This window comes from Neofelis nebulosa, chromosome 5 (genome assembly GCF_028018385.1).
Source record: "Neofelis nebulosa isolate mNeoNeb1 chromosome 5, mNeoNeb1.pri, whole genome shotgun sequence".
Taxonomy (NCBI): domain Eukaryota; kingdom Metazoa; phylum Chordata; class Mammalia; order Carnivora; family Felidae; genus Neofelis; species Neofelis nebulosa.
In genome coordinates this window covers 85,039,426-85,110,560 of record NC_080786.1, presented here as the reverse complement: position 1 = coordinate 85,110,560, position 71,135 = coordinate 85,039,426, and the positions used below count along the sequence as shown (strand labels likewise).

The window sequence follows — 71,135 nt, the reverse complement described above, 5'->3', positions numbered from 1 at the left end:
TTTTGGAGACCGCCAAGGAGACTTTAAGCTAAAGGAGGAGAGTGCACTTTTATTTCTCCCTTGGTAGGTAAGGGGGCTCTTAGAAGTTCAAAACCATCGCTTGCTGTTGGGTTACCGAAGGAATGGAAGTGAAGGGGGCAGATGCAGGAAGGCCGATTATGGCTCCAGGTCTGGTTCAAGCTGCCCATCCATGGGTCGGTACTGTGGTCCTGGGTTGCCAGGGCAGATAGTGAGCTCCCAGGCTCTCAAAGTGTTCAACAAGCAATGGGCTCTGAACCCTCTGTCATGTATCATCGTAAATTGGTTGGGAGTCCCATGCTAGATGTGCAGTAGCACTGGGTGAACTCGACGTCTTTTGTCATCATGATATTAATAATAATATCATTATTTATGAGTACTAACTATGTACTAGGCACTTTTCTAAGGGCCTTAATGGATTACTTCATTTAATTTTCACGGCTGCATTCCAGAGAACTCTCTTACGCCTATTTTGTAGCTCAGGAAACAAGACCAGAGAATCTGGGATCGACAGAGCCAGTATTCAAACCCAGACCCCTCTAACACCAAGCTTTGGCACCTGACCTCGAGTTTCAAGACCTCTTGAGAGAACTTGACTCTGAAACATTTTCTGTTCTTTTCTTGGTCAGTAGGAAGGGATTGACCTTGTCCTACCTGGTTCATCCCGTATTGCGGCAGTGTCTTCTCGTCATTCTTTTGGAGGAATGAGGGATACCTGGGGGAGCTGGAGGCTGCTGTGGGCTGGGGAGGGTTCCACACCAGCTGCCAGGCCCCAGACATGGAGGTGGTTGGACATTGTTCCTCCCCCGAACCAGGAGGGCACCCAAGTCAGGTGTTTCATCCACTGGCCAACAGAACTCTATCCAGCAGTCGCTTACTCTAAGGCACTGGCCTCACTGATTGGCACACACCTTCTGGGAAGCATACTTTCTCATTCTTCAGGTCCCCTCTAGTGAGTGGAGAATGCCGCCCACTTAGAAAAAGTCAGCAGACACCTGTGATTCTTTTACATCCACCACACCTGATGTTCCAAGGGGTCAGGGAGCCATAGTCACAGACCCAGAACCTGTAGGGATCATTGGATCTAACTCCCTGTGGTGTTTCTAATTTTTTTTTTTTTTACATGTATTTATTTTAGAGAGACAGAGAGAGAGCACAAGTAGGGGAGGGGCAGAGAGAGAAGGAGACACAGAATCTGAAGCGGGCTCCAGGCTCTGAGCTGTCCGCACAGAGCCTGACGTGGGGCTCGAACTCACAAACCGTGACATCATGACCTGAGGTCAAGTCGGACCCTTAACCCACCGAGCCACCCAGGTGCCCCATCCCACGGTGCTTCTAAAGATGTGTCCATAAATTCTTTGACACTGCTCCCCTCAAGAGGCAGATCTCAGTTACCCTCTTCCTGAGTGTGGACTGGACTTAGTGACTAGCCCACTAGGGAACAGAGCAGACCCGATGGGATATCACTTCCAAGATTGGGTTATAAAAAGACAGTAGTTTCTGTCTTGGATTCTCTCTCTCTCTCTCTCTCCCTCTTTTTGTCTCATCACTTGCTCTGGGGAAAACCAGCTGCCATGCTGTGAAGCAGCCTATGGAGAAACCTGCCAGCCACTGCATGAACAAGCGTGGAAATGGTCTTCTGAGCCTGCCGACAACCACGTGAGCGACCTGGAAGCAGATCCCAGCTTCCCCGTGGCCCTGGTGGATTTACTTACTGCAACCTCAGGAGACCCCTTGAACTGAAAAGCAGTCAGGCTGTGGCCAGGTTCCAGGCCCTCGGAAACCTTGAGACCATAAGGGCTGTTGCCAAAACTGCTACATTTGGGGGGAAGTTGTTTCCAAGCGCTTCCTCTTTGATTGCTTGGGAGAATGGAGGCACCGTGGGGGTGGGGAAGTGACTTACCCATTTTCACAAATGACAAGTCAGTTATTGAAATGAATTCAGATATTTTGATGTCTCGTCGCGTGCTCTTTGCACCATATCAGACCCCCTTTCACCCCCACTTGCTGCTAAGGGAGGAGAAGGATTTAATCCCACAAGCCTCTGCTTGCCTGTGAGCTCAGGTGTTTGGATACGGCAGGGGATGCAGCCGTGACACAGGGTCTTGGGGGGAGAGAGGGGATCACGCATGGGGCTGAGAGGGTAACGGCGCCCACATCGCCACCCCCCGCTTCCCAGGGCTCATGTTTTGGCCCAAGTAGGAAGTTCAACCCACACATATGAATTCTGAATTTAATACAGAACTTACCACCCAGAAATGACCGTGTGAAGTAAGTGTAATTTGCCTGTGTTTATTTTTTTATGATGAACTTAAGCAAAGTTTATGGAAAAAAAAGGAACCCGATGATCATGAAACAGAGCTATTTACATCTCTCCAAATTCTCCCTGTGAGTGCTCTTTGCACAGCTGTAATGGCCTGTGTAGACTGTAAGAGTTTCGCCTTCCTCACTGGGCAAGTGTCTGTTGTCCCCCAGGTCCCGCGCGGTTGGGAACTCAGAGCCCGCTGTGTCTGGCACTCTCCCAGACCACCCTCCCGTTGGCCCAGCTCACCCACTTTCCGCTCATTGTGGGGTGGCCCCAGCTCCCTGACCCGAGGCCTCTCGGCCTGGTGCAGTTGTTGGAACGCACTGTGTGGCATGGCCCGGGGTCTTGGCACTCTCTCTGCCTCCGCTGAGGGCTGGTGTCCTGGCTCCTCATACAGCGGAAGTGGGGACACAGTGCTCACAGCCTGCCTGCCGCTGAGGGACCTGGCTTGTCGCTGCTAAGGACACCCGCATTTCCCCAGCTCACCAGGCCCGCGTTCTCAGCGTGTAATACCCCTCCACCCATATCCGAATCACTGGGCAGGGAGTTAGTTGGTGTGGGTTGCTGGGCCCTCACCCACTGTTTTGGTGTCTGGGGAAGGGGCCTAGGAATCTGCATTTTTGCAGGGTCCCTATACTCAGCACAATTTGAGACTATGGTTTTGCTCCCTCTTTTTATTTATAATACAGAGCTTTAAAAAAAAAAGTTTATTTATTTTTGAAAGAGAAAGAGAGAGAGAGAGCAAGTGGGGGATGGGGAAGGAGGGGGGGGGGCAGACAGAGGATCCGAAACAGGCTCCTGAACTCATGACCCGTGAGAACATGACCCGAGCCGAGCCAGAAGCTTAACCCACTGAGCCACCTAGGTGGCCTTATAATAGAGCTTTTAAAACTGCTGGTTGGCCTGGCCAACTTTGGAGAGATAGTCAAAAGCAACCCTCGATTCTCTGACCTGAGCCCTTGGCTGCACTGGGTCTTCGTTCCACCTCAGTTTTCTCTTGCCATCTATCTTTATCTCTTGCCATGACCCGTTCTCACCTGAGGCAACAGGAGGTCAGAAGAAGCCAGGATGTCATTCTCATTGGTCTGCTGGTTTCCTGTTGGAAGCCTGGGGAATGGCGTTCAAGGAAGGAACTGGCAATTATCGCACCCCCCCCCCCCCAAAATAAGGGCTAATGCTTCACTCTTGGTCTCTGCGAGTTGTCTTTGTGTGCACACTACGTTGGGGGTGGGTCTACAGTAGGAGCCAGCAAGCAGCAGGGACCACGGAGGACTTTGAGTCTGTGCTAGAGGACTGAGCTCCTACCGAACCCTCTCATTGCCCCTCCCACAGTCTCCGTGGGGCCAGTTCCCCAGCACTTCTGTTCACTGCTTCTCCCAAGCTGAGGAAGCTTGGCGTTCACACAATGTCCCACATTCCTCTGTGAGGGTGACAGCTCCCTGCCCTGGGCTTCAGTGGCCCCAGCTGTGATCTGAGAGGTTCTGAGTAGACGGTCCAGGAGGCCCTTTCTAGTTCAAGTTCTGTGGTTATCTGCTGTGGACAGGGGTCCTAGATCCTGCCCCAGACGTGCCTGACCTCTTCCCCTCCCTGAGGCGGCCTGCACCCATTATGTTCACAGCTTGGTCCATTATTCTGTTGGTGGAGGAAAAAAAGCAGGGGTCCAGACACCAAATCCTGTGAAATCCAAGCCGACTAACATGGTCCATCTGAGCGAGGTGCAGGCTCAAGGGGTTAGAAGGTGCTGAGGCCTGCAAACACGCCCGCGACCCTTTACTTCCAGCTGCCCTCTGACTGTGGAGGGAGGCAGGACTCAGTGAGCAGCTGCTGGCTTTGGAGCTCTGCTTGGAGGCCTGGGATGTCTGAATTCCCCCCAAGACATTTCTCCAAACTGCCTGCCCTCCTGAGGAAGAGCCCCACTGGTGACGGAACCGGAAGCCGGGCGGATGCACAGTGGGAGATGCGATTGGAATCTAAACAAAGGCAGCAGAGAGGACCGGAAGTGTGACACAGGCACAGGCACGAACTCACAGCCCCAACAGCTGTTCTCCCCTGTGTGTGGACAGACTCGTCTGCAGCCTGGGAACACCAGCCAGGGGGTCGTGTGGATCGCCTGCCACCCTCCTCTCCACCCTTGCTTCCCCGAGCCCTCAGGCTTCCACCGCTGACATCTCAGGTCTTGTGAGATGTCACTCAGGCCAGCAATTATTAACTCCCCGCAGTGATCTGTCCTTGGTGTCCCCCATCGCGTGTCCATTCCCTACCTTGCCTGTTGCCAAGACTCCTTGGCTGCCCTCGGCAAGCTGTTGTCCGTCCAGTCCTCCCCACAGGCTCTAGGAAAGAAGTCACTTGGGAATAGGAGCTGCCCACCTTCTGCCCTGGGCCCACACCGAAGACAGATAGGAGGGGCAGGACCTGTTCTGTTAACTGGATACTGAGTTCCACAGCCGGGGGCTGTCTTGTAAATCCTGACTCAGACACACAGCAGTAGTCAACACGGGAACAGGGTGGTCGCAAGAGGCTGCTATGAATGGGAGAGAAACACGAGGGCCTGATCTGACCCTGAGGACCAGGGTGGGGGATGGGTTGGGCAAGGTTGACCCTCTCCCCCTCAAAAAAAGAAGACGATCCTAAGCAAACATGTGATCAAGGCTGTGATTAATAAGGAGCTTCTAGTCCTGGCTGGGAGACGTTGGGGAAGTCACACAACATTGCTGGGACTCCATTTCCCTATTTGTAAAACATCAGGATACACCGACTGACAGCTAAGAGCCGCCCCAGCATTCGTGTGCTTTGTTTCGTTTCTGTTGTGTAAGTATGCAGTTCCCAAAAGAATGTGTTTGGGCCAAGGTGTGGCTGAGGAGACAGGAAGAGGGGTCTTGATGGTGGGTGTGCACAGGCAGGCGTTTCCAGGGGCAGAAGACAGTTTCCTCCATTCCGTAGGTGAGGAGGAGATAGCCTCAGAGAAGCTGGGCCAGTCCACCAGCTGGAGTGTGGCTGGGCCACAGCTCGGGCCACGTTTTGCTTTGTTCTTTCTAGAAAACCATCCCTGCCCTTTTCCTTCCAACTCCCCTTGTCAAAACCCCAGCTGCCAGGGCAGAGTGGAGACTTCCCTGAGGTGAGCAGAGCCTATGGCTCCTCCCACCAGAACCCCTATAACACTTTGTCTACCCTTCTCTTGCCCCCTTCACTTCTCCTTAGACCAGAGACAGTCTTCTTGCCCCAGGGGACTGGGAGCCCCTGGAAGGCTGGGGTTTCCTCCTGTTGTCTTTCTCTCCCAGCCCAATATAGCAGAGTGCATGGAAGGCTCCATCGAGCGTGTGAAGTTACTCAGAGGGTCCCCTGCCTCCATATGCGGGTTCCCCAATTCTGCCACATACCCCCCAGCCTCCACCAGAGCTCAGAGGTGAGACTGTAGAACCCCCATCCCAGCACGTGGGGTACATGTTCCTGTATGGCGAAGCACCTGCCGCAGAGGACAGGGGCTGAGAAGGATTCCGTGCTGTTAGCACTGCCTCAGAGGGGCCTTGCCTGCAGGCTCCCCCAGATCAGGCAGGGGAGTAGGGTATGGGATCCCCTGTACTTGCCTGTGGAAAGAAGCTTGCTGAGCACACAGAGGATGCCAGCCCTCTGAGTTGTCGAGACTGTATGCAAACCCCTCCCTCTTTTCACATCTTGCTTCCACCTTCAACACCGGGGAGCCAGAGGACGCCAGTGGGTCATTCTCACGGTCCACGGTCCATTCGCTTCCTGTTAGAAGCCCAGTGAGGACGAGGACTGAGTACGGTTTAAGCCTGTCCTGGCACCTCGCTCTGTGTGAGGGCACATGGAAGGGACTCAGTGAAGGATGTTTGGAGTCGATGGAATCTATTCTTCCAGTTTGTCTCAGGACTGTTGACTTCAAGGACTTCAGTGCTGAGATGGGTCCAGCCCCATTTTGGGCTGCCTGACCATCCACGAAGAGATTTTTCTCAGAACCATCTGCCCACATTCATTCGTTAGACTCTGGCTTCTCCCTGCATGGGGCGGGGGGGGGGGGTGGGTAGCTCCATAGGGGCGTGCAGGAGGTGGGGCACAGGGGCGGTAAGAGAGCATGGGCTTTGGAGTCAACAAGGCCTGGGTTCAGGGGCGCCTGGGTGGCTCAGTTGGTTAAGTGTCTGACTTCGGCTCAGTCATGATCTCACAGTCCACGGGTTCGAGCCCTGTGTCCAGGTCTGTGCTGACAGCTCAGAGCCTGGAGCCTGCTTCGGATTCTGTGTTTACCTCCCTCTCCCTCTGCCCCTCCCCTGCTCACTCTCTCTCTTTCTCTGTCTCTCAAAAATAAAATGGGGCGCCTGGGTGGCTCGGTCAGTTGAGCGTCTGACTTCAGCTCAGGTCATGATCTCATGGCTCGTGAGTTCAAGCCCTTCGTCGGGCTCTGTGCTGACAGCTCAGAGCCTGAAGCCTGCTTCAGATTCTGTGTTTCCCTCTCTCGCTGCCCTTCCCCTGCTTGCACTCTGTCTCTCTCTTTTTCAAAAATAATAAGTAAACATTAAAAAATAAAATAAATAAAATAAATGTTAATTTTTTTTTTTTTTTAAAAAGGCCCGAGTTCAAATTCTGCCTCCACCTTTCCCTGTGTGCTGCCCTGGAAAGAACTTCACATTTCTGGGCTTTGCTTTTCTTACTTATGGGAGGGCGATAATACCCACCTCACAAGGTTGCTGTCGTGTTTCAAACAAGATAGTGTTGGCAGACGCTGGGCACACAGTAGGTGCTCAAGAAACGTAGCGCCAGTCGCTATCCTTCCCTCTCGGGAAGAGGAAGGAGGTAAGATTCGTCCCTGTGGGGACTGGCAGGCCATTTCCTCAGATCTGATTACATCTGTATGCCACCCAGTTGTCTGGTTGGAGGTTGCCCTGGGCAGAAAGTTTGAGGGAAATGCATCTTGTGGGGAGCTGGGCTTCCTTCCACATTCGTGCTGCGGTGGCCTAGAGAGGCACCAAGGAAACTTGCCCCGGGGTCTTCTGCGGCAGAATCCGGGTACCCTGATTCTGGTCTCACCAGCCGTGGGACCCGGGGCAATGCCTTCTGCCCTGGGCGTGGGTAGGATAGCAGCTGCCTCGACTGTAGCTCAGGGCCGTCCAAGAGTCCTGTAAGTAGCTTATACCCTGTGAAGTAATACGCAAACACCGGGGTCATCACGTTTTCACTGTGAGCACCATCGGTTTCTTAAAGAAAGTTTAAGAAGCAAAAGACTTGGCACTAGGTCTTGGTTCAAAATTTTTTGTAAGCAGCAGAAAAAAGGAGGGAGCGAGGTTAAAAAGAAAAAAAAAAAAAAAGGATTCAAGCCAACAGCTCTGACTGCGTTTTCAGCCAAATAGAGGAAAGAAGTGAGTAGCAAAGATTTGTTTCCAAGGGAGTCTGTCTGAGCCAAGCAGACCGCTGCCAGCTCAGCCGGGGGCTGGGGCCCGTCCCTCCTCAGGGGGGTCCTTGCCCTGCCTGCTCTCCCAGGCCCCATTTCTCCCGCTGCGTGTTAGACGGGGCTCTTTGGTGTTGGGGCGGGATGCCAGGAGCCCTTGGGGCCTGGCTCTCTGGGCTGGGTCTGTTTCTACTCTCCTGGGAAGCTTGAGGGAGGGTAGGAGGAAGACAAACCCAACCCTCGTGCTGGGTGTATGACTCTAAGGCTTAACCAAACACTGTCTGGTGACCGCCCAGCTCTCCTTCGGACTGTGGGGGGTGGGGGGGGGGGGGAGAGGGGGTGGCGGAGGGGGTTGCTAGGGGAGGGGCTGCTGGGAGGTTGCGGAAGATGGTGGGAATGGGTCTGGGGGAGAATAGGGACAATGGGGGTGGAGGCAGGAGGGGACCCTACTCTTGCTTTCCCTGCCTGCCACGGAGCTGGCTCAGTCTCCTTCACTTTAACCTTCTTTTTATCTCTGACCAGGTGACTTGTCTCTCCACCACTCTCTCCTGCTTTTCTCAGCTGTCTTGCAGCCCAGGTCCCACAGCTGTCCCTAGAAACACAGGCAAAGCCCTCGAGGCCGCCTCTGGCCGCGCCTTTCCATCTCTAGTGGCTAGGGCTGTGGTCCCCAAGCTGCCCGTGGGCAGCAGACGCTGGCCTCCCCGGCACAGGTCTTCAGAATTTTACTCAGGGGCAGGTTGGGTGGGGGTCTTGGCGTGACAGGTTGGGAAGTCCTGAGAGCTGTCAGAGGCCCAGTTAGAAAGGGCTGAGGGAGTGGAATAGACCAGATCCGTCTGGAAGAGGAATAGGCCAGATCCGTCTGGGAGAGGTTGCTTCTAGCATTCAGTGAAACCCTGCCTGGGCCCAGCCGGGCAAACCAAGGTGCCCCGGAGCAAATCCAGGTGCCCTAATACACCGGTGGACCGAGGGGTTGTAAGTCAGCTGATCAGAGCTGAGGGTGCGCTTTCTCACAGAAAAAAAAGTGTTTCATGATCAACTGTGTCTCCCAGTGACTTAGGGCCTCCCTTCCCAGGTATAAGTCAGGCCACGCTTTCTCAATGAGGATTTTGCTCTTCTGGCTGACTTCCAGGTGCTGGAAATGCAGGTAAGTTGAACGTCTGTGCACGTGCCTGGACACAGGAGGAGTGGGCATCTTTCAGGTGGGAGAGGCCCTTCGTGGGTGTCTGCGTTCAGGATAGGCTGTGTCGCTTCTGGGCCCCATCTCTCCCCCCATGTCAGAATGTGCATAATCTCTAGGGGTGCTTCTTTTCCAATGCCCGATGCCATCTCCAGTGGGGAGCAGGGAGGCAGGGGAGGGGTGGAGCAAGCGAGGACCTTGGGATGGAGTCTGAGAAGGCACTGACATGGGGACTTCATGCGGTGGTGGGGGTGGAAAGACCACATTATTATTACTGTAGCCGCCGGTGCCCCCACTCCCTGATGCTTTGCCACAACCCTTGTCATCTGTTTCTCCCCCTGGCCACAGCCTCCAGACTGATCTCCCGGCTGCCGGCTCCCCACTTCCACCTTGAGCAATCCTTTCCTGAGCTCCCTATGGCTTCCCCAATAAAGCCTAAACTCCTTCACTGCCCCCTTATGCATTTTCTATCTTTTTGTTGCAATAGACCACTTGCCATTCTGCAAATCTTCTCCCAGGCTCTGTCCTCCATGATTTCCCTGTGTACCTCTGCAACCCTGGCCTCATGCTGTCGGCTGCCTCCGTCCCTCCCTCCATCCTCCAGCCACAGGAGCCTCCTTTCAGCCCTTGGACCCTGCAAGCACATGCCCACCTCTGCACCTGTTGTCCCTCTGCCTGAAGCCTTTCTGTCTAACTACTCCCCACAGCACCCCCTCCCCTTGTGAGGTGAACCCTGACCTCTCCTTTAGAGCTTAACTTCCCTGCCTGTTCCCTTAGCACCTGCCACCCTCTCCTCTCCCGTCCTCTGCACTTCGTCCTCCACAGAACCTAGAGCAGAGTATTGAAATCATCAGGAATTTCTCCTTCTCCAACGTGCTGATGCAGGGCAGGCCTATCCTTCCTTCTCTGGAGGCTGTCCAGTGGTTAGCATTTAGTAAGCTGTTAGGAAAACATTTATTGAGTCAAAATAATCTCTTTCTTACTGGCCTGACAGCCCCTCAGAGGCAGGACCCGCCTCCACATCACCAGGATGTCCAGCGGGGTACTGGCCTCACAGATTGCCCACAAATGCTTAGTAAATTGAATTTCAGTGACGCTGCTATTGGGAGAGTAATCAATAGTGTTTTCTATCTCTAAACACCCCCTGCTTGCAAAAAACTTCCAGGCTGTTCTTGGTTAACAACCATTCTGGGTTTTCAAAGGTGAAAAGCAATTTGCCACAAGCAGAGAATGACAAATAGTCAGGATGGGAGAGGAAGAAGGGAGGGAAGCAATTATGGGGGGGAGGGGAGGGGAGAAGGGGCTCTCAACCCCATCTCCTGAGCCCTTGTTTTGCAAGTGAGAAGGAAAACTAAGAAGGCTTATTCTCAGAAAATCCCTTTTGCTCCTTAAGAGACCAGGAAAGTGCCTTGTCCTTCTGTCCTGTTTAGGTATCAGAGTCTGTGAGCCTGAAGGACCCCGATCACATTGGAGGTGCTGGCCAAGGGTGCAAGGACCTTGGGAGTCACCCGAGGGACACACACGTTATGCAACACATGAGGTTTAACAACGTCTCCACAAATGTTTAACATCTCCACCAACACGGGGCTATCGGCAGTTAAAAATGAAATTCTCTCTTTTGGTCATTCAACCGTATTTGCTCAGCGCCCACATGGTCCCTACTCTCCTGATATTTCCATTTTATTGGAAGAAGAGAGATTAAACACAGATACACATACATACGTGTAAGTAAACAAGAACACGTCAGAGGGTTGTACGCTGAGCAGTGACGTATACAGCTCACTGCTGGAGGAGACAACTGTCGAGGGGAGCCCCGGCCTGGAAGCCGGGAAGGACACTCCAGGCTGAGGGTGCTACCAGTGTTGGCTTGCTGGATCCAAGGTCTGGAGGGGGAAGGAGGGAGGGAGAGGACCGCGGAGGCAGCGGGTGTCAGATGATCTTTCCTCCTTCACCTGGCAAATTACCAAATCACGTGGAGCAGGAGTTGGTGGAAAGAGAATGGTAACTCGGGAGACGGGGCTGTACTCGCTCCGTCTCGGACCTAACAGGGCTTGGGCGGGATGCTTTTCCGTCTCTTGGACTGCAGCTGTGTTATTCTGCCTCCCTCCTTCTGGGTGATGTCTGGCCACCCCAGCCCCAGAAGGCCATTCCCGTACACGTCCTCTGGGGTGCAGATGAAAACAGGATAAGATGTCCTCTGCTCTGTTGGTTAATTGGCCCGGCAAGCTTCCATTAAGAGTTGTACTTTCCGGAGGGTCTGTGCTTAAAAGGGCCTCCTTTTAAGATGATGACTGCTCCCCAACCACGTGACTCTCGGTCGCTGGTGTTGTGCACACCAACAGCTGCTCGACAGCTGGCCGGGCTTCTGGACTCACGGGGTGGCTGGCTGACGGGGAGCTCCATGACGGCCACAGGAGTTCCAGCTCAAGAATCACCAATAGTCTCCCTAGAAATGGGCCACCGCCCAGCACCTGCCTCCCGCCTGACTCAGGGTGACTGCAGTGTGGATTTTGGCCGGTGGATACCAAGCACCAAATTCATGTGTGGCGGCCAGGGGACCACCCAGCCCTGAACCGCTGGCCTGCTATGCTACAGGGTGGGTTATTTTCGTGCGCGGACTTGTTTTTCCTGGCAGGGGGACGGCCACATACTTCATGGCAGCAAGTCGTGGAGCCTCTGTGGGCTCTATTTACACAGCAGGGGGAGAGAGATGCACTTTTTTGTGTATGTAAACAGAACGGTTTATGACCCATTAAACTGCCTGTCCTGATAGATGCGGGTCCCTCCTGCATGCGGGTAATATGTACAATATGTGTAGTGCTTCGGAAGGTACCAGCAACACCTCTGGCCAAGCACTGCTGTTCTGAATAACCCTCCTTGGCAGTGCAGGCTAATGAATGCCAGGGAGAAGCCCACAGTGGTGGTGACCAGGGAATCCTGGGATCCTCAGGAAGTGGGGAAGATCCCTGATGCCCTTCGCTCATGATCTCTACCTTATACAATGGTCTTCCACCACCACGTCTGTCCAATTTGAGCACAGAATACCTCCAGCTGTCAGACGCTCACCACCCAGGACCTTGGCTATTCCTTGGGGGTTGGCTCAGCTTTTATTTTTTTTTTTTATTTTTTTTTAATGTTTATTTTTGAGACAGGGAGAGACAGAGCATGAACGGGGGAGGGTCAGAGAGAGAGGGAGACACAGAATCTGAAACAGGCTCCAGGCTCTGAGCTGTCAGCACAGAGCCCGACACGGGGCTTAAACTCATGGACCTCGAGATCATGACCTGAGCTGAAGTCGGATGCTTAACCGACTGAGCCACCCAGGTGCCCCTGGCTCAGCTTTTAGAAAGTTCTTTCTTAGTGTAGTCAAAATCTACCCTCTAAGTGTTCACCTTGGAGCTCTTTGGGGTCAGACAAGGTCCAATCCCCCCTTTCCTGGAACTGCTCTGCGCTTCGGGAGGTAGAGCTCTTGATCGGGGTTGAACTGCTTTGGCCTCTTCAGCTGGCTCTCCTACAACCTGGTTTTGACCCCTTTCACCGGCTCTCCAAGCCCCATTCCCTTTTCTAGAAGTATGGCTCCCAAGTGTGAACTGAGTAGCTGGAGAGAGGGGGCTGACTGTCCCTCGCATCCTCTGAGAGGCAGGAGGGCCCTTCTACCAAATGAGAAGTGGGGTTCCCATCTCCTGGCCTCAGGCTGGCGAGAACCCCACTCTGTTAGCCACAAGGTCCCTGGAATGGGTGCTCCTCGGGCTTTGAGTAGATGGCTCCGTTGCTGGCTAAGAGCTTACGCTCTCCCTGTTCTGCATTTCCCCTCGTGTGGAAAACGGAAATACTAAACCAGGTTAATAACATTTTACTAACAAGAAGAAGCCCTTGTTATGAGTGTGGTGCCTTGGGTGCTTTTACAGGCATCTTACACTCTCCAGAGTAGAGCAACCGAAGAGCTGGGTTCCTGCCCCATGGTACAGCTGAGGAAACTGAGGCTCAGGGGAGTGAGATGACGTGACCATGGCCCTGGGTAGATGGCAACACTACCCAGGAATAGAACCGGGGGTTTTTGAGGCCAAATCAAATGTTTTTCCCGTGTCCTCAAACAGCTCTCTTGCGTGCAGGGGAGATAAGACTTTCTCCTAATGAAACAACCAAAGATTTGAATCCTGTGTTTGTTCTCTGGCACACGGGGGACAAATGTGAGGCCTCGGGTCATGCCCTTTGTCCCCTTCATGCAGCACTGTTGAGTTCATGAAGCAGAGGCCAAGGGAAAGGGCTGAGTCTAGTGGTCCCCTCTTTGCTGCAATGTCCTGGCCCGGAGACCAGAGCCAGACATACCCGCCCAGCTGGGGCCTGGTTTGAGCCTCCCCAGGATGGTGGCAGGTGTCTGCTCTGTCACTCTCCTCAGTGCCTGGAAGTCCAAGGCCATGAGGACTGGCTGCCTTCCCGGAAAACACAGGTCACTGTCTGGTCGGCCTGTCCTTGAGCCCAGGCCTAGCTCTGTCCCATGGCAGGATATGGACGGGGAGCGGTGAACTGTCCTCCTCCTCTCTCCCGGGTAGGACAGCAGGCTCCCAGACCTGGGAAAACCTCCAGGTGAGAACCTCTGTTCTGTAGGAGAGGCGTCAGCTCTAAGCCAGGCCTCCGGGGTCGTCACAGGGACTGGGGATCCCAAGGGCCGTGTGTCCAGTGACGTTCCGGGTGGGAGGCCAGCCTCTGGAGAGCTCAAAGGAAGAACTATGTTTTTAGGGAAGAAGACAGGGCAAAAGTCACCTCCCTCTCCTTGATGAGTGAGTGGCTCCAAAATGGCCTCTCTCCAACCTGTCTCTGCCAGGGCAGGACACACAGGGTCAACAGGGCTGACGTCAGTCCCTGTCGCCCCCACTCCCCACCATCTGAGCTGCCTAGTCACAGCTTGTGTGTGGTTGAGATAGCATGGGGAGGAGACTTCCCGAATCCTAGATTTGACCACAGTGAGCAGAAAGCCTTTTTTTCTCCTGGAGGACGGTGGGGTCAGCCTGCTGGTGGACGGGAAGGCTGACCCTGAGATGTGTGGGGTTTGAAGAAGCAGGATGATCTCGCAGGAGGCGGTTGGGTTTAATCAGGCTCCCACTGGGCACTGAGGCCCTTGTGACAAAGAAAAGAGCCAGTCTTGTTCTCGAGATGGGGTCATGTTTGTGCGAGGCCCGGAGACGGAGGGGGTGGGCGGTGGGCAAGAGGGTGGCCGTTTCCCCCTCTTTGCTGGCATCGAATGTGGTGCACTGAAAAGAAAACGTGTGGGAGGTAGGCTGAAAAGACCTGGTGTCGAGTCCCAGGTCTGCCACAGACTGACCGCCAGAGGTGGACTCCGTGTTCTTATCTGTGAAAGGGGGTGTTGAAAAATGTGCCCCCTGAAAGGTTACCAAGCCGTGAGCCCTGGATGTGAGAGGGCGTATTCAGTTGTGATGCGCTAGCGGCCAGGACCGATGTCACCAACAGGCTTGGTGGTGGTGGCTCACCCCTGGGGGGTGGGGGGGGGGGTGGGGAGGAGGGGCAGCCCAGTGGGATTTTGCATCATTCCTTCCCCACTAGGAGGAGCACTTGGCACTTGCAGAGGCTGGATTTTCTGCGTGGCAGGATGAGAGGTTGGAGTGGAACCCGCTGCCCTGCTCCCACCTCCCCCCCTCCCCCCCACCTCCTCCCGCCCCTCTGCCCCCTCTCCCCACTCTCCCCCCCTCTCCCAGGCTTCCCTCAGGGCAAACATCCCAGCAGGACCTTCCATCTCCCTCTGACCGCCCTCCCTCGGCCTTGGCAGCCTTTCAGAGACCGAGGAGGAGGCCAGGCTGCCAGGAAGGGTGGGGCTGCCTGGCAAGGCCCAGCCGCAGTGTGACCCGCCAGTCCCGGAAACGCTCCAAACCTTGGACCTCAGCGGACATCCGGCGACTCAGCGGCAGGGCCTGTCAGGGGGACGGAGTGCGTGTGGGATTCCTCTGAGGTCAGGTTCGCTGGAGACTTCTAAGAGGAGAAAGGAAGAGCCGTATTTTAGCCAATTCTGGAGTCAGAGGGCTCTGGGATGTGTTCACAGTGTGAACAGAAGTACTGGGACAGCCTCCAAAAAGGCTTCTCGCAGGGTTGTGCATGTATCCTAGATTTCTTTTTTTTTTATTAATTTTTTTAAATGTTTATTTATTTATTTTGAGAGACAGAGACAGAGCATAAGCAGGGAAGGAGCAGAGAGAGAGACACAGAATCCGAAACAGGCTCCAGGCTCCAAGCTATCAGCACAGAGCCTGACTCGGGGCTCGAACTCACAAACCGTGAGATCATGACCTGAGCCGAGGCCGGACGCTCAACCGACTGAGCCACCCAGGTGCCCCCTAGATTTCTTAATTAAAAAAAAAAAAACATAAGTCAATAGTGCTTTCTGAAGAGTGTTCGCCACGTACTAGGCGCTTGCTAAACCTGTTACCCACATGAATCCTTCAACAACTCGATGAGACTAGATTATTGTTATGCCCAATTTATAAATGAAGACACCAAGGGTCAGGGGCAAGTGTCATTTGCTCAAGGTCACAGAAATACTAATTGCTGGAGTCTGGATTGAAACCCAGGTGGGGCTGGCTGATTTCAGACCCCAGGTTCTTCACTTTCTTAGAAGGCAGAAACCATAGTCTCCTTGTCTCTATAGAATGCCTGGTACCTGGAAGACATCCAGTAAAGATAGGCTGATTAGGGCCTGATGTATTTTGGGGGGTCTGATTCTCTCCCATTATAGACTGATGAAATAACGTAAAATATGGGAAAGTACTTAGCTCAGAGGCAGATGTGCGTGTAGTAGGTCCACATAAATCCGAAGGTGAGGCCCGGCTTTCCTCCTTTCTACGTGATGTATCTGTGCTTGTGAATAGTATTTTCAGAGAACACAGCACCCCCTGGGGTCCCTGCCCCGGCAAGGCTGTGAAATGACCCTGTTATATCCCCTTGGCCAGAGGGAGTAAAGGGCCATGCTGGTGGGGTGGGGGAGGGAAGGATGAGCCTGTGACTCTCTTCTGTGTCCCACTATGCCGCAGGTTTGGGAGAAAAGACACCCGCTGTGTTTGCTGACGTCTCTAAGAGAGCCCTCCTCTTCCAGCTCCACAGAGACGGTGTGGACCCAGAAGCCTGGACCACTCAGAGCCCCGAGAGGCTGAGTCACACCCACATGTGTGAGAAACACCGACAGTGTCACAGCATCGAAGGATGCTGGAGCGGGTGTGGTCTTGTTGGAAGGAAAAGGGTCTGCGGTGGGACAGCTGGGCCAACCCCGGGGTCCCCTGGCTCCCATGCACACCCACGGGGCACTTGGCCTGCCTCCTTATTTCCGGGCAACTGCGCACCTGCTTCTCCCTCTGGGAGCCTCCCGGCCCTCCTGCCTTCTTGGCTTTCGTTAAGGTGGTTGAGATAGAACTGTCCCATAATTCCGTGTGTTTAACCCTCTCTGGGCTGGGTCTCAACAGACCCGCACTGACATGAAATTGGTCACAGTCCAGGCAGAAAATGTAACCCATTCCAGAAATCTCCGCGGTTAAGGTTATGAAGGCACTGGAGGAGATGAGAGGGCAGACAAGGGTGAAAGGCAGTCTTGAGAGTAGCAACCACTGGAAAATGCTACCATTCTTGGGTGGAAAGTCACAGAGAGGAGATGATGTTTCCAGAACCGGAGAGACTGGAATCCTGGTGGAGGTTTCCTGGCAGGAACTGGGACCGCAGAGGTGACCTGCCAGGGTAGAACGACTCTGGTTTCTACCCTCCTGGCTGTGGCTGTTGGGACCTTGGCAAATGTGGCCTGCAGGGATCAGCCTCCTAGGGGAGGGAGCAGGGTGCAGGAGGGGAGGACCCGGATCTGAGGGCAAACAAGCAAACGACCTGCCTAATCTCCAGCTAGTCAGACCTTTGAAAGAGACTGCATCCCTCCAAGGGGCGATCCAGAGGGTTGGCCCTAAACTTGCCTCTGGAAATTGTCCCAGATCCTCTACTGGTTACTGTAATTAGTGGTAATGCCTAAGCATTATCCCTGCTGGGACTGAGGCAGAGAAAGTACCATTTTTTCAAGCAGATCTGCTTCTTGTGTATTTTTCGAAGGCTATGGGAACCTCTGGTTCTTGACCAAGCACCAGGTTTGACGATAAAATCAGTCTCGAGGGACGGAAAGATCTATGGCAGACACTCGGGCAGACTTACACGCGTGTTAGGAGGGACACTGGACTCAGGGTCAGGAGACCTGAGGGTATGTCTTGGCTCAGACAAGTTGCTTACCATCTTTGAGCCTCAGGCTGCACATCTTTCAAATGGGGACTCTGTGTTTGCCAGGGTTCTGTAGAAGTGAGCAACAGAATGCACGCAAGGGGGGTTGTAGACGATAGAACGTTCAGACAGAGAGTCTTGTGCCTGGGAATGCACACGATCACAGGAATGTTGCTCAGCTCTGTTTCGGGGTCGATGTATCCCTTTGGAGTGGACACCTATAACCCTTGTCTTGTAACCACAGAATCGAACACGGCTGGATTCCAGGCAGCTTGTCCAAACTTTCTCCTGAAGGAGGAACCTGTTCTCCAAAGTTCTCAAAGATGATCCTTCCCCCCCTCCCTTCCACAAATATTTGGAGCACCCACGCTTTGTCAGGCACTGTGCTGGTCCTGGGGCAGTAATGGAGACAGATATGGGCCTCGTCCTCACCGAGCTGACAGTCTAGCACTTGATGAAAGTCTCTGCAAACAATTTCTGTTGAATACCTTCAGTAACAGGATGCTCGCCACCTTACAGGACGGCCTCTTCCCCCCCCCCCCCCCCCCCCCCCACCCCCCCCCCCCCCCCCCCCGGGTCAGTTTTTCCTTATTTAAACTGTAATGCTTGTTCTGACCTCTGGGGCTATACAAAACAAGTCTAACCCCATTTCCTATGTCAGTGCCCTTACAACGTGGAAAAATAAACACGGTATGCTCAGAAAACATTCTCACTCTCCAGTTTCCACTCGTGAAAGGGAAGCTGATTCTCTGTGACGTTAAATTCCCCCAGGTCATGAGGTCAGAGCCAGGGTGGTCTGTCTATACTCTGGGTGCTCGGGCCCTGTCCCCAGGCCCTGTCCCCCAGGCCCCAGGGGCCCAGTCCCCAGGGGTGGAGGGGAAACTGTGTGGCGGAGACCCGTGAAGGGATGCGGGGCAGAGGTTTGCAGGTGGCCGGGGAGGCGGGCCCGAGTGAAGCGCGGGGGGTCTGTCCTCTGGTGTGCGGGGGGGGGGGGGGGGGGGGGGGGGGGCGGTGTATGGGAGGCACTCTCTGGCCGTCTGCCCAGGACAAGCCACAAGCCTGAGCTCCTGGGTTTCTGCTCTGATTCACAGCTTCCTCTCTTCCCAGAGGAATCCCCTTTATAGCTCTCGAGGCCTGACCCCAGCGTCCCCGCGAATGTCGTCTGACTGCTGCACGGAGTGCAGCCGCAGCTCCTGTGCCGGGTGCCAGCTGGACGTGCTTGGCGGCTGGGGCCCTGGGAGCCACCTCTCGGGATGTCAGAGGGGAGCTGCAGCCGCCCTTCCGTCAGCAGGAAGCCCAGCCACAAACACTTGGACAGGAAGCGCAGGCGCTGGCCAGCTGAGCGAGCTCTGGTTTCTCCCGTGTCTAAGGGCCTGGCCCAGTGTAGAGGAAGACCAGCCAGGTGCTGCGGCCTGCACTGACAGGGCTGGGATGTGGGCTCTGGGCGTGAGCGGAAAAGCACTGCTGAGGCTGGACCAGAGGAGGAGCTTCCTGGAGGAGGGTGAGGGAGCAGGGAACACGGCGTCTAGCAGACCTCGGCCAGCTGGCTGGGGACACGCAAAGACCCCTTTGTGATGGTTCCAGACAAAATGTGTTCGCTTGGGCCCAGACCTCCGGCGTAAGCCAGGCCGGCTCCAACCTCCAGGCGGCCTCCGCCTCTGTGAAAACACACTGCAGTCCCCTGGGGTGGGATGTCCACACGTTCCAGCTTGAAGAATGACTCCTCTCAGGGGAAGCCTCTTTCGTAACCTACCGGGTTGTATTGTGAGTGAATTAATACAAAATAGAGCGTGCTGAGCTGGGGACAAAGGCAATTTTGCATTCCGGTTGACGTTGTTGCTTCTAAGTGCTATGCGTGATTATCCTCAGGGCAGTCTGTGTGTGCAGACCACGTGTGTGCCCCAAGGACCCCAGGATTTACAGAGCGCTTCAAATTTTCACAAGTCGCTTGAGTATTTTTTTTCCCCCACTTTTGCTTCTCACGACCTGATAGGTCAGTAAGAGATGCCTGGTATCTGGGGACCAGGAGGTAGGTAGATTGGCTCAAGGTCACACGGCTCAGTCATGGCAGCTCCAGGGCCACCGCCATGACTCGTCTTGCTCTAAAAAGATAACTTAGATGATTATTACTTTCCAAGTGCCCGAACCTCTCCTACCTTACCCTGGACCGCGTGCTTTCAAGCTCCCGCCCTCGGAGTCTGTAGCTAATAGCCCGTTGTTTGAAGCACATTTTGAAAACCTTCTGGGTGAATCCTGCCTGTGGCTTTATTCCCTCTCCCTGCCATGCCCACGGGTTTTTTATTGGTGGCATTTCAATAATCTAGATTTTATCATAGTCTATGACCTCTATGGTTCTGACTCTAGACCAAGGGCTAGCAACTTTTTCTGTAAAGGGATAGTCAGTAAATATTTTAAGTTACGGGCCACTTGGTCTCTGTAGCAATTGCCCAACTCTGCCATTGTGGTGCAAAAGCAGCCATAGACAGTGTGTAAACAAATGGCGTGGCTGTGTTCCAATAAAGCTTTATTCACAAAAACCGGCAGTGAGCTAGGTTTTGCACCCACGCTGTAGTTCACGGATCTCTGCTTCTGAACTCCCTGAAGACAGAGACTCTTGTTCTTACACAACTACAAGCACTCTCCCTACTCCAGGCACCAGTGTTGGGTTGACTGTGTTTATACCTTGTGCTTAACGGAGTTCATTGTTAGTTAATTCAATGAGTGGAATGTCTGAAGGAGTTTGCAAATGAAGCCATTATAGAACTGGTTAGGTTTTGATTCTGATCCTCAACTGGAAGCTACACAATATGGTTGAGTATAATCTCATTGAGGAGAATTGGTAGGCCTGATTTGAACACCAATTCTGCTACTTCTTAGCCCTGAAAGCTTGGGCACATAACTTGTGCTGAAGAAATGGTGGCCATTGCTACCTGGAGGGACATAGTGTTCCTGCTGAACGCTCTCTGTGCTCAGGGTCAGGTTCCAGATGGGGCCTCAGTATTGTCTACTGTCTGACACACAGGATATCGTGAGAATAAATGGAAAGATAGCCTTTAGCCAGGAAAAGGTAGGGTTATGTAAACCCAAGCAGTTTTGCAGAGGTGTCCCTTATGTGGCATCCCAAAGTCACTATCTACAACAGAACTCATCTCCACCATCCACCTGCCAAGCTGCGTTTTCCTCTCCGTCTCCACAGATGCCAAGGTGGACACCTGAAGGTCATCTGCATCTGGCTGGCTCCCTCCTACCCCAAGACCAGTGTGCACCAAAGCAGTCACCTTCCCCTCTTCTGCATGCCCTTGCCTGTTCAGGGTCTATCACCTGTGTTATAGCTGCTTCCGGTGGCTCCCTACCTCAACTGTGTAACCACTTTGCTGTTAGATTTACGTTTCAAAATACAAATCTGGCTTCTGAAATCTTCAATGGTCCCCCACTGCTGGTAAGGCCAAAGTCCACTGATCTCCTTTGGTCTTTCCAGCCTCATCTCCCAGCATTCTTTGCCACGTGTTCTAGCCTCTTGGGTGGACCTCACTATGGGCAGTCTCATCTGTTGCATTTTTTTTTTTTTTATGTTGTTACCTGCTCCATTCTGCTCACACCCCAGCACTCCGATTCTGTCCAGGATATCACAAATCAATCACTAAATAGTATCCTGTGGCCTCAGAGTTTTTAAACACATTTTTTAAAGGCTTGTCACTCAGTTCTAGCTTGGAACTTAGCTCTGGGAAAATCTGTACCATTGGCATATTTAAATTTTTTTTTCAGCTGAAATCAGGGAACTTACATATCAGACAATTTCTGTCTAGAAATATCCAGACATTGTGTTTATGGGTCAACTTGGTAACAGCAAACATGAGGCTTCCAGTCCTGGAGAATAGTGTTGTGAGCAGTGAGGATGCCATTTGATTAAATTCTCCTTCCAGAATTCCTCTAGTGTTACAGAACAGAGGGCTCCTTCCAGCAGCTGGAACCTCCAGCAAAACCTGTCCCCGAGTGACCACTCATGAATCCGACATGACCGGCAGCTGATACATGGCCTCCTTACAGCTTCAAAGCCTGGTGAGTCTGGAATGAAGAATGAGGCTTCCAGGCCAGGGAATTGGAAGGGCGAAAAAAAATCACATGGGTGTTGTCCTTGCCATCCTGCTGATGGGTAATTGTAACTCATCCTTGTCCTTCGGAAGGGTCCAAGTGCAAACACCAGGGCCAGTCTGTATTGGTTTTCTTCCCACTCTACTCGCCCCTCTCCTCTCCACCCTAGTCTAACTTGCTACCCACTCAGGGCTTATTGAAATCCTTTCTTCTGAACATAGGGAACTAGGACATGGGGCCCCATACAGTGTTGATGGAACCTTCATCCTCACCGGTTTGCATACCAGAATTAAGTACTCTGCTGTCTTGTCCAAAGCTACAGAGACTGTTTTGTTTTGTTTTGTTTTGTTTTGTTTTGTTTTCTTTTGCAGAGCATTGTATAAAGGCTCAGTTCTTCTCAGACATCAGTAGGGCTGAAAACTTGGGCAAATGCAAAGAAACGATTTTTTCAAAAATAAGAAAGACGTTTGTTTTTGCTTAAAATCTGCCATTACTAACCTCTCCGATGTAAAATTCCTGTTGGGTTTAGAAACAGTGAAGTATAAGGGACAGAGAACGAGATGGAAGATTTCCCCTTAATCTGGAAAGGAAATTAGCTCCTCGTTATGTTACAAAATGCTTCTTTTTGATGCTCACTCACCTGTACCCTAGGGCCGTTAGGAAAAACTATTGCTGTGTTTGATTTCTACAGTGCTTTGAATTGTAAGTAAGAAAGCCCTGTGAGAGGCATAGCTTAATTTTAGAAACTTGAAATATTGAAACCTCAACTTATTACACAAACAAAAGAATGCATTTTGGCAGTGTAGACTAATCTGGAACATTGAAAAGATGAGTATCACGCAGCACTGAGAATGTGATTTGATTTACTGAGGTTTAGCCTAGCATTTCACGTAAACCTTCCATGGCATAAATCAGTTAAGGATTTTTTCATATTGTATTGATTAGGATTAGGTTTGGGTTTAAACAAGGTATAAGTTTGGTTCTCTTGTGTAAAAGTCCAGGTGGGTGGTATGGGGCTGAATCACCTCCCTAGTATATCGGACACCCAGACTTGTCCCTTCATTCATTTATTTAATCAGTCAGTCAGCAAATATTTATTCAGCATCAATTAGGCACTGGCATTACAGCAGTGGGGGAAATATGGGGAGACACAAAAATCTCTGCCATCATGAGGTTTGCATTTTGATCCACTGTGCATGGCCTTGAATTCAGGGCCTGAGATGGCAATATCTCTGCATTCTGGGCAGTAGGATGGAAGAAGGAATAAAGGAGAAGGAGGAAAGAATGCACTTATGTAATTTCTTTTTAAGTTAATTTATTTATTTTGAGACAGGGAGCACAAGTGGGGAAGGAGCAGACAGAGAGGGAGAGAGAGAATCCCAAGCAGGCTCCACCAGCGCTGAGCCCAATGTGGGGCTTGAACTCACAAACCATGAGATCCTGACCTAAGCCAAAGTTAGACGCTAAACAGATTGAGCCACCCAAGCACCCTGCACCTATGTAATTTCTTAAGAAAGCTCTTGGAAGCCAGATGATTCTTTCCCATTCATTCTATGTGGTGATTGGTCATGTGGCCCCACCTAGCTGCAAGGGAAACTGGGGAATGTAGGTTTCTTCTTCCTCTCCTCCTCTTCCTCTTCCCCCCCCCCTCCTCCTTCTTCTTCCTCTTCTTCTTCCTCTCTTTCTTCTTCAAGTGGGAATGTAGTCTTTGTTTCCAGTGACCCCCACGAGCCAGCTGAAAATCTATTATTAAGGAAGAAGAGAAAATGAATAATGGTGGGGGGCAGGGGACTACTGGTATCATCCACAAATAAAACTTGTAATTAAAAAATAATAATACATTTTATTTAATATAGAAAATCCAAAACATTATTTCAACAAACAACCAATAGAACAATTATTTCACATTCTTTCGTTACTCAGTCTATAAAATCCAGTGTCTATTTCCCACTTCCATCACTTCCATTCTCTCGCTCGTTCACGCACACCGTATCTGAGTTCCGATCAGTCATAAGGCAAGTGACCCACAGCCACACCAGACTGTACGACCTCGGAGCCTGGCAACTTGAAGTGTGCCTCACAGGCCAGCAGCACGGGCAGCACTGGGGAGCTGGTTAGAAATGGCGACTCTGGGCCCCACCCCAGACCTACTAAATTAGAATTTGTATTTTATTTTATTAAAAAAAAAATTTTTTTAATGTTTATTTTTAAGAGAGAGAGAGAGAGAGAGAGCACGGGCTGGGGAGGGGCAGAGAGAGGGAGACACAGAATCCGAAGCAGTCTCCAGGCTCCGAGCTGTCAGCACAAAGCCCAACGCAGGGCTCAAACTCACGAACTGTGAGATCATGACCTGAGCTGAAGTCGGATGCTTAACCGACTGAGCCACCCAGGTGCCCCTAGAATTTGTATTTTAATAAGATCCCTAGGTGATTGGTGTGCACATTCAAGTATGGTGGGCACTTTTCCGTATTTCTTTAAAAAAAAAACATTTTTTTTAGTGTTTTTATTTATTTTTGAGACAGAGAGAGCATGAGCAGGGGAGGGGCAGAGAGAGAGGGAGACACAGAATCCAAAGCAGGCTCCAGGTTCTGGGCTGTCAGCACAGAGCCCTACGCGGGGCTCGAACCCACAGGCTGTGAGGTCATGACCTGAGTTGAAGTCGGACTCCCAACCAACTGAGCCACCCAGGTGCCCCTGTATTTCTTCTTCAGATGAGGATGTGTCAGAGTCCAATAAAAAGTCCAGAGACAAGAGAAGCTACTCCCAGCAAACTCTCTGCACTCAAGTGTGGGAATTTGTCAGACCCCATCCTTCCTTTTTCAGATCCCTTTAGATTGCTAATTTGACCTTTCGAGAAAGGGCAGCTTTAAAGACGTTACATTCAAACAGATCTATTAATTTTGGCTAATTGACCAAAGGAGAAACCGGAAAAACCAAACAACATAGAATTGTTGGATTATAAATATATTTCATTTTAAATTCAAGATACTGTGTAAGTTCGCAGCGTGGTGCAACCATCACCCTCGTCCGTTTTAGAACATTTTCATCACCCTAAGAAGAAATCCTGTGTCTCTTGTCAGTGAGCACCCCTTCGCTGCTAGCTCTAGGCAACCACTAGTCTACTTCAGGTCCCTGTAAATGTGCCTATTCTGAAAAGCATACCTTATGTGGTTTTTGGTGATTGGCTACTTTCTTTTAGCCTAATGTTTTCAAGGTTCGTCTTTACTGGAGCCTGTATCAGTACTTTATTCTTTTTTACGGCCGAATAATACTCCACGGTATGGATATATCGTATTTTGTTTATCCCTTCAGAAACTTGTGAAGTTTTCGTATCGAAGACAGAAAGAAGCGGAACAAACAGTAAGGCGTTCAGGGTCACAGAGGATCAGAATTGAGAGGAACCTCAAAAATCACTCTCTGCCTTGTTTTCCATGCGGAAAACCTGAGACCCAACAAAGGGGAGCCATTGGCCCGGGGTCCCTCAACATCAGGGGTCTCGAGCTGTGGTGAGGACCCAGGTTGTCCTGACTCCAAGACCTGTGCTGTTCTCTGCTGCCATACATCCAGGGCCTCGGGGCTCTCCTCCAAGGTGGCCATGGGAGCAGTCATCCCTGGTGATAGCAGAGAAAGGCACGAGAATTCTCATCTCAAACTTGGCTTCGGTTTGGAAAACGGTTTGGAGTTCAGAGCCCCAGGTGGATTTGGAGTGGGGAAATACAGGGAGACTCAAAAATCCCTGCCATGGCGAGGTTTGCATTTTCGTCCAGTGTGCATGGCCTTGGACTCAGGCCATGAACTCAGTTACTTCTGGAGAACTGTTTCGAAGAACTGGGAGCGAGGGCTCCGTCTGATATTCTGGACCTCCCTCCGTTTCACTTTTGGCCACGTCTCTCAACCATCAGGAAGAATGTGCGAAACACTCAGGAATGAAGGGACCCACTCAAACAGAGGCCGAGGAGGGAAGACGACTTGCCCGAGGCGCAGCCCGTGTTCACAGGGCACCGTCTGTCTGTGGTTCTTTTGCCAGTCGGGGCCTTGTTTGCAGGCAACAGAAGTAGGTTCTTGCCCATGATGCCACCACCTCAGGACACTTGCTGCCTCTTCTCGGGACTCTTGACTGCCACCACCATCATAAATAAATCTCGGAAACCTCTGTTTTCAGGCTTCGCTCTCAGATTCAAAAGCTCAGGCATGAACCCGTGATAGACTGGGTGCCTTGAAGTGTGGAGGGTGAATGTCTGTTCCCCTTCAGCCTCCGCCACAGCGGGTGGGGCTGTGCCTCTCCCCTATTTTGGGATTCTTCTAAATTAGGCAGATTGGATAGTGGGTAGTCAAAAAACAACAGGTGCCCATGGCAGATATAAATATAGTGTTCTCCAGTGAGGAAAAACCAGAAGCTGTGTCCCACCAAGCAATACTGATGTTGGGCAGTGACTCAGGGACGCAGGAGCCGGGAAAGAGGGATCTGGGTACTTGAAAGAGGCTGAGGAACTTTCTGGGGGAATGTGACCCATTCTGTCTTTCAGAGAGACAGACGTGAGCTCAGTGGCAGACGGGGGTCCAATAGAGGATGAGCCCGTGAGGAGCCAAGAAACGAAGTCGTGTGAGGAAGAACTAAAGTAACAGGGGCCATTTAACCCTGATAAGAGCCAGACGCTGGGGAACAAGGAGGGTGCTTCCACTGTCTTTCAATGCCAGAAGACCCATCATGGGGGAAAGGTAGTCCAGAAGGCGTGGCTTGTACTGAGATGGGGAATTGTAAGGAGGCAGATTTCAGCATGATATGAAGAGGTTTCTGGCAACCAGAGGCAGCCACCAAGTAACTGGAGTGATTCAGAAGGTGGGGACCTCTCCGCCCCTGGAAATGTTCAAGCCGGAGTCTGGGAGGTGGGTGGGTCAGCCTCTAAGGTTGCACTGGCCAGGACAGTGGCCAGTAGCCACATGTGACGCTTGAGCACATGTTGAAATGATACTTTTTGGATATACTGGCCCAGCCCAGCCCCGGTCTGAGAGGCCGAGGAGTAGGATCCGGCAGGCATGGGTTCTCCCTGACTTACCAGTCAGGCAAATCACCCTCCCCTGGGGAGAAGGAAGGTCAGGAGTCACTGTTTCTCCCAGTGCTGCCAGTGGAAGGGGGTATGTGGCAGAAGGACCCTTACGTGTGCCTCGCCTTAACCTCTAGAAAGAGTCCAGTGTCCAGTGTGGCGGGATGGACAGAGACTGGGGTTGGGGGTTGAACACCCCAGGGTCTGCCTGGGGGGGCTACTGTGCCTTGGGTGTGTTCTGTCTTCTCGCGGGTGCTAATAATGCCCACATGGGCACACACGCAGCCGAGTACATGCTAAGTGTTCAGCACAGAAAGCCATTGTTGGAGTCCTTGACCACGACACTTGGCGTATTACCCATGACATCGAGCAACCTGGGAGTCGGGGCCGAGCTTTTTCCGATGACATACAACTGGTTTTGTATCTGAGTTACAGAACTGTGGGATTTCAGAGCCGTTAGAGGTCCCAGATACCATCTCCGTGTGGTGCAGATTAGGTAACTGGTCTGTAGGAGGGGAAGCGCGGCGGCAGCTAGGAGGAAGGCCGGGAGGGGGTTTTAGGTGACACGTGTGACTTCTCCCCCGTCTCCCCCCACCCCTGTCAACACTGCTTCCTAGACCTAGTAATTCAGGAAGGCAGCCTGTCCGACCAAAAGGCAGGAAGTCCACCGGTCCCACTCCCATCCCGGTGGCGGCCACCGGCTGGTGGCGGCTGCTTCTATTCTAGGCCAGGCAGGGACCACACACCCTTCGGGCATGCAGCACAGGCCCGACTGCTCACTTCATTCTAGGAGGGGCCACATTTGGTCTATTTCTTAGTTGTTTATATTTTTCTCATATTTTATATCTCTGTGACAACTTCATCATCTCAGGTTCCAGGGGAGATATTCCTGACCCAGCATCTGGGAAGAGAGATTTTTTGTGATTCGTTTTTTCCCATGCTTTTCCCACTGCTTTTACTGTTCAGGAACTGAAAAAATATTAAGTTTCCTATTTTAATACGAATCTATTGCAAACTCCAAGTATTTGATAAGAGAATCTATTTTTCCTCAGACATTTTGAAAAACAAATACTCTGTGTGATGTATTCATTAGAGTATATTTTACAGTATCAGGTTTTATCTTAGAATAAATTTGAGCCAAAGTTTCACTATCTGGGAACCAGAAGTATGGTATATTTATTTGATTGAACCCTTGTCTCTGTGTATTGGCATTTCTCTAATACCTTTTTTGTTTACACAGCATACATATAATTTACTCTAGAGAAGTCTGCTCCTCAGAGAGTGACAGGCGTGACAAGAAACAAGATATTTTTCTATTTGAAGAGAAATACAGATGGGGTGCCTGGGTGGCTCAGTCGTTTAAGCGTCCGACTTCGGCTCAGGTCATGATCTCACAGTTCGTGGGTTCGGGCCCCGCGTCGGGCTCTGTGCTGATGGTTCGGATTCTCTGTCTCCCTCTCTGCCCCGCTCCCCAACTCACGTATGCTCTCTGTCTCAAAAACAAATAAACATTGAAACAATTAAAAATAAATAAAATGTTTCAAAAGAGAAATTAGGCAGATGGGGTGGAGTTCGCTCACAGTTCGCATCCACAGCACAGATGAGGGACAACTTCAGAGGTGGAGTCGGACTCAGTTTTGCCCACTGAGCTGGAGATCTTGGCTCCGAGGCCCTCCCTCTCAGCTGCCTCTTCTGCAGCCCTAGGGGTCCACTGAGCCACGTCACTAAGGGTGGCGCTGGGATTAAAGGAAACGCACTGGCCCTGTGCCCGGGACACTAGTGAATTGCAGGAGCAGCTAGCTGGAAGCTTCAGAGAGGTCACCGCCATGGAGGAGGGGATGCTTTTGAACAGGGCCCTGCTGGCACTGATGATCCGTACCTCTTTCCGGCAATTGCAGCTGGGTGAGGTGCCTCCCAAACTGTGAACGCCCAGCTGCTTTTTAGCTTTTTAGTAGGAAAAAAAAAAAAATGAGGATCCTGTCACTCCAGGTTTCCACGTTGTCCTTTCGGCTGATTAAACAGTCATCCTTCGGTGCAAACGTTTGAAACTGACCTACTCCAACGAGGCCTGGTCCAAGGGAGGTGGGCTTTCACACTGAAATGCTCTTCTGATGTCTCGGGTTGGCTGTTTCTTCTCCTTTATTCCAGGTCCTAAATCTCAGTTTGATTTGTGATGTCTGGGTATTTATTTTAAGCAAGCCAGCCTGGACTTCATCAAAGTGGCAGTATTTTAGGGAATCCGATTGCAGGGCTAACGTCTGAGGTTTCAAAGGGTGTCAGCTTCAAGTCTCTGACCTCCGCTCCAGAAGGGTAGAGGTAGGCACTAAAAGCGGCCATCTTTATGGAGGATGATAAGCAAATGGGGCTTTCTCCTAATGTGACCAAAAGACCCCGCAGGGAGGGGCCCAGTTGAGGTCAGTGCTGCATTCGTCACCGTGAGACTCCTGCTTTCTGCTACGTGTCTACTTGCTCCTAGCAGAGTATTTATTGAGCACTTACTATCCGCCCAGCTCTGTGCTGAGTGCTGAGGGGAACAGACCTAACACATGAAAGACTGTACCGTGTGGGTGCTGGCTCCTTCCCCAGCTTCCTAAGCCATGCTGACTGCATCCAGAGAGCTTCTCGACCGGAGGGGGCTCGCGCTTGTTTTGGTAGCACAATCCCAATAGCTGAAGACCTGGAATGAACTGACGTTTAGCACTCTAGTTCAACTCTGGGACTAGAACACCGTCTGAAACCCTACCCTTCTGAGCTGGGCCCCAGACAACTGGCTAATCTCTTGCCACCTTCTCCGATGCTCCCCGTATGTTCAGCTGGGGCTTTACTCCTGTCTGGGTGGCGACCAGCCCGAGTTAGGTGCTGAGTATTGCCACTGTCTCACTGGCCCGGCAAACGGGCAAGACCAGTGCAGACGCATCATTTCCCCAGTTCCTCAGCTGCTTCCCTGTGTGTGTCCCCTTCCCCCTGCACAGAAGGGCACTTCCCACTCAGCACCGAGCTAGGAACCTGAGAATCACCTTAAATCATTCCTCCTCCCTCTCTGCCACCATCCAAGTAAAGTTGATGGTCAATTTCTCAAAGCTATGGATTCCTCTCCGACCACACTGCTACAACCTCAGCTCAGCCCTCCTGTGCCTGTCTAGCTCCCTATCACAGTCTCGGCACCCAGCATAAGGCCTGACACATGGCTGCTGATAATACTTGTTGAGTCAATGAATGAGAGAGTGAGTGAGCTGCTTAGACCTTCCACGATGATCTCTCTAGTCTCACTCTGCGCTCGCTCCAGCTCCCTCTTCACCTGGCACCCATCTGAACTCCTTCTGGCCCCCTGTGTGCCCACCCCTCTGGGAGCCTTCTCTCGTCCTCCTGTCTGAATGAGATGGCTCCTCCGTGCCCCAGAGCCCCACACGCCCAGCCCGTTCCTCTAGAGCACATATGCCCCTGCACTGGCATTGCTTGTTTGTGCACCAAGTGTTCTCTTTCTGGACACTGAGCTCCTCGAATCGGGGTCTGTGTCTTACTTATCATTGCGTCCCCAGCACTTCACACGTAGGAGGCGCTCCTTCAATATTTATTGACTAAATGAAGGTCTAGGAAAGCCTGCTGCTGTGCCTAACACCTTGCCACCCTTATGTCTCTAGTCCCTCCCCTATCACCACCGCCCAATCCGTCTGGATTTTGGCACTGGGGAAATCTGACATGCAGTGGGTCTATGAGTCTTGGGACCAGCTCCATATGGAAGTTTGTTTTCAGGAACTGGTGTCACCCATTCTGGTTCTTGCCCTACGTTGGGTCACTTGGTATAGAGTGTCCTGTCCCGCACAGTAGGGTGTGCTTTGGTGTTTTTTTGATCTCCCAGGGTCTATCTAGTGCCGTGCCCTCTTCTGACATTTGCTGACTGGGTCTCTATTGTGTTCTGTGCTGGGCTGTGAACCCTGTGGGGCAGGGGTGACATCTAATTCATGTCTTACCACCCTCTCCCAGCCCCGCAGCACCCAGAACGAAGACCTGTTGGTACATAGTAGGTTTCTAGGAAAAGGCAGGTGAGGTTGATCAGAAGCTGGAGGGACTCAAGGTGGGTGGGGCTCTGGGAATGAGGATGGCTGGAGAGGAGAACCCCAAGGGTAAGGAAGGAAAGGAGAGAAGGGAAGATCTTCCTCACCAAGGGTGTGGATGCAGGACGAGCTGATGTGAAGGACCTTGGTGGGAACAGCAGGCACACGGAGGGAGGGAGATGGGAGAGCAGAGAATCCTGATCCACGAGCCCATGGCCAGGCCTCCCGGGCAGCGGAGAGCCACAGAGCGGTGCATGCCGGGCACGGGGCATGGTGCATCCTGCCCTCCTCCGGCTGCAGGGGCTCTTGGTCTTTCTCTGCCCCCATTCCCCACATGATGCAAAGCTCTTCTCACTCTTTTATAACAATGTAAGCATCAAGTCAGTGAGCTCTTTATGCTCCCTCTAGAGAGGATGTGGACCAAGGGCTTGTTCTCTTCATCACTGTCACCACCACCCCTGTCCTCACCATGTTTCACACCTGAATGCCACTGCATGGTTTACCTGGGTGTTCACCTTTATGATCTCACTCCAACGGTCATGGCTGCCTTCTTTCACTTTATAGTCGAAGATACAGAAGCTCAGAGAGGTTGAAGGGCTAAGCCAACGTCACACAGACATTCTGGGGAGGGGCAAGGGGGCGTGGATTGATAAATCTGCTCTGGGAGTCCTCTTAGGAGGTGTTGGCAGGGGCACAGCCCAAGTCTGTGCGCACACACGTCAGTGTGTGTGTCTGTCCTGATTTTCTTCGTGTGCACCTGCATCTGTCTGTCGTGTCGGGAGTGCGCGGACAACTCAGCGTGAACCTTTGTAGGTGTGCATGTGTGGGACTGTGCTGGGAGTGTCCTCGGGGCCGTGTGTGTGTGTGTGTGTGTGTGTGTGTGTGAGTGTGGCCTGGGCGCATACACACGTGTGCACACAGGCACTCCGCCTCCTTCTCAGATGTCTTGGCTGTGGATTTGACAACTGAAACCCAGCTGCGCTCTGGCCGGGACACATCCGCTGTGGAAACCTAGGAGGAGCTGACAGTCCCTAAAGAGGGGTTACACATGCTGCCAGCAAGCACTCCTGGCCCACTGCCTAATTCCCTGCAAATGCTCTTTAAATCTGTTTCTAATTTGGACTCTGCCTGTCCCTGCCCCCTCCCAGCCTTCCCCACTCCCCCAACTTGCCTCCAACCGGTCAAATTATGCTGAATAATGGCTGCGGAGGGGGGAGTGTGCTAAAGGTCACCAGTGGGCTGTTGGAGGGTGTAATAATGTCACATTTTAATTTACACAGGGAACCGGGCGGGCATCAAAGCCAATAAATTTGGACTGTACTCGCGACGGTGGCCAACGGCAACTCCTGGAGGTCATGCCACTTGCAGGGAAGAAATCACTGTCACACCCCACGGTCCACTGGGCTTGAGCAAACCCATGTTCTTGCGAACAGATGCAAAATCCAGCATTTTCTGCCTGCAAGGGAACTTGCACTTGGAGACTTGCAGCATCAGCAAGAATCTCTCCAGTTGTCTGAGCATCATCACCCAGATGTTCTGGGTATTAAGAGTCTCAAGCAAAATACGTCGTCCATATTTTTTTGCAGCCCTGTGAGATACTCAACACCACGATGACCCAGATCCATGGGAAAGTGTATACAAAGCAGAGCGGGAAGAGCCGAAAGTAGAGTTGTGTGTATATACGGATGGCAGCTTGAGAAGCTTATTTACATTCGAGAAAGGTGGGGAGGGGCTGTGGGGGACATCTGTTGGAACCGCGTTCATGTTGAGGGGTTGGGGACGTGATGTGAGGTACAACTTAATAATCAATGCAGACTTAAAATGCAAAGGTGCATTCTTTGAGGCACCTTGAGGACCAATGGAGTCCGGAGGTCAGGAGGTCTGGAGATGGTCACTTCTCATCTGTGCTGTGTGGCCAGGTAGCAGGGGAAGCCGGGAGCGGGACGAAGCGCGGGCTGTGGGTGTCTGGAGTCCTTTGCAAGTGAGGCCGTGGCTGTGGTGATCTGGTGAGAGCCCGTTCCCTCCCTCCAGCATCCTGAGAGTCTGCAACTGGCGTGTGCTCCAGGGGCTGCCGCGGGGGCCTGGCGTGCTGCCCACCCCTCAGCTGGCTCCGCAAAGACAGGAAGGTGGGGTTTGCAGTCCTGGGGGCCACCGCCAGGAAGCCTTAAGGCTGTCAAGACTCTGGAGCACACGCTTCTCCATCTGGTGGGAAAGGAAACGGGGGGGAGGGGGGAGCTGCTCGGGGCTGAATGACACCCTGAGGGCCTCTGCTCCCCTTTCCCTGCCACACACCGGCCAGCAGCCCCCCGGGATGCCTTGGGAAGAGCAGCGAGGAGGATCCCACACTTCTGTCGCGCCCCAGGGCCGGTCTCTTATTCCATCTCTCAAGGGGCTTCCTCTTCGTCTCCTTTTCATTTTTAAACTGTTGCCCTTTGTTTAGTTGTGTGTGATGCTAAGGACTTTGCATATGTCAAATAACCTGCTCCTCCAGGAACCCCGTTCTCCACCCCCCTCTACAGTTAGTGGCGGTCACAACACTGGGTTCTGACCAGTGGCACACGAACAGAAGTGAGCTGCTCCATACAGAGCCCGGCCCGTGAAAAGCTCCCCAGAAGCACTCTCCAAGCCCTTTACCTTGCCCCCAAGTGGGGGGGGGGAGGGACGGGGACCACCCCCAGATGCCCTTGGAAGCCACAGATGTAAAATGGCTCCAGAATGCCTGTGTGGAGAAAGACTACCCGGCCAGCGTGTTCCTTGCTCAGTCCCGAGCAAGAAAGAAACATATCCTATTGTGTTCAAGCCATTATACTTTTTGAGGTCTGTTTGTGATACTGGTCAACCTACCGTAAGTAACCAATTAGGAATTTTCACTCCCATTTTACCGATGAGCACACTGAAGACCAGACAGGAAAATAGATTGCCCAAGGTCACGCATTCAAGAAATTGCAGGGTCACAATGCGAGACTAGGCCTCAGTGGTCTTAGGGTCATGTGAGGTGTGTGAATTTCCCTAAGGATCACCGCAGGGGAATCTACATGCAGGGTGTGGCTTTTCCTCATTTGTGAGACCACAGGAACCTTTTCGCTATAGAGCTTCTCGTGCTGCGACTAGCATGCTCCGGAGACACTTTAGGAGGGGTAACCTCCAGTGTGGTGCCTGTTGCGGGCTGAATTGTGTCCCCTCAACCCCAACAAAAGAGATACATTGAAATCTTAACTCTCAGTACCTGGGAATGTGACCTGATTTGGAAATAGGGTCTTTGCAGATTTAACCAAGTTAAGATGAAGACTGCAGGCAGGCCCTCATTCCACCCAACTGGTATCCTTATAAGAAGGGAAATGGGGACACAGAGACAGATGGGCACAGAGGGAAGATGCTGTGGAGACACAGAGGCACACAAGGAGAACGCCATGTGAAGACAGAGGATTGGAAGGACGCATCTATAAGCCAAAGAACGCCGAGGATTCTGGGCACATGCGAGAAGCTAGCAGAAGCAAGGAAAGATTCTCTCCTAGAGCCATCGGAGGGAGCGTGCCTCGGCCAACACCTTGGTTTCAGACTTCCAGACTCCAGAATCGTGAAGGAATATATTTCTGTTGTTTTAAGCCACCCAGTTTTGGGCACTTCAGTACGGCAGCCGTGGGAAATGAATACACCTACCTCTAGCTTCTTTCAAGACCGAAATTTCCTGGCAGTGTTATTTTACTGATAATCATCCAAATGACTGACTGGGGTGGCTTCAGTTTACCAGAACACAGATAGAGAGAGGAGCTGGGAGGGACACGTAGCAGCTAAGAGCATCAGCTCTGGTGCCCGGCTCTGTATCCCACTTTGGCCTCTTGACCTCTCTGTGCACAGCTTGTTTTTCCTTCTATGGGGTGTGGGGTGGCGATAACAAGGCCACAGTCGCTTCGTAGGTTACAGGGAGGGTTAAATGAGTTAGCACATCTAAAATACCTAGACTGGTACCTGGCGTGTAGCTAGTATTTGCTCCTTTAAAGTTATCCATCCAGGCAGGATTGCGCGGTCGCTTTAGAGATGGACAGACATGACTTTGAATCCAAATTCTGCTATTTACCGACAGTGTTACCTTGAGCATTGGCTTATTTTACTAAACGTCAATTTCCCCATCTCTACAATAAAAGTAACGCCTGCTGTGGAAAGAGGATTTCCAAGGAACGTAAAATTACAGCTCTCAAACAGAGAACAAATGAACACCCGTGAAAGATTTTCGCTTACCATTGAATGAACTAGAGAGATGTTACAGTTGGTTCAAAGGAGAACCCAAAAAACAGACACGTGTAGGTGAGAATACTTGAAATGCATTTTCCAATGGACACAATGAACTGGCCTTGCTTGCACAGGGGAAGGTTGCCTGGCTCATTTGTGTGTCCACAGTCAAGAACCGCTGTGTGTCCTCTGTCCCCTACCACTTACAGAGCTGCAGAATGAACTCAGAGGTTCAAAGGGTGTGCTCTAAACAATACGTACTTTTCTCTTAGAGACATCCAGTAAACTTTCTTGCTTATTCCAGGTTTCCTTCTGGTCTCTCACATGTTTATATGCACAGGGTTGGAAACAAGATAGATGAATATATGAAAAAAGTTGCTGAATAAGGTATGATCCTATTTTCATAAGAACAACGAGCTGTGGGGTTTTATGTATATATATATATATATATATATATGCCAAACGAATGAGTAGGTGTGCATGTATATGGTGGATTAATATAGGGGCGCCTGGGTGGCTCAGTCGGTTAGGTGCCCCACTTCAACTCAGGTCACGATCTCACGGTCCGTGGGTTCGAGCCCTGTGTCGGGCTCTGTGCTGACAGCTCGGAGCCTGGAGCCTGCTTCGGATTCTGTGTCTCCCTCTTTCTCTCTGCCCCTCCCTCCCTCTCTCTCTCTCTCTCTCTCTCTCAAAAATAAATAAAGATTAAAAAAAAATTAAACTTCTGCCTTGTTTGAATAAAAACAAATACCTGCTCCACAGTGTATTGTAAATGAGGAATGTCTGAATGAGAAATATGTCTGTGGTGCTTGGCACGATGCCAGCGTTCAATAAATGGTAGGCTTCATTATTATTATTAATGTATATTCAAAGAGCCCAGAGCCTCCAGGCCTGTTCTTGGAAGAAATCACTAACAGGATCAACCATACGGCTGCCCGAAGATTTCTCCCTTTGAGAGAAGCTAGTTTTGAAACCTTGGACTAGTGTTTTGGGACCCACTTGCCTGCCCCTTACCCTCTCGAGATCAGAGGAAGTCTCCTTCCTGAGTTACGGCCTCGGGGTGGCTCCTGTCTGCTATGTTTTCTTAGCCCTGTTGGCAGACCCATGCTTAGACCCAGCTGGTGACAAGCTCCTTGACCACAGGACGGAGGCCTGGCTGGCCAAACTCTACCTGGAGGGGTTGCCTAAGGTCCGTGGCCTCCTCCAGCCCAGGGTGGGGCTATGAGTCATCGTCTGCTCCAAATGAGTGTGATCAGCCTTCCCCAGCCAGGGAAAGGGGACAACAACATGCAGAGACATGCAGAGACCAATGTCTCGCAACATGCGGAGACAACATCGAGCTTTTGATTATGTAAAACTGAGTATCTAATCTTATCCTCTGACTCATCCCCAAGGGGCAGCCTTGGTACATTGGAGAGGCCATGGGATGGAGTCAGCACACCTGACCCTGATGCAGGTTTGACCATTACCTGGCTTTCATCACCATGAACCGAGCCTTAGTTTTCCCATCTGCCCAATGGGAATGAGACCAGTGTTTCTCTCCAGGGGCAGTTGTGAAGCTCAAAAAAGGTGGTGTCTGTGAAGGCACTTGGTGAGGTGTGGAGTTCTGTGGAGACTTAGTTCTGGTTGATCTGGTGAGGCACTGCAGGCTGGTTAATACGCTGTAATAATAGCAAACGTCCTACGGTACTTATCTTATTACTCAGGCCATGTCGTATACGCTTTACTTATATCTTAGTTATTCAATATTCATAGCAGCCCCATGAGGCATGTGTTATTATCCAATCCCCACTTTACCGATAACAAAACAGAAGAGGTGAATAACTCCCCAAACCTTTCCTTTCCTTTTCCTTTTTATTGTAGAATATTTCACCACATAGAAGAGTACCAAGAATACTGTAATAAAAACACATACATAACGGGTGCCCCGCTTTATTACTTACCAAACTCCTGGCCAATTTGCTTTATCTCGATCCCCTCCTCTCCCTGGATTCTTCTGAAGCAAATCCCAGACATCACGAGTATATGTATTTCATTTTGTATTTCCATAAGACAGAGATTCTTCCAAAAACATTAACCATGAAACCGTTAATCTTTTAACCACGAAACCTAACACTTTTCGACGCTAATTCAATAATCCTTAGTATAATCTACTATTTGGTTAGTGTTTATATTTCCCTGATTATCTTCTACATGAAAAAAATTTATTTGAATTGGGATACAAATAAAGTTCATATATTGTAAATGGTTGATAGGTCTCTTACGATTGTTTTAATCTATAGGTATCTTCCTCTATTTTTTTTTCTAGCATTTTGTTTGTTATTGCTGCTTGAAGAAGCAAAGTTATTTGCCCTATAGAGTTTGCCACAGTATGGATCTTACTGAATGCAGTTCTATAGTTTATATGATTGTGGTAGTTCTATCCCCTAGATTTTCTGTATATGGGCTGCCCAGAGTCCGTGTTTTGGATTTTTTTAGCAAGAACACTTCATAGGTGGTGTCCTGTTTCTCCCTCCAGCATTCCAGTTACTAGCCTCTCGGCTTCCCAAGATGCAGGACGCCATCTTGAAAGAACATGTGTGAATATAAGGACACTGGGATCCAGTGGGGCAAAGCCGGAAAGGAAATGGCTCAAGAAAACTTGAGGTCTTGAACTGTACCCACTGTTTAGTTGGGAGGGCTCCTCCTCCTACTAATAACGAGCATCACTTCTTGAGTGTTAGAATGTGCCAAGAAGTGTTCTCCCCGCTTTTACTGTAAAAACCAGTTTATTCCTTCTTAACCCTAGGCAGTCAGTGCTAATAGGTATTACAGTTTAGAAAAGGGGAACCAGGGGGATTAAATCACTTGCTCCAAATCTCACCACAGTGTTTGTCAGAGGACACAGTCCTGTCTCTGGCAGTCCTTGACTCAGGGACTTTCCAGGCCTATATCATCAGCACACTTTGAAATGCTGCCTTCTCACTCTGACTGACCCTTCGTGATCTCAAAATAGTGTGGCAGCTACAAATTCCTCTTTTATCTTTTAGGGAGTTTGCCTCTGGGATAGCCACTCACTTCCAGATTCCTCATCTCAAGGTCCCCTTGTAGACATAAGAATTATGCTTTCTTGTCAGGCAGTACGTTGCAAGCTAGATTCACAAATATGGCTGGCCCATAGGCCTGGAACCCTCAGCCTTCTGGAAAATGCTGCTTGCCTGTCTCTTGATGCTAGAGGACCACGATAATGCTTTGTTCTACAGACCATCTGTAGGGACTGTTTAGTTCAACCGCTTTACAAAATACAGGTCCTAGGGTTGGAGGTCTTCCTACCTAGCTCTGGGGCTAAAGCCATAGATCTCTCTCTGTTTCACCTGCAGAACTAGGATGATGATCTTTGTATGTTACAGGGATGTCGCTGGCCTAAGACTCCTCTTTAGAAAAAAGGGAACTAATAAATATCACGTAAAAGCTTCAAGAACCAAACCTCAATGTTCTACTGTGAACCAAACCTCTCTGCTCCAGAAACATGGAGCAGGTTGGAGTGGGGTTGGGGTGGGGAGGAGAGGGGGAGAGTAGAGTAGCAGGGAGCGTCAGGACCAGCTACATAATTTGCGGGATTATTGCAAAATGAAAATGTGCGGCTCCTTGCTCAAAAATTATCAAGAACTTCAAGGTAGTGACAACTGAGCATTACACAAAACATGGGGCCCTTCCGAGTTGGCTCTTGCTGGAACTTTTTGATGCACCCAAAGCACTTTTATAAATGGTGTGACGTTTATAAAATGAGACCAGCTAGGCTGGTATAGCATGCTACTTTTAATATTGGCTCAACTAACTCTGAACTGTGGGATATCCCAGATAGAGGTAGAGTCGGAATAAACAGTGAGTATCCCGGGGGAAAATCTTAGGGTATCTAAAGACCATACCGTGGTAGTAATTGCCAAGTACGGTGATTTCTGCCTCAGAATGAAGGGGCAGGGGCAAGTAGTGTGTGCAAAAAGCACTATTTATGACTTCTATATACAAACCCTAGAAAGAGCGGCCCCGCAAAAGCTTCCTGGTCTATTCAAGATGGAGAGGAGGTAGGGTAAGGAAGCATTGCCCATGGTTGGTTTCGAGGAGGCTGAGACACAGTGCCTGTGATTCTTTGTGGAAAACAGCAATATGAGGACAGACATTTGGCAGATGTTTATCAAAGTAAAAGAAGTCTGGAAATGTGGAATGGCGGCCGCAGATGAGATTTCTCTGAGGAGAACCCTTGGCAGAATGGAACGTTCCCCTCTTTAGAGGAGAAGTTGACCCCTACAGAGACAGGTCATACCCAGAAGTTGGAGCAGGAATGTTTGGAGTTGGCATACCAGGTGGTTTTTCACCAGCTATCTCTACAGGATCTCAGAGACTTCCATCAAGAAGCCCAGGGATACGAATCCACATTGCCCAACCCAGGGCATCTAGTTCACAAACCATTCGCATCTAGACTACTGGGAGATGTGCTCCGGGAAGTCTTCCACGTGCGTTACCGTGGGGCCAGTATCCCCAGAGGTGTATGATGTCTTCAGCATTTTTCTCCTCTGAGGTTGCTGGAGCATTCTGTAAAACAGCGGCTGTCCCACCAGTGGTCTGGGGGTCCTCCGTGGGAATGGCATGGACTTCTCTGCTATGGTGAGGCCTAGGTTGACGAGGGACATTCCGTGTCCTTTTTTCTCCTTCCCCATGCAGCATCCCAATGAGTTCCCTTTAGGAGATGAAATCAGCTTGGAGCAAAACCACTCCAACTCCAGAAAGCAAGACTTGGTCCTCCTGAAAAGTTACTTAATGCAGCTTTAATGCTCATTTAATCTTTAAGTCTGGCCGTCCTTTTTCCTGGCCCGATGGTAATTCACTATGGTTGTAAATAAAAGGTAGAGGACAGTCGTGATTGAGGGCACAGGATTTGTAGCCAGACTGCCCGAGTTCAAATCCCACCTCTGCCAGGACTAGTTGTGTGAAACTCAGCAAGCTACCCAACCTCTCTGTGCCTCAATTTCCTCATCTGTAAAATGGGGATAATATTATGGATTGTTCAGAGAGTTATGAGTTAATATAAGAGAAGTTCTGCTGTGTAATACGTGTCATTATTATTATTTAAAAATTTTTTTAAACGTTTATTTATTATTGAGAGACAGAGAGACACAGAGCGTGAGCAGGGGAGGGGTAGAGAGAGGGGGAGACACAGAATCCGAAGCAGGCTCCAGGCTCTGAGCTGTCAGCACAGAGCCCGATGTGGGGCTTGAACTCACAAACTGCAAGATCATGACCTGAGCCAAAGTCGGTCGCTTAACCAACTGAGCCACCCAGGCACCCCTATAAGTGTTGTTATTATTAAGTGACAGCAAGGATCCATTAAAAAATTAGGCATATTTATTATGAAATAAAAAAGATGAGCTCACTAGTTTCTCAATAGCCTGGTACCTAACCTGGGGTAATTTTTTGGTTTGTGACTAAAATGTTGAGTATTAACTACCTAAAAGCAGATTCCCAGTCGACTCTAAAGTCATTATCCCTCGTTTCCAGATGAGCAGATTCTTTCTTGCTTTGAAAGAAAAATGAAAAGGAAAGAACTGATTTCTTTTGTGGAGTTGGATACTTTCCAGAACCTTACGGCCAAGCTTTAAATTGATGAATGACTGAACTGCCGGTGGAGACCCTGACTGGCGGGGACCACTGGGATGCTAAAATAAAACGATAGAAAATGAAGACAATTCAGCTTGAGTTTCCACAGGGGCATTCGATCCAACCAGACTTCTTTCCAGAGCAAATGAGACCGGAGGGAGCCAACACCTTTAACAATATCGCTGGTGTCGCCTCCTGAAGGGCCGCCATCCCCAGATGGAAAAGGACATAAATAGTCAGGGGAGAGCCGACAAAGGAAAGGTGCCGGCCTGGGGAGCGAATTGCTTCGTGCCACTTTTGAAATGACAACGGGTTAGAAGAAAATGAAGCACGATGTAAAACAGGAGAAGAGGCTCCCTGCGTGTAAAGGGATGCCTCAGCCCTGGGTCAGCAAGGCCTGGACTCATCCAGGTTGGAGCCGCGTGTGGCCCCTCAGGTCCTTGGCCTCGTCTCCCTTGACATCGGCTGTGCTTTGCTCTCTGCACAGAAGCGAAACGCTGACACTTTTAACCATCTACCCCAGTTAGGAAATTTAAAGAAATCAACTTTATTATAAAAATAATACACGCGGTTTGGAGAAAGCTTGGGATACAGAAAGGTAGGAAAAACAAGGAGAAATTCTTCAACTCTCACTACCTAGAGCAAACATTTGTGCAAAGTTTGGGGTGTTTTCCTCCAGACCTAAAAAAAAAAAAAAAAAAAGCCAACCAGAGTGGTTAGGAGGGAACAAAATATCTGGTTGTGATTCTATCTCACTTAATATTATTTCATCCTGTATAGTATTACAAAAACTTCGCAGATGTAGTTAGATGGCTGCATAATATTCTATCACATAGAGTCATTATAAATTAACATTCTTTTTATTTTTTATTATTTTTAAAAAATTCTTTTTTTTTACATTTATTTATTTTTGAGAAACAGAGTGAGACAAAGCGTGAGCAGGGGAGGGGCAGAGAGAGAAGGAGACACAGAATCTGAAGCAGGCTCCACGCTCTGAGCAAGTGGTCAGCACAGAGCCTGATGCGGGGCTCGAACACACAGACTGTGAGATCATGACCTGAGCCGAAGTCGGACGCTCAACCGACTGAGCCACCCAGGTGCCCCTTAACATTCTTTTTAAAGGACGTTTTGAGGATTGCCTTTTTCACTAATATAAGCGATGCTACCATGAACACTTTTTAAATAACTGCTTTATTCAGATACAGTTCATGTCCCATAAAATTCACTCTGTAGGGGCACCCGGGTGGCTCAGTCGGTTAAGCGCCCGACTTCGGCTCAGGTCACGATCTCACGGTTCGTGGATTCGAGCCCCGCGTTGGGCTCTGTGGTGTCAGCGCAGAGCCCGCTTCAGATCCTCCGTCTCCCCCACTCACATTCTCCCTCTCTCTCTCTCAAAATATAAATAAACGTTAAAAAAATTCACTTTGCAAAGCCTACAGTTTGGTAGCTTTTAGCCTATGCACAGCTGTACGACCCTCACCACTGTCGAATCCAGGACATTTTTATTACCTCAGAAAGAAATCCTGCACCCACCCCTCCTTCCCTCTAGCCCTTGGCAACCCCGCGTCTGTTTCTATTGCTCCGGATTCACCTACTCTGTACCTCATGTAAAGGGAACCGTAGGGCATGTGGCCTTTGTGTCTGGCTGTACTTTGCATATTTTCAGGATTCATCCAGGCTGTCACGTGGATCAGTACTTCATTCCTTTTTATGGCCAGATCGTACTGCCCTGTTTAGACGCGCTACGTTTTGATTATTCAGTCATCGGTTGATTTAAAGACATTTCTACTTTTTTTGGCCGCTATGAATAATGTTGCCGTGCACATTCACGTAAAGCTTTTGGGTGCACACGCACTTTCAATAATCTCTAGGCTATACCTAGGAGTGCAATCGCTGAGTCATACGCTAACTTGATGTTCAACTTTTTGAGGAACTGCCAAGCTGTCTTGCAAAGAGGCTGCCCCAGTTTTACATTCCCACCATCCGTGTGTGAAGTGCCAAGTTGCTTTACCTCTTTGTCAATACTTATTATTTTCTGTTTGTATTTTTTTTTTAATTTTTAAAACGTTTCTATTTATTTTTGAGACAGGGAGAGACAGAGCATGAGCAGGGGAGGGGCAGAGTGAAAGGGAGATACAGAATTCGAAGCAGGCTCCAGGCTCTGAGCTGTCAGCACAGAGCCCGATGCGGGGCTCGAACTCGCGGACTGTGAGATCATGACCTGAGCTGAAGTCAGACACTTAACTGACTGAGCCAGCCAGGCGCCCCAGTTTGTGTGTGTGTGTGTGTGTGTGTGTGTGTGTGTTTAAATGGAAACTTCAATGTTTATATATTTTTGAGAGCGAGAGAGAGACAGAGTGTGAGCCGGGAACAGGCAGAGAGAGAGGGAGACACAGAGTCTGAAGCAGGCTCCAGGCTCTGAGCTGTCAGCACAGAGCCCATGTGGGGCTCAAACCCACAGACCATGAGATCATGACCTGAGCCGAAGTCGGATGCTTAACCGACTGAGCCACCCAGGCACCCCAATGTGTAGTTTTTTTTAATAGCCATCCTACTAAGCGTGAAGCATCTTTTCGTGTGCTTTTCGGTCATCCGTATGTTTACCTTTTTTGAAGAAATACCTCTTCAAACTCATTCCCTATTTTAAAGTGGCGTTATTTTTCTTTCTGTCGTTTGGTTGTAAGAATTCTTTTAGATTATGGATAAAAATTCCTTACCAGATACGTGCAGAAAAATTCAAATGTTTTCTCTCATTCTGTGAGTTGCTTTTTCACCTTCTCCATAGTGTACTTTGATGCACAACAGTTTTCAGTTTTGATGAAATCCAATGTAGTTATTTTTACGTGTCCGTTTGGTAGCATATCAAAGACTCCACTGCCTAGACCGCGGTTGCAAAGATCCACACCTTTGTTTTCGTCTGAGAGCGTCATAGTTTAGGTCTCAGAGTTTGTGGCTCACGGAAATGCCCAGGGTTGTTTTCTAGAGGAGAGTTTGCAGAGTTAAATGGTATGAAAATTTCGATGTGTCTGGATGCGTATTGCCAAATGGCTTTCCCAAGCAGCTGTACCGATGCACTTGCCCGTTAACAAATAGGAGACAGCCCAGTGGACCGCACCTTGTGAAGCTTTCTTTCTTTTTTTTTTTTTATAAATTTTTTTTTTTAACATTCATTTATTTTTGAGACAGAGAGAGACAGAGCATGAGCAGGGGAGGGTCAGAGAGAGAGGGAGACACAGAATCCGAAACAGGCTCCAGGCTGTGAACTGTCAGCACAGAGCCCGAGGCAGGGCTCGAAGCCACGAACTGTGAGATCATGACGTGAGCCTAAGTCAGAGGTTTTAACCAACTGAGCCACCCAGGTGCCCCTCAATTTGTGTATTAAAAAAATTTTTTTTTAGTATTTATTTTTGAGAGAGAGACAGAGCATGAGTAGGGGAAGAGCAGAGAGAGAAGGAGGCACAGAATCTGAAGCAGGCTCCAGGCTCTGAGCTGTCAGCCCAGAGCCTGATGTAGGGCTTGAACTCACAGACTGCGAGATCATGACCTGAGCCGAAGTCGGACGTCCAACCGACTGAGCCACCCAGGCGCCCCTGTGAAGCTTTCTTAAGGTTCCTACTGATCTTATTCAAGGAGATGTAACCGCATTCCAGCTGTGCTTCCCCCAGCATTGACCCTTTTCTGACCAATGGTTTTTAGGTATCAAGATACTCAGCAACAAGCAGAGTTTGTAATGTGGTTGTCGTTAATGTCATTGACTAAACACTGAGATTGCCATGGAATGATTTAGCTAACTGTTGAAAATAAACACCACTGAGCATCTGCTCTATGCAAAGTGCTGTGGAGGGCGGCGGGGGGGGGGGGCGGTAAAAGGAGGGGAAGGGAGTACAAAGATGACCAATACATAACGCCATCATGGCCAGGGCTCATATCCCAGTATGAGGAAAACTTCCTACATTTATAATGAGCACTCTGACAACCATCTACCTAGGGCCCCTCCAAACAGCTCTGGGGGTTGGCAAACAAAATGTCATCCCTACTTCAATGATGCAGAAATCAGCTCACAGGCAAAATGACTTGCCCAAAGTGATGCGGCTAGTGAGGCAAAAAGCAAGTCAACTGATATGTATTGAGTGTTCACTGTGTGCCAGGCACTGGTCTGGAGATATACATCACTGATGAACGGGGAGCTTGCATTCTGGTTGAGGGGAGACAGATACGAAGAGGTCTACAAATAAATTTTAAAATATTCATGGGGGTGAGGTGGAGGCATACAGCCTTACCTAGTGTGTGAGTCAGGGTTCTCCCAAGAAACAGAATCACAACTATATATATATACACACATATGTATATATCTATATATATACACACACAATATAATATATAAAATAATGTATTTGTTATAGGCAATTGGCTCACAAGAATATGGAGGCTGAAAAGTCCCCAAAATCTGCAGCTGGCAAGCTGGAGACCCCCAGTTATGACGGATGGCATAGTTCCAGTCTGAGTCCCAAGGCCTGAGAACAAGGAGAGTCAACTGTGTATCTTCCTGCCTGAAAGCTGGCAGGCTCAAAATCCAAACAGAGCCAGTGTTTCCATTTGAGTCCAAAGGAGGGTCAAGTCTGATACATCAGCTCAAGTAGTCAGGCAGGAGGAAATTCCGCCTTACCTGAGGAAGGGTCTGCCTTTTTGTTCTACTCAGGCCTTCAACTGATTGGATGAGGCCCACCCACATGAGGGAGGGCACTCTGCTTTACTCAGTCAACCACTCCCAAGTGTTTATCTCATCCAAAGCACCTTCACAAACACACCCAGAATAGTGTTTGCCCAAATATCTGGGCATCCTGTAGCCTAGGCCAAGGTGACACATACAATAAACTGTATCACACGTAGCATTGGTGAAAGCCTAACTGAGGTGGTGACATTTGCATTAAGAGTAACCAAGTAACCTTGGGGAGGAGCTTTCAAGGTAGAGGGACTAACAAGTTCTAGGGTAGAACAATCCTGAATATTCCAGGAAGAGCAAAAAGATCAGTGTGGCTGGAAGGAGAGGATTAGTAGGAGAGGACACTGGAAAGGGGGGGCAGGACTGGATTATGTGAGATTTGTAGACTGTCATGAGAAGTTTGGATTTTATTCTAAGTGGGAAGGCATTGGGATGAAAGAAAGACCATGGTGATAAAATGAAACGATAGGTAGTGTGTGTGTGTGTGTGTGTGTGTGTGTGTGTGTGTGTTGGGCAGGGAGACCGGTTGCAAGGGCAAGATGATAGCAGTTTGAACTAGGACGGTGGCTGTAAAGGTGATGGTTAGAGGTTGGGTACATTTTGGAAACAGAGCTTGTAGAACTTATTGGTGGATTGAATGCAAGACCCAAAGATAACGGATGAATCAAATATTACTCCCAGATTTTGGTCCGAGCAACTGAGTGGATGGTGGGACCAAGATGCAGAATGTTTGCTGGGGCTTTGGGGTAACGGGTGGAGTTTTGGAGAAAAGGAGAAGTTCTCTTTTGGCCTCATTAAGTTTTTTGTTTTCGTTTCTTGTTTTTTTGAGAAAAAAGAGCGAGAGGGGGAGGGGCAGGGAGAGAGGGAGAGAGAGAATCCCAAGCAGGCTCCGTGCTGTCAGCACGTAGCCTGATGTGGGGCTTGAACTCACGAAGCGTGAGATCGTGACCTGAGCCGAAACCACTCAGACGCTTAACCGACCCTGGCCTCATTCAGTTTGAATGTGTTACCTCTAGAACTCAGGCCGTCTAACCAGACAGGTGTTTTCCCTACAGTGTCATACCGTTCATCCATTCAAAATGTATTTATTGAGTACCTGCAAAGCTCTGTTCTAGATGCTGAGGAAACAGCACTAAACAAGCCAGACTCAGCAGGGATATTATTGCTAGCAGCGCCAGACCTTGGAACTAGCAACTCTCCATTGAGACTCTGCCCTGTGCTGGGCATTGTGTAGAATACAGAATGAATCAGACACATTCCCATCTCACCAAATGCTTTCAACGTAATTGGATAACTTGCGCGGGAGACAAATAAACAACAATTGATGGCCATAAATTAGTTCAAAATATATTTATGGAGTGCCCGCTCTTTTCCAGGCACTATGCTCATCATCCTACATGCTGGGAGTATAAAGATGAATGAAAATGCAGTCCTGTTCCCCCCAAAAGCTCACCTTCAAGTGGAGGGGACAGACACTTTCAAGTGGGGGAAAGGCTAAATGGTTTGAGTCCGCTGTGGTCAGTGCACGGCAATACGAAAGCACGATTACGCCTAGCGGAGGCTCTTGTCTTGCAATGGGGGGCTACCTGGAAGAGGTAATAACTCAGCTGAGTCTTGAGGGTAAGTCCGACCAAGGAAGAAGAAAAGCATTCCCTAAGGGGAGAGCACAAGAACACAACAGGGAGCCGCCATACTTTTCAGCAGAGAAGTGAGTGGCTGAGCTTACATTTAAATTTTTTTTTTAACGTTTTATTTATTTTTGAGACAGAGAGAGACAGAGCATGAATGGGGGAGGGGCAGAGAGAGAGGGAGACACAGAATCGGAAGCAGGCTCCAGGCTCTGAGCCATTAGCCCAGAGCCCGATGCCGGGCTCGAACTCATGGACCGCGAGATCGTGACCTGAGCTGAAGTCGGCCGCTCAACCGACTGAGCCACCCAGGCGCCCCGGCATTTTATAGCTTCACATACGTAGATAACTGGGGGTTTGAAATGGAGGTGATGGAGGGGGAAGGGGGGGGGGACTGGAGACAGCCATGCCTGTCAGGAGGATGTGGCAAGGATGAGGTCTAAGAGAGAGAAGGGGGGGGCCTGATACGAGTGACAGGAGGGGTCTGCGATCCTACAGACCTGGGTAGTCAAGGCAGTGTTCCCCAGGGAGGGGCACTGAGAAGGGCTGAAGGGGGGACTTGGGGGGACTTGGACATAGAGGCTGGCAGGGAGGGTTCAGGGAGGGTGTAGTCTGTGACAACAACCAACAGGCACTTCCCTCCACCGTTTAGTGATTCAGGACGGGCAATCTCCAGAGCATGTTAGGGGTTAGGCACACACCCCTTTCCAAAGACAAGGAGATGACAGGTCAAGGAGACTGAGTGATATGCCTACGGTCAGACACTTGCACGGTGGTGTGGGTCTTCGTTCTGTCCCGTATCTCCCCTGGTGTCATGGCTTAGAGCTGAGACAGCAGCCGTCTGGGGAGGGACCCTGGCTCCCTACCTGCCAAGGAACAAGGCTGGGGTGGGGGGAGCAGGGCAGGGCCCCACTCCGCCTCTTCCCGCAGCAGCCCCTCCGACGCGGGGGTGCCCCCCACTCCCCTGAGCCTCGCCTCCTGCCTCCCCTGACCCCGCAGGCCTGACAGCCGTCAAGCTCATCACCTCTGAGATCAGAGAGACTGGGAAGTAGACACTAGCGCTGGTGAGCGGAGGAAACACACAGAAGAGCAATTAAAGCGGCGCGGGGCGGCGGGCTCGCCTTTAATGGCTTGCAGCTGCACGAAGCGGGGCCCCCCTCCTCCTTCGGGCCCTGCCCTGCTGCTGGGGCTGCCTGTCTGTATTTCGCATCCCCACCAATTAGATCCCCATGTGTGCTGCAGGCGTGAAAAAATAGAAAGTGAATAATCCTTCATTCTCTGTATGGCGAGCAGCTTTGATCCCCTCGGTGCGGTGGCCCCGTTCGGTCCGAAAGTGCATCCCTTCTCAGTGTTCCTTTTTTTTTTTTAAACCCAGTTTCCTTGTCTCAAAATGACATTAACCTCCTCCCAGAGACCTGTGAAATGACCACAATTCATCTTCAGACCCTTCTGATCAAAGCTGGGTTGGGTTTTTTCTTCGTCTCTCTTTCAAACTTTTGCTACACACAAGCCCCACTTCTCTCACACTGGTTTGCTGCCAGTGTTTCCAGGCTGAAATCAAAAGGCAGAGTCTATTAATATCAGGCTTCTGCAACAAGGCCACCATTGTCTGCTTCGTTTCAGAGTACCTACGGTCTTCTGGTGAGAGAGAGAGACGGTAGGTAAGCGCTTTGAAACATGACCAGGAGGAGAAGGAGTTAATCCCGGTTTATTTCAAAGCCATCATAAGTCTCAGCGACCCCGGCTATAGGTTCAAACTACTGATCACTTGTCTTGTTTTGAAAGCATTAGGGTCTTGAGTCATCTTTGGCAGGGAGACCTATTTTCAGGCTATAAAAAAGGTGGCCGCGAAGCTGCCTGTGGTGGCGGTGGCATAGGGGGAGGAGCAACGAAGGAGGTGGTGGTGGAGGAGGAAGGGGCGTTGGGGGCAGAGGTGCAGAGGAGACAGAGGTAGAGTGGGTGGAGGCGGTGGGGGGTAGTGATGGCAGTGATGGAGGAAGCAGAAGAGGAAGTAAAGGAGGGGATGGGGAGAGATGGTGGCAGCGGGGTCAACGAAGTGTGAACGGAGTTCCGAAAACAAGAGCAAGCTACTGTCCGCGCTTCCTTTACCATGTCCCGGTGGATCCCACAAGCTGGGGAGAATGCAAAGTTTATCTCAGGAATCTCTGGTTTCCCCGGGGGTGGAGGTGGGGGGAATATGTGAATCCTTTTCTCACTGGGCAGGTTTAGGGTGGCGACTGCTCACAGCTGAAGTCTGCTTGGGGGAGGGGGCTTGCTGGAAACAGCTGTCCCTGGATGAGCATCTCATAGACATAGATCCGTGTCACCCAAGCCCATGACAAACATCCACTGCAGTACAACCTTTCTGGGAGGGTGAGTGGGGTGTGGGAAGTGGTAGGGTAGAGATCACCTGGATCTTCCAAAAAGAACATGCTTTGGGGCGCCTGGGTGGCTCAGTCGGTTAAGCGGCCGACTTCGGCTCAGGTCATGATCTCACGGTCCGTGAATTCGAGCCCCGCGTTGGGCTCTGTGCTGACAGCTCAGAGCCTGGAGCCTGTTTCAGATTCTGTGTCTCCCTCTCTCTGACCCTCCCCCGTTCATGCTCTGTCTCTGTCTCAAAAATAAATAAAACATTTAAAAAAAAAAAAAAAAGAACATTTAAAAAAAAAAGAAGAAGAACATGCTTAGGGCTCTGGAGTGAACCGTATTGTTCAGTAAGAAAAGTGAACCGGGGTTCTGGGGCCTGGGTTCTAGCCCTGCCTTTGCTAGCTGTGTGGCCGTGGATAAGCCACTTTCTGTTAGCCAGTCCGTCATTGTGTGAAATGAGGTTATGGGATCCGAAGATCTCTGTCAGCTCTGACGCTTTGTTTCTATTTTGGAGAAATTGATGCGAACATCAGAGCTTTGCTTGGGTTCCATCCTGACTTTGTTGAGGATGGAATACTATTTTCCATTTCTTCTGGCTGGTCCTTTGTTTTTGAAGAGCAGAGTGGTTCTTAATTTACCTTTGTCAGCCTTGGGTAAATGGGTGGGCCACATCACCCAGTGCCCGTAACCCTTGAGCCATGGCCGGAACCAGACTCCGACCAGAGTCAGGCTGATTTTTCCCATACCTGCCTTAGAAAAGAGTCATAGATTCTGGGGCTCTGGGTGGCTCAGTTGGTTAAACGTCCGGCTTCTGTTCAGGTCACGATCTCACGGGTTGTGAGTTCGAGCCCCGCGTCAGGCTCTGTGCTGACAGCTCAGAGCCTGGAGCCTGCTTCAGATTCTGTGTCTCCCCCTCTCTCTGCCCCTCCCATGCTCATGCTCTCTGTCTCTCAATAATAAATAAATGTTAAAAAAAATTTTTTTTTAAAAAGGAAAGAAAAAAGTCACAGGTTTTGGTGAAAGCGTTCCAAAGCAGACTGCTACCACCTGTGAACGCACAGTGACAGCAGTGAGAAATGCTAGGCAAGCCCCAGAACAGGGTCAGACTATCCTGAGGCCAGAGTAAGCAACTGACATCGGTCTAGAAAAGCTAGCAGAACAAGGAGCAAGGAAGGACATGGAGTAGGAAGGGCAATTCAGGAGTGAATTCCCTGCTGCTGATGAGTCAGGACAGTTGCTGGTGGTGAACTTTTCCGGTGAAGGATGAAATTGCCCTTGAGGATGCGGTGGTGTGGCAGGAGCACTGGATTTCCAATCAACTTACTTCTGAGGCTTTAAATACATGACTTCCCATCTCTAGACCTCAATTTCCCCAATCCTGTTGTAATGAGATGGTAATAATGCCGGCTCCGTGTTGCTCCGAGCCTAGGAGCTCTTTGCAAATGGCTCAATAGTCTATATGTGTTAAAGGGTTTTTATTCCCATGGTCTCCCTTGGCTTTTGACTTGGCTTTGATCAGGCAGGCAGGAGGGAAGGTGAGCTGGGTGGGAGCTCTCCTGCCACACCTGAGCAGCCTGCAGCCATTGCTGATTTAAATTACGGATTCCAAATGAGAGAGTACCACTTAGGGCACCTGTAATTGAAATATTCTCTGAGGCGCACCAGCTATAACCACATTTGAGCGCCTCAGAAGATATAATTAGGCAATTGAGAGCCAGGCCTTGAAAGGAGAGGACCCAATATTTCCTGAGTATTTAAAAAAAAATGTTTATTTGTTTATTTTTGAGAGAGAGAGAGAGGGAGCAAGGGACGGGCAGAGAGAGAGAAGGAGAGAGAGAATTCCAAGCAGGCTCTGCACTGTCAGTGCAGAGACTGATGTGGGGTTCCATCTCACAAACCGTGAGATCGTGACCTGAGCCAAAATTAAGAGTCAGAAGAAGCTTAACCGACTGATCCACCCAGGCGCCCTTTCCTGAGTATTTTTAAAAAAGTTTTAATGTATTTATTTTGAGAGAGAGAGAAAAAAAAAAATGCACGTGAATGAGAACAGGGGAGGAAAAGAGGCAGGGGAGAGAGAGAATCCCAAGCAGGCTCCAGCTGACAGCGTAGAGCCCCATGCGGGGCTCGATCTCACGAACAAAACTGTGAGACTGTGAGATCATGACCTGGGCTGAAATCAGGAGTCGGTGTTTTACTGACTGAGCCACCCAGGTGCCCTGTCCTGAGTATTGACTACATGTCAGGTGGGTGCTGGAAATGGATGATCACAGTTAATTCTTGTAAGGTAGAAACTACAATCCATATTTTACAGGTGACGAAACGGAGTTTTGGAGAGATTAGGTAACACCCCTAAGGTCACAGAACTGAATCTAAATTCCAGTACAGGTCTGTCTGTCTGTGTGGGTTCCCATTATTGCATGTTGACATCTTACTGAAACAAATTGAAATCTTTCTCCTGATTTTTAAACATGGCGAAATGGCCTGCCTGACTCTGGATCCTTGGGGTTGACACCCCTTTTGCAAAGCCAGCTCTCTTGGCCAGAATCAACCATCAGGGAGGATAGTAGAAACTGTGTGAGGGAAACCTTGAGTACCATTAACCAGCATTAATTCTCGTTCCCCCAAAAAAGGGAATCTAAAGGTGCCTCAAAGAAAAAGAAAAAAAAAAACATTCTGTTAGAGACTCACAGGGTAAGGAATTTTATTATTCTTGGTTTTGTTTGTTTGAAGGCAGGGACAGGATTGCTCAAAAGCTTTGTCAATGACACACAAGTCGGGGGGAAAAGTTACAGGGAGGGAGGCAGGCAAACCATAAGAGACTCTTAAAAACTGAGAATAAACTGAGGGTTAATGGGGGTGGGAGGGAGGGGAAAGTGGGTGATGGGCATTGAGGAGGGCACCTGTTGAGATGAGCACTGGGTGTTGTATGGAAACCAACTTGATGAAAAATTGTATTTAATATAAAAAAAAAATGACACACAAGTGATAGCATCCGGGGGGTTGGTGCTGGTGTAGACACTCCGGATTTAGCAACCTCGGGATGCTTAGTGAAGGGGCAAAACACCCCTCTATTTCTTAGATGATTCAGATTCAGAGTGGCAACACTATGTCGTATTGAAAAAGGTATGTGATGTTCAAGAGCTTCTGCTTAGAGATGGGACTGGAAGAACATGTCAGTTTGGTTATTCCGGCTTGTTGAAATACTCTTCTGCCCTCTCTTCCCCATTTGGGTCCTTCTCATCTTCCAGGTCCTAGTTTACATATTTGTTGTTATTTAGTTTTTAAAGTAAGCTCTGCACCCAACATGGGGCTCAAACTCACGACCCAGAGATCAAGAGTTGCACGCTCTCCCCAGTGACCTGCCCAGTTTCCCCATCATCTTTTAGGTCTCAGTTTAAACATCACCTCCTCAGCGACACCTCCTCAGAGGATGAGATCCGGAGGCTGTGTCTCATTGCGCACCGTCCTTCCCCTTCCTAGGTGTGCAATTGGGAATGATCCGTTTCATCATTTACCTGTGTGCCGTCTGTGTCCCCACCGGACTGTCAGATCCACGGGGACAGGCACCACCAGGCCGAGTGGTTTCTTCACCACGTTTTCCTGAGTGCCTCACACGTGGCAGAACGAACGGCTATGTGACAGCGGTTAGAAACAAGCAGTTGGAGGGGGTGAGCTCCGTGGCGCATCTAAGTGTACGGAGGGAAGAGAAAGACCCCATTCGAAGCAGCTTTCAATGTAAGGACATTGATTATAGAACCTAAGGAGCCTCACAGCTGGCACTTCCAGGACTGGCACAATGGCTCCCTAGTGTCACCAGCGAGCTTCACTCCCATGCGGGAAAGTGGGGGTGGGGTGAGGACAAGCACGGGCATGGGCAACAGCTGTGTCCACTGTGCTCCCTACATGTAGGTCCCGGGGGCCCCCACCGTTGGAGGCTGGCCTCGTAGACAGCAGGATTAAGAAAGAACGTCTATCTTTTTATGAATTACAGAAAAACTCTAATTGCAATTGTTCCCTGATTCGTTGACCTAGCGGTAGACCTTCACCGTTTAGAAATTCAAGGTGATTCATTAGCTGCCCGCTGTGAAATTAGCTCCACCTCCCTGCAGCTGAGAGATTAGACCAGGCCCTTTGCTTAGAAGGTTGAGTGAAAAGGCTCCGGTGCCAAAGGCACGAGGGAGTGTCACCTGTCCGGTGGTTGGGTGATGAGACTCGCCAAGCCCTAGAAGTCCTCTCCTTTCCCATCCCTGCTTCCAACCTTGGCCCAAGGCTGCCTGTTAGACTTCAGAAATGTCTTGACTACTGTATATTCCTTGGGTTGTATATCTGGTTGCTTCCTTGGCGTCTCCACTGGGCTAATAGACCTCCTGGATTTAACACATCCCAAACCAACTCTTGGTTACCCTCGCCCTACGGGTTTGCTTCTTTCCCAATCTTGTGCATGTCGGTGCCGCCATCCCATGGTGCTCGAGCCAGGCTCCAGGAGTCACATTTGATGTGTCACTTTCCCTCCCAACCCACATCCAATCTATCAGCAGCTCGTGCCCAAAACACACCACGGTCCAGCCACTTCTTGTGGTTCCGGCCTCTGCAGCCTAATCCAGGAACGCCCCTCTCTTGGCCGGGCCTCTGGTTTGTCTCTGCTGGTGTTCTACTTGGCAGCCAAACCTTCCTGGTCGTTTGTAAATGCGACGGATCCTATCACTCCCAGCTTAAAAACCTCCAGTGGTTTCCTGGTGCCTATGGAATAAAATTCAGTCTTCCTCCATGGCCTACAAGACTCCGGGATTTGTCCTTTACCCACCTCCCTGACTTTTTGAAGTGTCCATCATTACATTCCAGCCACCAGCCAGGTCTTCAGGGCTCTCGCAGTAGTAACGTCTGCCTGAAATACCAGAACTCTGCGGGCTGGGTTTTTCTCAGCATTCAGGCTTAACTTAAATATGTCCTTCTCAGGGAAATCTCCTCGAACTCCAGCATCGAACCCCTTACCGTGTTTTATTTTCTTCACTGCACTTGCCACTATCTGCTTTTTTAAAAACTTTAGTTTTTTAGAGAGAGAGAAGAGAGAGAGTGAGCGGGGGAAGGGCAGAGAGAGAGAGAGAGCAGAGGAGGGGCAGAAAGAGAGAGAGAGAGAATCCCAGGCAGGCCCTGCACTGTCAGCACAAAGCCAGATGCGGGGCTCGAACTCACAAACCGTGAGATCATGACCTGAGCGCAAGTCAAGAGTCAGGCTCTTAATCACTGCGCCACCCAGGCATCCCACCACTATCTAATTTTTATTCATTGGTTTGTGTTTATTATCTGTCTTCCTCAGCAGAATATATGCTCCATGAGGACTTATACTGCTTATGGCTCCAGCCCTTAGTCCTAGAACAGTGTCCGTATTTCTCGGTTCTCCGTGAACATCTGTTGAAAAAGGACACGTTTCAAAGCCTTTGACTCTCATATTAAAATATAAAACTCTCCGTACGAAGAAGGAGAGCAAGGACTCTTTTGGGAAGACTGAGACACCGCAGGAGACAGGGAGCACCACACATATAGGTAGGAGAGGCCTCAGACAGTATCGCGGGGAGTGAGCTTAACGGCATAAAGGGAGCGCAAGCGTGGATGCAGGGACAGGTGGTCCAGAATTTGAACTTGGTCCATTCCTGGCATGTTTAGAGACTGAAGATGCCAGGGTCGAGGAAGGTCACTCCAGGGTCTGCCTGGAGTCCCGGAACCTTTTTTAAAACCAAGTTTGGAGCCTCGGGCAAGTCGTCTAGCCTTTCAACGTTTTTTATTTATTTTTGGGACAGAGAGAGACAGAGCATGAACGGGGGAGGGGCAGAGAGAGAGGGAGACACAGAATCGGAAACAGGCTCCAGGCTCCGAGCCATCAGCCCAGAGCCTGACGCGGGGCTCGAACTCACGGACCGCGAGATTGTGACCTGGCTGAAGTCGGACGCTTAACCGACTGCGCCACCCAGGCGCCCCTTTTTAAAATTTTTTTTTCAACGTTTTTTATTTATCGTCTAGCCTTTCTAGGCCTTACTCTGTCATGGCATTGGGCCAGATGATTGCTAAGTTTTGGGCCGCCTCTGACTGCTCCATGTTCCTTCCACGGTGCATTCAGGAAGTACTTTTTTGTTTTCTTCATTAAGCGTGGATCAAGCCCCTACTGTGTTTGCCAACTGTGCTACAGGCTATAGGCACACAGCAGAGGACAAGGCACAGTCCCTCTCCTGACGGAACTAACAGAGAAGACAGAAATTAAACCAATGGCAAACAAACGCGTCATCACAAATTGTGTGGGGAAGGGGAGAGAAAAGGTGCCACGAGAGAGTTTCTAAAAAAAGAATACCCTGTGGGGATGGAAAGGTCGGATAAACCTATTCCAAAAAAAAAAAAAAAGGTAATAGTTCCTTAATTTAAAAAAATGTTCAAGCTTCGGGGGAAGGTGATGATGAGGTGGCTTTGGGGAGAGTTTCTGGCTGGGTCTCTGATAGTGGGGTGTGCGTTTGGACAGATGCTTTCTGCCATCTCAGCGATGGATTCCTCTGTTCCCTATACGTGACAAGTTGGGACTTCCCGGAGCCAGCAGTGTGAGCTCAGGGGGTTATCTCTGGGCCGAGGGGCAGGATGGGAAGGAGAAGGCGAGGAACAGTTTTCTTCTGTGTAGCAGATGAAGGTGAAACTTGGCATTTTCAGCTTTTCTTGCCAATCCCCTGACCCCATGTGGCCCAACTCCTGCCAATAGGCATCAAAGAGATGTTCGAGACCGCAGCTCTCCCCCACCCCCCTTACTCAGTGTATGATGTTGTGGTGGGTATGAACCTTGGTACATAAACTCATCTGTTCAAGAAATACAGCTTTCGTTTGTTTAAAATTATCTTAAAACCCTTCTCCACTATGACAGAGGAAATCAATCCCAGGCATTACCGGGGATCTCTCCTCTGCTCTCCCCCACAGGTCCTGGGGAAAGGCAGAATCCGCTGAACACTCCCTGGCTTGGCTCTCCATATGCACCACGGAGCCATCCTGAGGAGGCCCTGGCATCTCCCTGAAGGGGGAAAACCGCACAGGATGCCGGGAACCACTCTCCAGGTCTGAGAGAACTTTCTCACCACTCTCTTCTCCTGGGTCAGCATCTCTCTTGCTTCTGCAAGAGACAGCAGGAGACTTGATTTTCAGGTGACTTTTTTTTTTTGCTTATTGTTTTACAGAAACCCTTGAGGCAGGAATCTCTACCTGCTTGGAAGGCTTGTGAAAATTCAGGAGAAAGGCGTGCAAATTAACACTTTAAAAAATTGTCTTGCCATAGAACGGGGATTTTGCAATCTGGGACAATCCGGGAAGCTCTGCGTTTGTCGGAGTCCTAGATTTACCTGGGCCAATCACCTCTTTAAGCCTCATTTTTGTCACCCGCAAGCTAGGGAAAATCATAGGAGAGACTCCTCCATGGAATTGCCATGAGGTTCAAATCTGGATTGCATGCAAAATTCTTAGTACAGCGTCTCATACAGGACAAGTACCCAATAAATGTTAGCTATGATTTTAATAACATATGGTGTTAGCTACGGTTATAAAATTTACACTTAACTTTTATCTCCTAGCTTCGGGATCACATGTATAAAGTTTGGTGGAGGGTGGTTTCCCTTGTGCTGCTAAACCCAGACTGTGAACGGGCCTGGTGAGGCCAGCAGTGTTTTTCATATTCCTTGAAGAGTGGGTGCAAGTCTGGTCACGACTTCCCATCAACCTCCTTGTCAAACCCAGAGAGAGTGATGATCTATCCTCCTCGGAGGTTCCTACTTACTGTGTGGCAGCTTTTGAATTATAACCTCTCTTGTTCAGACAGATTTTTTTTTTTCTTCCCTCTCCTCCTCCTTCCCCTCCAAAATACTACAAGTGAATATCATTTATATTGATTTTTTTTTAAAGCCTACCCTCCGGGCAGCTCATTCGCACCCCCAGAAAGTCTGGGAGGCCCGCCTCTGATTATATTTCTCCTAAGGCTAAGTCAAATTTTCGTTTGTTATGGAAATATTCAATCTCAAAAAACAGCCTCCAGTCCTTGGGACAAACATTGACTTGAGCTGTTCGTATGCGCTGATGACAGGAGTGGGGGGGGAAGCTGGAAAGACGGCCAGGCTCTTAATGATAAGCACAGGCAGCAGGATGAAGCCTCAGACAGAAAGAAAGAAGGGAAGACAAGAGGGTTTCTGGGCCTGAGGGGGAGGAAGAGAGATGAGGAGAGACAGAGATCCATGGCGTAGGGATCTAGAGAAAAAAAGAAAACAAGGGCAGGCTGCCTGTGTAGTTTTCTGAGTTTTCAAACTAAGAAAAGATCTGAAATGAGACAAGAAAAAAAATGCATGCAAAGAAAATGGCTTTAAAGGACAAGTTAACAGCGTCTTTCCACATTGAAAACCGGCCCCAGAAAATTTCATTCAGGAATTGAACACATAGGTAGGTCTCATAGACTGGGTAAAAGTGCTCATTGCTTTCTGACTGTGAGTCATTCTGTAGATCTGAATAGGTCATCTCTGCATGCATTTTCGACACTTCCAAGAAACAAGAAAAAAATTTTGATCTTACGGGTTTTGCTGATAATGTGCTTGAGGACTAGCTTTTATTTAGTGCCTGATATGTGTTAAGTATTTAGTGGACGTTTTATAAATGTGTCTAAATCCACCCTGAAAACAATCCCATGTGGGAGATATTATTTTTCTTGTTAACAGATATAGGAAGCGAGGCTCCATGAGGTTGAATAGCTTGCCTAAAGTCCTGTGACAGGTAAGTACTGAAGCTGGGATTTAAACCTCGGCTGCCTTGGGCTCTGTGGACATCACATGGGGTGCCTTATCAGATGGGGCCTGAGCATTATGTTCCTGGTGTTCTATCACCTTCTCCTGCTTCCAAACTTCCAGGTAACCAAATTCCTCAGGGCTCCTTCCCTGTCCCAGCTGCATCACTCTAGACACTGGCCCGCCACGCCGCCCTCCCCTGCGAGCTTCCTGCGCCCTTCCCTCTGAACAGCCCAGCAGGGCCAGCATTCCAGGTACCTTTTGAATACTTCTTTATCTGATAGTCTCCCAGTGATGTTGTTAATCCCTTGACAACATTATTTTTATTTTACTTTATCTTATTTTGTTTTTTAAGTTTATTTGAGAGAGGCAGAGACAGCGCAAGGGGTGGGAAGGGGCAGAGAGAGACGGAGAGAGAATCCCAAGTGCTCCCTGCTGACAGCACGAAGCCTGATGTGGGGCTCGAACTCACGAAACCATGAGATCATGACCTGAGCTGAAACCAAGAGTCAGATGCTTAACTGACTGAGCCACCCAGGTGCCCCACAGTGTCTTATTTTAAAAGTTACATTGGGGGCGCCTGGGTGGCTTAGTCGGTTGAGCATCTGACTTTGGCTCAGGTCATGATTTCATGGTTCAGCTCATGAGTTCGAGCCCCATGTCAGGCTCCGTGCTGACAGCTCAGAGCCTGGAGCCTGTTTCGGATTCTGTGGCTCCCTCTCTCTCTCTGCCCCTTCCCTGCTTGTGCTCTGTCTCTCAAAAATAAATAAACATTACGAAAAAAAAATTTTAAGTCACATAGGTCAGTGACTTTTAAATTTTAGGTTTTTTTATTTATCAAAATTAAACATGCATGTAATTTGGAGAGTCAATTCTACAAGGGCTGTCTCTCACATGCTTGTGTTTGTTTTGTCAGTTTTCAGCATTCACTCTTGAATTCCCACTATGAAAAGTCAGTTTAGCTCTTTCCTCCCCTGCCTCACCCCGCTTATACACACTCTCCTTTTTCATTCCACTTCTTCTTAATATTGTTGCAAGTTAATGTAGTTTATTCAAAATTCAGTATTTACATTATGAAAATATACATTATATTTCTAACAATAAGCCGTGATTAGTTTTCCTTTCCTGGAATTGGTAACTGTCTTATTTTTTCATTTGCTGTGTTTACTTTGTATTAAACAATCATTAAAGTTCAAACTCTTTGCCAAAGATCTAAATGCCCTCCACAGGTCTCCTAGCAAATTAATCTCTGTGCAGAAAGCTCTCTGGAGCTCTGTGCTACAGCGGTGGCCAGCGGTGGCCCTCCGTGTGGTGTTCAGTTGTCGTGGGGTGGGGTGGGGTGTGGTGGGGTGGGAGGGGAGGGCCTGCAGCATCCTGGGGTTCCCTTCACTGCCCTTCTGGGGTGGATTTCTTTTTTCCGACATCCTCAATTTATTCTCTTGTGAGGAGCTCATTTTCCAGGAACTAGATGAGAAATGGGGCCTGTAGCCATGTGTTTTAAATCTCGGTATTTCCAGCACCCGGCATCATAGGTACTCAATAGATGTGAAGTAATGAAAGGGTAAGAGAAGAAAGGAGGACAAGAAAGCATCTGCAGAAAAACAGTTATCACAGATCTGAGAGATAAGAGGGAAACAATAATCCTGATAATTTGATAAGTGACTGACCTAAGCCTTTTTTTTTTTGGAGAGACTGACAGCTTGAGCAGGGGAGGGACAGAGAGAGAGAGAGAGAGAGAGAGAGAGAGAGAGAGATTCCCAAGCAGGCTCCACACTGTCAGGGCAGAGCCTGACACGGGGCTCAATCCCACAACCCTGGGACTACGACCTGAGTAGAAATCAAGAAAAAGTCTGCTGCTCAACTAACTGAACCACACAGGTGCCCCATGACCTAAACTTTTAACTTATGATTTACATAAGTAACAACGGAAGCTCATAAGAACTGAATTTAGGAAACTCTTCTCATCCTTTCAAAAAGCTGTCCCAGGAGGGGCGCCTGGGTGGCGCAGTCGGTTGAGCGTCCGACTTCAGCCAGGTCACGATCTCGCGGTCCGTGAGTTCGAGCCCCGCGTCAGGCTCTGGGCTGATGGCTTGGAGCCTGGAGCCTGTTTCCGATTCTGTGTCTCCCTCTCTCTCTGCCCCTCCCCCGTTCATGCTCTGTCTCTCTCTCTGTCCCAAAAATAAATAAAAAACGTTGAAAAAAAAAAATTTAAAAAAAAAGCTGTCCCAGGAAAAGTACCTCATGTCATTGCATTAAAATGACATTTAAATTCATTAAATCATTTGTATGCAAAATACCTACCTCAGTGCCTAGCCTTTGTAGTACAGTTGACCCTGGAGCAAGGCTGGTTTAAGGTCCCAACCTCCTACCCAGTCAGAAATCCTTGTGTGACTTTTGACTCCCCCCAAATTTAACTTCTAATAGCCTACTGTTGACTGGAAGCCTTACCCATAATATTAACAGTTGGTTAACACTTTTGTATGTGTATTAAATACTGTATTCTTATAGTAAGTTAAGCTAGAGAAAAAAAAAAACGTTAGTAAGAAAATCATGGGGGGCCGGGGTGGCTCGCTTGGTTAAGCACCCAACTCTTGATTTCAGGTCAGGTCATGATCTCATGCCCCACGTCGGGCTCTGTGCTGACAGCTCGGAGCCTGGAGCCTGCTTTGGATTCTGTGTCTCCCTCTCTCTGCCCCTCCCCCATTCCTGCTCTGTCTTTCTCTCCTTCTCAAAAATAAATAAAAATTTAAAAAATTAAAAAAAAAGGGGGTGCCTGGGTGGCTCAGTTGGTTAAGCGTCCGACTTCGGCTCAGATCATGATCTCGCGGTTTGTGAGTTCGAGCCCCACGTCGGGCTCCATGCTGACAGCTCGGAGCCTGGAGCCTGCTTCGGATTCTGTGTCTCCCTCTCCCTTTGCCCCTCCCCTGCTCATGCTTTGACTCTCTTTCAATAATAAATAAATGTTAAAAAAAATGTTTAAAAATAAAATTAAAAATTAAAAAAAAAAGAAAATCATAAGGAAGAGAAAATACATTGCCAGCACTCTACCGTATTTGTGGAACAGATCCGCATATAAGCCCACCTTCACACTTCGAACCCATGTTTGTTCCAGGTTCAACTAATGGTACTCAGTAACTGCCAATGACTTCCTTTCCTTCTCCTTTTAAGAACTCAGGGCCCTCTGACTTGACAAATACAAGAGTATCGATCATGCTGAAAATAGTTATAAAAGCTTAGACGTGGGTTCAGATGCAGTGAGGGTGACAAGCAGTGACATACCATGCTAACCTATGAGGAAGGTCCCCCACCCCACCCCAAGTCTGTCATGCTCTAATCTTGTTCTAGGAAATGCCCTTCCCAGAACCAACTCCACCCAGCTGCTGTTAGCACAATTTGCCTGCAAGACAGATGCTATCTCTGACGCTGGCACCAGCCTCCTCCAGGACTGGAGCCCGTGATAGATGTCCTCTGAGGTTGACTGGGGAGAAGAAGCCGTTACATTCTTCTGCAATGTAATGCAAAACAGATCCAGCTTTGGCTCTGGCCAACACCAGGGAAGTGGACTTCATTGTAAAAGCCACCTTGTCAGCGTCAGCCCCGGGTGATTAATGACTCTTTAATCCCAGAGCAGAATACCTGACAAAATACGCTTGGGCCAAAAAGGCAGAACAAACCTAATTAGCCTGGTCAACCCACTCACAAGGTGTGGGTTGCCAAGGACCCCAACAGCTCGGAAAGGAAGCCTCTCCCGGCCTCTCCCTTTAGGTCTGTGAAAGAATCAAGTGGCCACAATGGGGAAGGGACTCCATTAAAAGCAGGGGCTGGCCAATGAATAAACATGCAGGTTACCGTGTTGATATTTCACTGAATGCCATTCTGAAGTGGGGTGCTCGGGGCCTCGGAGGCCGGCGCCCCCGGTATTGTACTGGGGGAGGGACTGGCCATTTGAAGTCAAGGTGAGGACATACTGGGGGCAGATGGAACCTGCTTTGTTTGTGAAAGAGTTTTTCTGCTATTTATGCTAATGAGTGGGAAACACTTCTCAAGCATTTCAGATGATTCTGTAATGAGGCCCGGCAGAATGTGCCAACATTGTTGGCCCAGGACAATTTTAAACTCCCACTCGCCACATTAGCAGCCCCTTTCTTTACATGAAGGCCCTTGGAGGGTGAAAGAGGACAATGAAGGAAGAGTGAAAACATCACAAAGAGAGGCTTTTGTTTCCCATTCCTTTGAACCCTCTCAAAAGCCCGGTTTCAAGGGGTGTGTTGGGCCTGCCTTTCAACGTTACTGAACCCAGAATCCCCTGTTGTTTAGCAACATAGAAAGCTGACCTTAATTGACTTCACTTCTGAGCAGGCTTTGTAAATCACTCTGCCCCCGAGTGAAATTTCCTGATGGGGTCTGTATGTGAGATACACCGTTTATACACGGGACACCAACATGGCCGACACGCTGCACGCGCAATTTTCAGCTTACAGCCCACTTTGTGGACATTCTTGAGTTTACTTCTTGCATGCCGCCGATCTCCGAGTGAGGGATCACCCGTCACATTTCATAGCGAAGACAGCCAAGCTTCAGAGAAGTTAGGTGACCTGACCAGAGTCACACATCAAGAAAGAAAAGGAGGTGTGGCCGGAATGAAGAGCTTCCTGACTTTTCCCACTCCGTCCCTGTTGTTCCAGGGGTTGTACCTGTTGCGCGTGTGTATGCGCGTGTGTGCATGTGTGCCAGAGAGACATGTCCAGAGAGGAGTTTGTTGAAAACATTATGCTTGAGAGAAAAAAGGGCACTGCTAGATTATGGTGACATTTTGGATTTCCTCCTTAATTTCTGGTCATGAGAGCATTTCCTGGACAAGACTTCTCCTTTCACTGGACTCTAGCTGTTGCCCAGGTGATTCATCCCCACTCCTTCCTTCCTCAGCCTCAAGTCCTAAAACTACAGGTACAGGGCCGTAATTCCACCTTCCCTACAGGGGAGCGCTTCCCTGAGCCTTATCACTTATCCAGGGGGTGTTGTGAGGAAGGGAATCATCAACTTTGGCTGCAGTTCAGGCCTGAGAGGAACGTCTATACCCCAGGAGCCTCTAGACTAGTAACAACCAGAGTTGACTTTGATTTCTGACCAGGGCTGGCGTCTTGGGCACATGATCTGCGCACTTGCAGTAGACTCTGTGCTCCAAAGGGCATGGCTTAATGCCGTGCTCTCACTATCTTGACCTTCTTAATACTTTCATCTTTGAACTTCTGTTTTATAAGCGAAGTCCAATAAAACGGTGGAGCAAGGGAGCTAGGTGCACTTCGCGTGTCCACGGAGTTCCTGGCTGCCCCACCGCATAGAGCGTTCTCCAGGCATCCCACGCAGGAATTCAGCAAAAGTCGTAGCAAGCTCAGTGCTCTGCGCTGCAACTGAGCGGGACCCACCTGGCCTGGAGAGGCTGTGCTTTTCTGTTGGGACCAGAATGGAAGAACGCCGAAAGAAGGCGACGGCGTTCTAAGAGACGCAACTGACCAGAGAGCCCTGTCATATCCTTCTTGCCCATGTGACCGCCCCCTGTGAGCCAGTCATTCACACTGAAGGCCATGAGGGACTTGAGGGGCCTTGGACATAGAGCAGATCAGGAGGCTGGCAGGGAGGGTTCAGGGAGGGCGTGGTCTGTGACAACAACCAACAGGAACTTCCCTCCACTGTTAGCGTTTCAGACTGGTAATCTCCAGCACAGCCTCTGCTATGAGCCAAAGGTGGAGAGGGATGGCCAATGCGTGTGTACCGCGAAACGGAATAAAAACAGTTGAGTTAGCTTTGAGCAGCACTTCCACGGTTCTGGAAAGAACAAAACACATACACGTGTCCGGGCTCCAAAGTCAAAGTTCTGTATTTTGGTGACTCTAGGTAAGGGTTAAATGCTCTTATGTTTGCATTGAGAACTGGCATTGTACAATTTATAGGGGAATAGTAAAACTCATGCAAATGACGTCAACATTTCATTTCTCTTTACTTGGAATGACATTAAATAGCAACCTCCCCCCCCCCCCGTCCCCCGCAACAAGTTGAGAGAGAGAGAGACCAAGAAAGAAAGGCAAAAGCTTTATAGGTTGGAACATTTCACAGTACCTTTTTCCTGCTTTCTGAACAAAGGGTCCAATACTCTGGTTTTGCACTGGTCCTGCATTCTGCGGCTAGCCCTGTTCTGGAAGAAGACATACAGAAATGAATAGTATGTATTAAAAAAAAAAAATCTCCGGGGGCACCTGGGTGGCTCAGTTGGTTAGGTGTCCAACTTTGGCCCAGGTCGTGATCTCGTGGTCTGTGGGTTCGAGCCTGGTGTCAGGCTCTGTGCTGTCAGTTCAGAGCCTGGAACCTGCTTTGGATTCTGTGTCTCCCTCTCTCTGCCCCTCCCCCACTCACACTCTGTCTCTGTCTCTCAAAAAATGAATAAATGTTAAAAAAAAAATCCGTGATCACAGATCTCATGATTAATTCCAAAAGAACAGCACTGTGAATGGTACTGTCTTTTCTGTCGCATTTGGGTGCCACAGGGGCTGCTGGGTGGTGCTGAATCGCCCTGTGGCCAAAGGGTAGTGTGGGGGAGGCCACATGTCTCTACCGCCTAAGTAAACATGGGCAAGTCACTTATCTCAAGGCCTCTATTTTCTTAATCTGGAAAATGGAGATAACACAAGCCTTGCCTTTTTGTCAGAGGTTCTAGCAAAAAAAAAAACCAAAAAGGATATAAAGATGTTTTGAAAAATTTAAGGTGTTGTGCATGTAAAAGTACTTTATAATTTTTAGTCTTATTAAAAAATCACAAAGCAAGAATTGTGAGCATTGCTGCTTCTGTTCCCTCTGATTTGCAAATTAATTGAAAGTGAATTCCCACCAAATTTGCATAGATCCAAATTCATGTCTTCTTTTTTCTTTTAAAAAAAATCTGTTAATAACAGTTTGGAAGATAGTATGGAATTTCAGTATATTCACAACCTTTTTTTCCCCCTTTGTGGGAATGCAATTGGCATCAGTGTTTTTATTCATTTATTTTAAAATTTTTTAAAAAATGTTTTTATTTATTTTTGAGACAGAGAGAGACAGAGCATGAGCAGGGGAGGGGCACAGAGAAAAGGAGACACAGAATCCAAAGCAGGCTCCAGGCTCTGAACTGTCAGCACAGAGCCCGACGTGGGGCTCAAACCCACAGACTGTGAGATCATGACCTGAGCTGAAGTCGGATGCTCAACCGACTGAGCCACCCAGGCGCCCCTGGCATCAGTGTTTTTAAAGGGTGGGGTGAGTCTGGCCAAAGTAAGGAAGTTTTATTTTATGCAAAAAAGCAAAATACTAAAGCAGTTTATACAGTATTCTATAATTACACAGTTGTCAAACCTGTGCCCAGAAAAATGTCATGGAAATAAACCAGAAGCCTAACAATAAAAAAAATAAATAAATAAACAACCTGGTACAGAAGATAAATGGGCCAGAATCACATAGGACCCTATCATAACGTGGTCTGCTGTTTTTATCAGAGTTTAGATAACTTTCGGATTAAAATGTTTCTCCAACTGTAGCAGCTGTTCACAGGCAAAATCTGATAGATTAGCCTGCAGAGACTATAGAAATGTGCTAATCTTATCCCTTCAATGACAGCATTAAAATAGGTCCGTGTCATATAGTCAGAAGTTTATAATAAATGGCAGACTCATACAGCAGAAGAATGATTGTATTGGAGGGGAAAGCATTTTTACCCTGGGCCATTGGGAAAGTAACTTCTTTTAGCATGGGCCTCAGTTTCCCCATTTCCCCTGGGATAGAGTGGGCAGTGAACTCTAAAGGGCCATCCAGGGCCAATATTCTGTGTTTTGGCCTTAGTGCCAAAGTCATTCTCAGGACCACCGGAAGTGAGGCCATGAGTACACATGGCAACATCTGGCATCAACAGGTTCTGTGTCCTGAGACAGCAGATCTGTGTTCTGAAATACCAGTGTCAAGTCCAAATCCAATCTGTCCTTTGGCCTGATGTACTCTTCTGCGGATGGGACGCATCAGCCCAAATTGGGAGGCTCTTTTCCCAGTGCTTAAAGGGGTGGGTTCAGCCTTCTCTCTTAAGGCTGTCTGGCCACCTCCCCAGCATACGTATAGCAGCTGACCCCTAAGTGTTTGTTGAACACTGAGTTGTGGTTTCATAATGTATTACTCATTTGGTTTCTCCTTTCAGGCTGCAAGCGCTTCGAAGTCAGAGGCTCATCAAATTCAAATTCATCTCTCTCTTCCCCATAACCCCTAGCGCACACATGGGACCAAGCATATAGTAAGAGCTCCGCGATGTGAATTCGTAAACTTGAATGATGGCCGCCACCCATCTTTGCTGAAATAGCTATTCTTGCTCATGAAGGACCCTGGGCTACCCTAGATTGGCCCTGGTATCTGCCTCTTGCTCACCAATGGGAGGAATGGGGAACACAGCTTGCACTTCTCTGGGAGGGCGTGGACAGCCAGGAACTAAGTCCCCAAACTCTTGCCTGTCTTAACTAAAGACCACATGCCTCATGACCTCAGGCTTTTCTTGCTTTGCAGGCTTGTTTGAAATGGCTTTTGGAGTATATACTACCCTGCAATGCACGAGGCTATTCACAGCAGCTGTGTTCATAGTAACCTCAAACCAGAAGCAAACCCGAATGTCCATCAGCAGGAGAATGGGAAAATAAAATTCATTATATCCTTACTAGAAAATACCACTCAGCCATAAAAAGGAGCAACCTACATGGATGAATCCTAAAAGCACGCTACGTGAAAGAAACCAGACATAAGAGAGTACATACTGAATGCTTTTTTTAAAAATTCACATGCAGTTCTAAAACAGACCAAATTAATCGAGAGTGATAGAAATAGGAACAGTGCTTGCCTGGGGCAGGGGGGTGGGGGGGTTGGGTGGAGTGCAGCGGTTTGCCTGGAAAGAGGGCACAAGGGAAGTTTCTGGGTTGATGGACATGTTCTGTGTCTTGACTGGGGTGGTGGAAACACAGGTTGCACTTGTCAAAACTCAGTGAACTGTACACTGAAAAATCTCTCCGTTGCATTGTTGGTTAAATTAACCCGCAATTAACCACCACCCCCCCCCCCCCCCCCGCAACATTTGGAGCTGAACCTTGCCGGCCTTTCAGTGGCTGGCTGGCTGTCTCCCGGCTCAGACACAGGGAAAGACTCTGTGATGCCTGCAGCCTCGGCTGTGTGCTACGGATCTCCTCACATCCGCTGGGGGCGGCCCCAGCACGTGGCCCATTTCTCATCCAGGCACTTTGCTGGCACTTTGTGAATGCCTGTCTCTCCCTGGGCTCTCTCTTGGGGCCCACGGAAAACTCCCATCCTTCTCCCCGCCAAGCGCCTCTTCAGATCTCAAGTTCTCCCTGTGTTTTCTCTTCTCCAGGCTAATCCCCAGTTTTTCCATCCATGCTTCATTGAACATGGTTTCCAAACCCTTCCTCTTTGTGGGTCCCTCCTCTGGATATGTTCCAGCTGCCCCAGTCCCACTTAAACGATCCTGTGAACACTTTGGCAGACAAACTCGACTTCTCCCTCCAAAGTGATTTCAGCAGGAGGAGGCAGGCTGTGAGCCATTGTCAGAACGAGCCAACAGGTTAAACTGTTTGTTTTTTTTTTTTTTAAACGATGGAAGGGCAACAAGAAGGTGGGAATTCCTCAAAGGCCCCTGTGAATGATTGACATACATTTAAGCAGACAACGTATCTGTGCGATGCCAGGGGGCTGATACATTAATAGATATAATTTGTAGGCTCCCAAGGAGAGGTTAAGGAGGAGCGGACAGATTCCTTTGAGCCAACTTGGTGCCCCATGTCATCTGTCCCCCGCCTTAATCAAGTTATCATATCAACCCAGTGTCTCCTGGACCTCAGCTCTCTGTCTGAATGAGGAAAAAATTTGCAGACAAATTTCTAGCAGCAGGAAGTTGGTGCTCTCCTGCGAGGTTGGATAAAAAGTACCTGTAACCTCTCCAGGCCTCCCTTCTGCTCCTGCTGGGAGTTCAGTTCAAGTGGCTCCCTTATTTGATTACGCCTCTCAGGCCTTCTCTGGTGTAGGTATCCGATTCACTGGCGTGCCCACAGGCACCCTCTGAAGCAGAAAACATTAGAGTTACTCTTTTGTGAAATTACGGGGAAGCCGAGTGGGCCAAGCCCTCACGCAGGGTGTGTGTGTGTGTGTGTGTGTGTGTGTGTGTGCATGCAAGGAAACACACAGATGTGTGGAAAGAGAGGAATGCTCTTTGCTAGCAAATGTGGCATTGATTTATATTCGCTTCCTTTAGTCACAGAAGAACTGAGGGGCATCTCCAAGTTCTCACGATAAGAAAAAAAAAAAGGTAGAGAAAAAAAGGCTCCTGCCTAAGCACTATAGATCATTATTTTTTTTTAGTGTTTGCAAAACTTTAATTTGCAAGCAGTGGACCGAATTCTATTATCGATTTCTTTGCTTCATGCCTCTGTAATTCAAATTATTGTGCTGTACAGTATTTTATAATAAGGATACATATTATGATGCTGTTTGTAACTGTTTTCATCCAAGAGTATTACTGGACGGGTTGATGTGTTGGTAGGTTTGTGGATACCCAGCTCTCCTAAACACGACTTGAGGAGTGACAAAAGGAGTGTAGGGCATACGTGTTGTAAGCATGTGCCTACTCTGGATTTCTTTCTTTCTCTTACTGGTTTTCTTTAAAAAAATTTAAAAAAATAAAAAAGGACATCTATTTTCCCGCAGAATCGCCAAAGCACAAAAACCCCGAAAAATTTTGCAAGGCAGTATGTTGGATTCGTTTCAGGAAATAGTAACCTAATCAAGGAAAATAATGGTAACGTCTATACATGGGCAGGTGCCCAGGACACCTGGGAATCTCGCAGTTTAGCCTGCAGCTTCGGCAGGACTCTGGCGGTGGAGCGGTGGTCCTGCCGAAAACTCAGGACGAAATTGGACGTGTCCGGCGTGCAAGGACAGGGCTGGGCTGGTGAGCGATGGAGTTATCATTCACGTATTCATTGCCGAGAGGACAAAAAGGAAACAGCCTCCGAGCTACAGATGCTCTCTTGATTTACTCCCTTGAACAGGCCAGGGGCTTAGGAGCCCGATGTCTTGGGGCTCGCTAGCGGTCGTTAAGGCGAGGAGAACTTGGCCCGTGAGTTGCCGCGGGGGACAGGGGCGCCCGCCGAGGTGGCGGGGCCGTGGGGCGGGCCCCTAACCGCCTTCACAGCCTCTTGCCCGGACGCCACCGGTTAAGCGTCCTCGCTGCACAGAGGGGCGCCCCGGCTGCAATCGGGAAATAAATTTGATTTTCTGAATTCCTTGGCAGCTGGTGACAAAGGGCCAGGTATGGCGCCGCGGCGGGGGTGAGCTTTGCAGGAGGAGGTCTAGGGCCGCACAAAGGCCGGCCCGCCCCCTATGCGCCACTGCCTGCGCCCCTGGGGTCCCACCGTCCCGCGAAGGCCCGCCCTCCGCAGGCCTCCAGCCCCGGGGCTCTGGCGAGCGGCCCGCCGGCCTCCCTCCCTGCTCCACCAGAGGCTCCACAGGGCTCCTGGGCTGGCCGGGGCCGCTGTCCCCGCAGCTTGGCCTTGCCGCGCTGGGGCTGTGTCCAGGATACACCCCTGAAGGAGAAGCGGTGCCTCACTCTGTCTTAGACCTGGGACTCCAAGGGCCTCTGCTGGGGCCACGAGCGGCAGTGGACTTTTAAAGCTTGAATCAGTTCGTCAAGAAAGGTCCACAACTCCCTGGTCTAATTGGGCCTTTTGCTAGGGTATTGGAGGGGTCACCAGAAATTCCCCCAGGCTCAATGAACTGCTGCCCCCCAACTAGGCTTCTAAGGGCAGGGATTAATGCTTCATTCATTCATTCATTCATTCAGAAACATTTCCTGAGCACCCCAAACCCTGTGCTGATCTCAGAATGTCTTGGCCTCCTCAGGCCCCTGTCATGTCTTGCCCCTGGGTCTCCTGCGGTGACAGCACCTGTCAAACTCCCCTGGAACTCAAAGCATCTGGCTCCCTACCAGCACAAAAAGCGCTTGCGGTACAAGCACAGACTTGCCCTCCCCACCCCACCCCCGCCCCCCACTGGATGTGTGTGGGCCATATTTCCTCAGCACCGCCCTGGAACATTCTGAACAGCCACCAACCACCTCAGACGCTATCCAAACTTCGGTCCTGTTCCTTTCCTGTCCAAAATGAGGCAGTTCATAGTGTCGATTTTCTTTACAGAGGATGTCAGGATTCCAGAAAAGCAGGCTTGGAAACGTGGCAGATAGCATACAGCTTACTAAGGCTCTTTCACACCCCAAGCAAATCTGTATGTAAAATGAAAGCCCAAAATCTTTAGCTGCTATTAAAACACAAGCGACCGTATTTATGTTTATGGCAGAAATGGGGCTTCCCTGCTCGGCTAGTTCTTCCTCAGGCCGAATTCATTCTGGCAGATTCTTCTACTTGATCCTTTCTCCCAGAACCTCCACCGTGAACGAATGATACCGAAGCCTCTTGCTCCATGTCCCTAGAATCTATCTCAGAGGAGTCCTCGTTTCTGCGGGAGCCATTTTATTTCGGGTTGATTCCTAATTAAATTCAGTGCAATGCGGGACCCGTGTGCAAACGTGGACGTGTGTGTGTGAGTATGGTGTTTGCACACAGCAGGAAGAAGCCTGGAAATGAGGCCTGATTAAATGAGAATCTAAGTATAGAACAGGTACCCTAGGAGTCCTAGAAAGAGAAATTATTCTCAACCCTGCACAGTGGCAGCAGCTTACAATGTGTTTGTCTATGTCCTAACGGATCAGTTTTATTTATGTTTTATTTATTTATTTATGTGTAATGCTGATAACATAAGAATGTAATTATCCTACTCACAGGATGTCAGGTTCCAACTGCTTCATTGTATTAGATATCTATTGCTTTGGAACAAATTGCCACAAATTGAGTGGCTCAAACTACACATGCTTATTATCTCATGGTTTCTGTGGGGCTGGGGTCCAGGTGCAGCTTAGCTGGGCCCCCTGTTTTAAAGTCTCTCACCAGGGCCTAATCCAGGTATTAGCTGGGGCTGGGGTCTCATTTGAAGCTTGACTGGGGAAGGATCCTCTTCCAAGCTCCAAGCTTCCAAGTCTAGATTCTCATCTCAGACTTTTACTCTATGTTCTTTCCCTCCTAGCATACCTCCATAATACAAGCTTAAAATTTGCCAAACTTCTGCTTCTGGAAAGCAGGCCGTGGTCTCCATGCGGCAGTCTTTACTGGCTCCCCCATAACCAGTGTGGTCTCCTGCTAAGGAATTCAAGGAACCACAGTTTCCCTGTCCCTCACAAAATATCCCTAAACCCAAATGATAGAAAGAATCCCCTTTCCAGATCATTTAATTTTTTTTTTTAACGT

General features: G+C 49.5%; 2 long non-coding RNA genes across 2 annotated transcripts; both read left to right on the top strand.

The window, feature by feature from the left end:
- Positions 1 to 13,388: 13,388 nt before the first annotated feature.
- On the top strand, positions 13,389 to 17,675 carry LOC131512351 (uncharacterized). The gene is made up of 3 exons (XR_009262106.1): positions 13,389 to 13,485; positions 14,461 to 14,513; positions 16,001 to 17,675. It is a non-coding gene; the product is annotated as an uncharacterized LOC131512351 (long non-coding RNA).
- A 3,300-nt stretch (positions 17,676 to 20,975) lies between these two features.
- LOC131511400 (uncharacterized) lies at positions 20,976 to 32,029 on the top strand. Its single transcript, XR_009261505.1, has 2 exons — positions 20,976 to 21,210; positions 31,624 to 32,029. It is a non-coding gene; the product is annotated as an uncharacterized LOC131511400 (long non-coding RNA).
- The last annotated feature ends 39,106 nt before the right edge of the window (positions 32,030 to 71,135 follow it).